Source organism: Haliotis cracherodii, unplaced genomic scaffold, assembly GCF_022045235.1.
Source record: "Haliotis cracherodii isolate W230 unplaced genomic scaffold, xgHalCrac1.p SCAF_2, whole genome shotgun sequence".
Lineage (NCBI taxonomy): Eukaryota > Metazoa > Mollusca > Gastropoda > Lepetellida > Haliotidae > Haliotis > Haliotis cracherodii.
Genome location: NW_027266275.1, coordinates 6,816,613 through 6,888,701, shown reverse-complemented (window position 1 = coordinate 6,888,701; position 72,089 = coordinate 6,816,613). Strand labels below are relative to the sequence as shown.

The following is a 72,089-nucleotide window of genomic DNA, read 5'->3' as shown; positions in this document are numbered from 1 at the left end:
AAGGAGCCCCGAGATGGGATCTGAACCTATGGAAAATCTAGACTTGATCCATTTAGGACTGTAGCATTACAGAAAGGCTGGTGGAAAGGAAAATCATATGACTCAGTGACTGGGAGACACCCTACTGTTACCCTGCCTTGTGCCTGGCATTAAGGGCATGAAGCAAGGACTAGCCGGTTTGGATATTATGTTAAGTAGCAAATGTTATATTTGGGATAACACTTTCTGTGTAAAGTACAGATTCTCGTACTTTTTTTAGTTAAGTCCTGTCTGGGACTCAAACCCACACTGCCAGAGTGAGGCACCTAATCGCCAGCACACAAAGTCAGCGATCTAACCCACCCAGCCACTGAGGCTTCCACAAAATGAAAGTCCGACAACTGGTAGTCAAGATTATGTACACTGTTGACCCTTTGACAAGTGTAAATTGGCACGGCTCAGCTATGAACACACAAAGCCATTTAGAAAGTGGTCAAATGTAACAATTTTATATTTGGGATAACACTTTCTTAGTGCTTACTCAGAAAGTGTCATCCCAAATATAACATTTGTTACATTTGACCACTTTCTAAAAGGCATTGTGTGTTCATATGTCAAGTTGGTATCCATGCTACTCTGCAGCATGGTACCTCAGTGGGCTAGAACTATAAAACGGGCACAAGTCTAGACTAGTAAAAGCTCCCCACACACGTGTATAAAATGTGCTATATGAGGGAAATAGTATTGACTGTGACGTTCACCCCCATTTCGCCTCTTTCAGACACACGATCTTTACCAGCAACACCTCATCCATCCCCATCACCGATATCGCTGCATCAACGCAGAGGAGGGACAGGTTTGGAGGACTCCACTACTTCAACCCTGTTCCAATGATGAAGCTCCTGGAGGTGGGATGTGCTTGTCTTCATACTGGATCATCTTGTACTGGAGCTCTTGCTTTTCAGTCTTATTCCATTGTACAAAAGAATTGCTTTTCATGGCTCTCTTACAGGGCTGTGTATTGGCTGCAAAAATTGTATTGTAATATATTGTGATACAGTTCAATCTCATTAAAATCAGATCTTAGTTCTCACTGTCGCTAAACAAAGATCTGAGGACATCCCATTAAGGGTCATGTCAGAACGACGCAATCTGCAATGTCAACCAGATGTCGATTTCGTAACGCAATTTTGATTTGACTATGCATAGACTTGTTAGTCAAGCCAAAAGATCAACTCCATAATTCTAGCCTAGTTCAGCAAGGATGGAAACTGGACTTTTATAGTCAGTTAACTCCCTTGTCTTAGGAAGATGATGACCTTGGGTCAGAATCCTAGATTCACCTTGCTTGTATTCTCATGGGTTTCATGTGGTAAACACCTAAGATCTACCTCACTTCAGGTATTCCTTCAACATCAAGCTGACATGCCGTGATTTAACTGAAATACCATTCAAAGATGTATTAAAAAAAACACTAGCTCATGCATATGGAACTGGTGACTAACTTAAGGAATTTGTATTTTTGTTTACAGGTTGTCAGGACATCAGAGACAAATGACGAGACATTCAACACATTGATGGAATTTGGCAAGGCCATGGGCAAGGTCACGGTACCATGCAAGGTAGGGTGCTCATTTGGAAATTAAAATATGATTGACACATAATAATTAAATACAGGAAATATCAAAACTATTAACAGCAGATGATTGCTTGAAGAAAGTAAGACGATCTTCAGAACATGACATATCACTCACTGTAAGAAAATTGATATGTGTGTGTTCAGTTTATTGATAACACATTGGCCATTGATGTCTCTAGTAAATGGGGATACTTTAAAAGTGCTGCCCCACTTTGTGCTTGGACATCTCAGGGATATATCAGGTATATCCCCTTTAGAATCCTTAGACTTATTTGTGGACACATTGCTCGGTCCTGTCAAGGGGCAAGGTTATTCTCAAGGTCATAACCTGAACGAAATTTGGTACATGTCAACCTTGGATGGGGACTTAAGAGACTTAAGAGGCATGAGAGACTTAAGAATATAGGTCAGTGATGGTCATATGGAAAGTAAGTTTGCAATTATCACTAGGATGCCTTTTCTAAAGAATAATTCTTTTTGACAAGTTATGAAATTCTTACAATATTAGAAGGTCACTGTGACCTGTGGTGAAATCGCGGATACAGCATGATGTGGTTGTGGCCAGCTATTTTCAAGTTCATGGAACTCTCAGAAATTCATTTTGAGGGTCTTAGGCTGAACACTTGATCTCCAAGATTTTATTGATATAATTGCCCCTGCTGTAGGGCCTCGAGTCTATTATGGATGGGATGCAATGTTTTGTGTCTGGCAAAAGCCTGCACTCTACTATTGATAATATGTTCTATTTCAGGACACAGCTGGATTCATTGTGAATCGTCTCCTGGTGCCCTACATGTTGGAAGCAGTTCGCCTCGTGGAGAGAGGTAAATCATGGAGATCTTAACATGATTCATTCATATATTCAACGAATCACCAGTATCAAATTAAACTTGTCCTTAAAATCAGAGTCTTGTGGCCAAGCAAACTGTTGAGTGTGTCACATGGAGATGAATCACCCTTTTACTGTCAACCACTGATTTGGCTGGTCCAGTCTTCATTTCATTCATACTCTCATGAAATACTTGTGATCCTGCAATCTATGTCTTCAAAAACATTCAGTTACTCATTTCAACATCTCAGTGCCTATCACAGAGTTTGTTACTGTTTGAATGTGTCTAATTTCCGAATGTATTCTTATACCCTGACTGTTGTTGTTCTTCTTCACATACCTCCCATGATTCTGGTTAGAATTGACCTTTAGCAGCCCAGGGCGGTGGGGTAGCCTCGTGGTTAAAGCGTTCGCTCGTCATGCTGAAGTCCCGGGTTCGATTCCCCACAGGGGTAGAATGTGTGAAGCCTATTTCTGGTGTCCCCCGTTGTGATATTGCTGGAATATTGCTAAAAGCGGCGTAAAACAACACTCACTCACTCTAGGAGTCCATGCTGGGATCAGGTGGTCCAATTGCTGAGATGCTCAGTCACTGGATTGTGTGGTCCAGATTTAATTAATTACAGACTGCGGCCACATAGCTGGAATATTGCTGAGTGCGGCATTTAACAACAAACGAACATCACATACCTGGAGCGGGGAAGCCACCTAGTGTCCACTCGTCACACACAATCCGATGGATATTGATGTTGCAAGAATAGCTATGAAAATTGATAAGCTGAGTCCGTCCCTGATCAATCAATCAATCAACCAACCAATCAACCAACCAACCAACCAACCAACCAACCAACCAACCAATCAATCAATCAATCATGTCCCCAGGTGATGCGGCCCCAAGGGATATTGATGTGGCCATGAAGCTAGGAGCTGGCTATCCCATGGGACCTTTCGAGTTGAGCGACTATGTTGGACTTGACACCATGAAGTTTATTTTAGATGGTCAGTATCTGTGTAGTGAATATGCTATATTTTTTATGTTGTGAGGGTCTCAATTTTTTGGTTCCAAGGGAAGTCATTCTAGATGGAATGTTGTGGGCACATTGTCCAAATCCATGTAGTTCCATGTTTTCCTATTAACATTCATGGTAGATAGCGAGTTTCAAATAATGATATTAACTATTGTGAGTTACAAATGATGAAATTTCAATACCTAGAACATGTATGACTGTCGATAAAATTAGGCAGACTACATGATGAAAATTGACTATAAAGAAAATTTTACAATGTTTTCGGACACAAAGTGGCTGGAAAGTTTCTGTCTTGTATTTTAATATCACATTTATTGTATCTAAAAAGTTTCCACTTTTTAACTTGGTAGTATTGAGATTAACATAATGTTTTCTTCTTAGTGTTATGTTGCCTGTAGATTTGATGGTCGAGAATTGAATGAGTGACATTGCTAAATTTACATCTGAAACTTCATGGCTCATGGTAGGGTCCAATATAAATTCAGCCCCATGAAATCTACAGAACACATAAGTCTTATTGGGTGCTGTTTTTCTTAAGAAAAACACAATTTGTTCCCAGAAGGACTTGATTTCATTTTGCCTCATCAACCTTTCAACCTTTGCTTTGACCGATGCTGTAACAATGTCCACAGGTTGGCATGAGAGGGATCCTGACCATCCGTTGTTCAAACCTAGCGCCCTGTTGAACAAGCTGGTGGGCGAGGGCAAACTGGGCATGAAGACCGGGGAAGGCTTCTACAAACATAAGAAGTAGACTGACTGGACCTGTCTGAAGATGTTGGACATAATATAAAACCTTCATTGTATACACTATTGGACTATGGCATCATGTTGTCATTGTCTTTGATTCTGTTTGCTGATCACTTCTGACAATCATTATGATGATTACTGGTGTCAATGGCGAGTGCTCCGTGACATGGAGAGGTTGTGTGAATGATTTATCCAAAGTGGTTGTTTTTTCTGTCAGTGAGTTGCTGTTTTGTATATAATAGTTTAGATTTCATATTAAAATCGGAATATACGCTACATAGAATTTGTTCTGATATACACACAAGACAAATGCCACACAATGTTGTAGACCTTCAGTGTCATTTAACAATACTTTTTATCTTTGTTCTAAAGGCAATGAGAAAGATGTTTGCATTACATCTTCTTGAGACTCTAAAAGTAAAGTTTCCACCCTTGCCTAACTAGGTTTGATTATCTTGGCCCGTAGCGCCACCAGTGGCTATTACGAGTTACATGTGTGTGCCTCAATGCCCCCCCTTATTGACCAATCTGATTCCACCTCTCATATCACTTGCATTTGCTTCAAACAAAATGGCGGCACCCAGTCAAGACGATCTGATCTATGATCAAGAAAAATATTGTACATTTTTTAACTTATCCTATCTCAAACTATGAACTTCTTCTTCTTCTTCTTTCGATCCTTGTGTGGAAACGTCCCAAACCAAAGTTTCCATCTTCTAAAACCATTTCGCCCAAACACCCCTCGCATCACTAGCGTCTCCACCCAAACAATTCGGTCATGCACTGCAATCCCCTGCACCGTGAGGTAAGCGGTTTAATCACCAGACACCCAATGCAACATCATTCTCCATTCTCTGGAGACGTGATATCAAGTAGAGAATACAATTTTTGTTTTTTCATCGCTTTTGATAAGTTTCCTCTTATATATTATCAACATTTACGCTATGGGGACTGATCAGAATTAAGCGTCTGCCCTGTAAATGCATAGTGTGAGATAGGATAAGTATAACAGGTCTTTCCTTGTGCATGAAATCACGTAAGCACATTGATTAAAAACATTTTAAAAAAAGGAAAATATCTGTTGAGGGTACATATCTTTTGCAAATCCTGCAGTCGACCGAAATCTGATGTTGAAATCCTTGTTTAGGAACCTGATAAAGATTTCGTTATGCGATTTTGATTGGACTGTATACAGTCAAGTCTCGTTAATCCGACACTCGTAAATCCGACAATCGGCTTCCAGACTATTCCAGACTATGCTCTTAAAAGTATTTTGAATAAGTCATATACAGTTCGTAACAGTTGTTTTGTGTTGAGCTTTAGAAGTTGCATGATTAGACAACATATTCCGTTAACAATGTAACATAACAATATGAATATTTCATTTATATTTTTTTATTATCACGTGTTTGTATCGTTATCTTTCGCGTAGTTGTCCGATTTTCGATCACGCACGTTGATACAAGTTAATTTCGTTTATCCGACATACTCGTTAATCCGACATAATCACATGCAACCAACAATGTCGGATTAACGGGACTTGACTAGATTCGTTAATCCATAATTGCAGCCTAGTTCGGCAAGGGTGGAAACTGGACTTTTACAGTCAGTTAACTCCCTTGCCTCGGGAAGATGTCCATATTCAAAGGCAGCAGCGCACAGATTTGTCTGGAAGCATTTGCAACTCAACTGAGACCATCTACTTGTGTGGACTCTTTCAAGAGCAAGTTACAGACCTTTCTCTACAGAAAATACTTCTGCCTGTAATTTAATTGCAGTAGCTTTGTCGATATATTTGTATATACTCTTACAACAAAGTAGGGGATCATGAATGTCAATACCAAGTATTAGGAGTGAGTGAGTATGGTTTTACGCCACTTTTAGCAATATTCCAGCAATATCACGGCGGGGACACCAGACATGGGCTTAACAAAGTATTTGGACAAAGAAGTGATGGAAGACAAACATCCCATTCAAGAACGTTAATGTCTATATAACTTTACACCAAAACACATCCTATAGTTTGCACGTATCGCACGCAGAAGACAAACACACACGTGCGTAGGGTGTCATTCCTGATTTTGACTCTTTCAAAATTCCTTTTTTTTTTGACGAAATGTCTTATGTAAATTGTCTATATATTTACGTGTATTCTTATCCATACATTTCTTGTAAGCCTTTGATTCTTGGTGACATGCCAGATTATTGAAATCTGTTTTTGATTTTTTTAGACGCCTTTTTGCTTTATTAAATTTCTTTCGAGATCGTCTGCAATCTATTCCGAACCAATGTATTGTCAACGCGCATGTAGTTGACGGGGAATTAGCTCTTGGGTGAATAAAGGACAAAATCGACATCACTGTCCCGGAACGCTTTATGCACAACATGTAAACAATAAACAACAATTGCACAATGAGCGGAATACCTGCTCTGACAACACAAACACAGCGATGAGCGGACCTTCCAGCTCAGGCGTACAAGAGATGAGCGGAGCTCCAGGTCACCGCAGGGCGTTTCCTACGAAAGTTATCATCTAGCCAGTTTGATTTAGTGCCAGTTTGAAAACTAACCAAGTATTGAACACACAAATATAACATTTGTTACATCAACCAAGTATTCTTTGTAATGTGCAATTTCACTACTAGGTAATACAACTTTGCACAGATTCAATAAATATATCACCAAAGGTTCTATGAATTCAGGAGTCTGGCTTGGAGGTGCGACTCAGTCCCAAATAATGATAATGAGTAATGGCATAAAAAGTACGAATTAAACATCTCAGCAACTATTTCGCATAAAGAAATTTGAAACCAGGAGTCTAACTTATCGCGCGTCTCAAGCTGTACTTGTGGGTACGTTTGCCCTTTTAAGTACAATGGGTGCTCTTCCCGTGTCCTTAACGGAGCTTGCCCATATGTTTTGGGTGCTATGCCCAAGGAAAATAATAATCCTTAATTCCGACATCAAAATTCTGAAATGCTGAATACCGCTGTGCTGTTAATTACTTAATACTGACATAAAATATACATGTGTGTGGGTGGATAACCCAAGAAAATCCCTAATCTGAATTCAAAGTCCAAGACAATACATTCAATTTTGTACCAAACTGTGCACATTAAAAACTTGTAACGAATGACAAATTTGGTCGTTTAGATTTTTGAAATTACGAGTCTAACTTTCAGGTGTGACTCGATAACCCTACAGCTTAGGTTGTCTGGGCCCTAGCTGTATCTATATGTCTGGCGTGGCCTAGAGACATTTCCAAGATTCCCTACACAATAACTTCAAAGATCTAGCTTGACTAAACATGGAATTGGAGTATATTGCACATATAAAAAATAATTTTGGAAAGACACATTTTGGCATTAATATACTGGCTTTGATTAAACATACCTGGTTGCACTTATCAACGGTCACACAATATATATCCTGGATTGAGTCCATGTAAGTAAACACAAATTAGTAAGTCCAAATGAGATACAGTGTCCATCTTGTAGGTTACTAGATCGGGAGTTAACTCAAGAGTTACTCCAGTCGGATTCTAACACCAGTTGTTAACTCGCATGTAGTTGACGGGGAATTAGCTCTTGGGAGAATAAATTACAAAATCGACATCACTGTCCCGGAACGCTTTATGCACAACATTCAAACACAACAACAATTGCACAATGAGCGGAATACATGCTCTGACAACACAAACACAGCGATGAGCAGACCTTCCAGCTCAGGCGTACAAGAGATGAGCGGAGCTCCAGGTCACCTCAGGGCGTTTCCTACGAGCGGCACATCCTGCTCGAGGTCGTCCCTATGCCAGCACTCGGAATACCATGCCTGATTAACACCGTAGTAACTGTGTAATGGTAGCACATATATAGTAATGAACAACAATGGACAGACAAAGAGACAACGACGTTGCTTTGGACATTGGACATGTGGGCGTGATTTACCAACACAGTTCATGGGATGATCAATTAGGGCAATAAATGCCATACGATAAAAAGCAGTAGTTAAAGGGAAGTGATATGGTAGTCCAGGCTGACTGACAGTCAAAATACAATGAAATGTTGGTGAGGATTAACAACGGGGATTAATGTCTTATAAATAATGACAATCAAGATACGGAGACATATACATGTCATGGCTATAGGGTAATTAGCCTTTGCAATCAAATGTACTTCAGACAAAGGTAGTCGTAAATCAGTTGCTATAAAAGTATTTAACACTGGATACACCGAATGTTGCTCGTGCAGCGAAAGCAAATCTGTTTACACACGGCGGGTCGCCGTGACCTGATCGTGACCTGATCGTGTCTTCAAGATTCTATTATCGTTGAACATTTATATTCTTTACGTGTATATCCGATTTATCAAGGTTGTAACTTTAAGGTTTGTTATAGGCATTTATAGGCCTTTACATGGATTACTTACAAGAGGTATAACAGCGCAAATGTAAAGGTGAGTGGGCACGTCTGAGTAGAGGGGTGGGTGCTCAATATCATTTAAATCAGAAAAGAGATGAAGGCACATTTGCGAAACAATAACATAATCGAGAACACTTTTAGCTTTACATGCTGTTTTACCTATCATTTTATTATTTCCTAGACTGACATTACCGATAAACAGATTTAACATTTTACAGATTTCAATAAGTTTAAAGTCAAAGTTATATATTCTTGTTTTGTCCCGTATTGCTCTCACGCGTGGCAACCCAAGTGCATGGAGCACAAATTCAGGATTAAGTTTTGATCTCATTTCATCAATATCCAAATCAAATTCTTCAATTACTAGTATGTGTTCGTCAAGAATTTCGTAATCACATAAGTTATTTGTCCTTGTATTAAAATCGCCAATTAAAATGACATGCAAATATATTGACATAATGTTAAATATTGGTTGCTTATTTTCATTTCAAGGTCATGGGGACAAAAAAAAATATGCCATGCAATGGGGAGGGTCAATATTTTCAGTACATTAGTGTCTCACAAACGACAGGCGGAATTGGAACCGATACAATCACGTTTACCGTGAACCATTATTTATTTCTGGGAGTATTTTGAACTAAACGTGAAAATAACAACAATGTCGTTGCGTATCGCTCCGTCCATCTTTAAACGTTAGCCCACCCCCCATTGTTTTGTTTTGTTTGTTTGTTGTTTAACGCCGCACTCAGCAATACCCATATTTGTACTGGTTAGTGTTGACATAGTAATCTAATTTCTTATGTGGTACCGGCCATTTGAAATTGTTTTAGGCTAAACATCTTGCGACTCGGGGCAGACAAATTCTTCTTTTCAACAGCCTGAAGCATTTTTATTCAAGCATTTTCTGGTATAATACATGTTTTTCGATAGCACCTCATACACCCCTGTCTCCATTATCAAATGGTCGACACTGATGCAAAGACTTACCTTAGAATCGGTTGATACTTCCCATATTAATCGAGGATGCAGGTTCAATTCCTTTTGATGGAATTCCTTATGCAGGCGCACACCGTTTAAAAAGCAAAAATAAATCAAAACCTGTTATATGCAAATTCCTCTCTTACAAAGACAAATTCAGAGTGTTTTTAAGTGCTAGAGATAAGTTAAAGAAGAATGAGACCCTACGAGTTGGAGAAGACTACACACTGAAGACACGACAGACTAGAGCCGGACTCATCCACTACATGCTGGACGCTAGAGGTGAAGACAAGACAGCCTACTTATCTTATGACAAGCTCATCATAGGTGATGATATTTTTATATTAGACAGTAATGGAGGATTACAACGTGTGGGCAGTAAATGAGAAAAAAATTCATCGACCCGTAGCAGAGCCCGTCACCATTCTCCTGCGGACAGGGCGGATAGCCCACCTGGCCCCCAGGGGAGGGGTGAAGGGAGACGAGCCGAAGGCTCTTCTTCTCTTTCTTCTCTTTCAGACTACGAAGACCACTGAAGTACCAGCCCGAGTCACGTCAACTGCCCCGTCAACAGACAACGCCTCTCAGCTCGACATTTAACATAAATGTCTGCGCTTGGAATGTGCGGAGTGGCGGAGTGGCTGTGTACGTGAGGAACTCACTGTTATATTATGTTGAATAAATTCATTGCACTCAGCAATACCCATATTTGTACTGGTTAGTGTTGACATAGTATTCTAATTTCTTATGTGGGACCGCCCATTTGATATTGTTTTAGGCTAAACATCTTGCGACTCTGTATTCTTCTTTTTTTCAACAGCCTGAAGCATTTTTATTCAAGCATTTTCTGGTATAATACATGTTTTTCGATAGCACCTCATCAACCCCTATCCATATTATCAAATGATCGACACTGATGCAAAAATGTACCTTAGAATCGGTTGATATTTCAAATATTAATAAACTATATTAATAAACCACTCGTAATGAATCCACCATATACATAAGGTACATAAGTAATATTAATTTTGAGACTTGATATTATAGTACTTCATTTGTGCTACATGCAAAAATTATCTGTTGCTTTGTTATTGAGTGCTGAAATATATTATATTATTCCCCTTGCATTTTCATTGAAGTAATAAATATAAGTTATCTCGTACAGATGAATTGAATAGAATACACAACGAACCCGTTCTTATTTCGTTTGGGCATTTAAAGTTTGGGTAAAATGATTAATACTCTTTATGTAGACGAACGAACAGCCTTAAGCTGTATATTACTGACACAAATAAACGCACATGACATAAACAGGTGAAAACCTTAACATTGGGTATTTATTAACTTCCAGATGGTATGTACTCGAAAATGGGCAAAGTAACATTTTCATCTTGACTTTTATGATAAGTGGTTTGAAATGATTTACTCGTATAACAAGAAAAAATATCTAATGAGCTTAATGTCCCGAAATGATATCTAGGGAGAATGCCTCAATGAACTTGTTCTTCTCTAAATATCTCAACATGGTATTGTCTGTTATGCAATAGAAAGATTTGTTGCAGGACAGCACATTATCATCGGTCGAAACATTTTTTCAAATATGTCCATGAATTTAGTGAAAATGAAAGGCCATATTATCCGTCCCCGGACTACATGTACGTTTGCAGTATCTTGATATGCAGTAGGGCACAAGGCCATCGTTGATAAAATTCCAACATACAAACAAGCTGTCCAATAGGTCTTGTTACAATGCAGGTTCCCGAAGAGGAGGTCTAGTTTGGATCATGTTGAATATAGATGCTCGTCTCTGACGCCTGTAGTACGCTTTGCAGAATAGGCGCGTCAGTGCCACCTTGAAAGGTTTGTAGGTTCCCACATAGATGAATACGTTCCACAGGCTATTACTAACCAAAGAAAAAATTGCAAATCTGAAGACATTAACATTTTCATGACCATATATTAACTTCCAGAATATGGTCACTATCACTGGGATATAGGATAGACAGTATGCGGCAGCGCACAGAAGCACCATGAGTGGAAATTTGAGGACATCCTTGCTGGATATCGACAGTGCGCCTTGCGACGTGATCCGTTTACTGGCGTGCTTGATGTTTTTATACACCGGCACAGAGCATCCTATCACAGTACTAAACGGAATGATGAGAACACAACTAGTTATAAATGTAACCACAGCAGATCTTTGATCAACATATGGGAGCCAGATTAGAGTGTTCAAGTAGAACTTTGTCACCGTGAACATCATAATGAGGAGGTGAGAGACGTTGAGCATCAAAGAAAAAATAACTACTAGAAGATAATTCCGTGTAACGGCAATTCTTGGATACTTCATTGGAAAACGGATCGCTAGGTAACGATCCACAGCAACCATACAGATATTGAAGCCGTTCTGACACACTATCAACACCAGCATACACGCAGCTACTGGGATAAGGCTATCCGGGTATGGGAAATAGTTCAGAAATGTTGATGGTGCTGCAAACACAAGACAGAAGACACCCAAGGCCAAGTCCCAGCTGGCCATGAATGCAATCATCCACAGTGTTGGCATATGTAGTTCCCTTGACTTGAAAATGACGATGACGACCACACTATTTGACGTTATTACTAAAACCGACACAATGAGGTATGACACTCCCAGAAATAAGTTGTCTCCTGACGATGTGCCATTGCTTGAAGAATTCATATTCATAATAACCGGTAACAGTCTCAGAAAAGGAACCTTGATATCAGACGTTTTCATCAGAGTCGATGTTGCTTGATCCTTATGGGTGGTTAGTTATATACTGTCATAATATTGTCATATGTTGCCAAGAAACCGACAAATTTATACATTTTTTGCTTACATCATTATTTAGCCAGTATGATGTACAATACGCAGACTGAGGGAAATCAGTGTGAAAATGTCAACTTCGCGCTGTTGTGCTTAATTAAAAGTACGGATGTTATGGTAACTATGTGTTTGTAACAACGCATAAAAGCGTTATTATATTAACGAGGAGCCTAAATGTTCACGACCGGAAAGCTGATTGGATATTATCACCAGCCGGGTACAGAATATATGCGATCGTTAGATTAGTTGTGGGGAGATCTGTTTTGTAATTATTATACCGGTATGGATTCTATGTATGTCATGTGTATGGCAAGTGGGGCGGGTCCTACCTCCACCCTCAATCCGACATCGATTGATCTTTGTAGCTAATTAGTGCTAATTAACCAGAACAGTATTTGTCTCGCCCACCGTCACTCATCTAACAACAATTGCATGCTGTAGATTATTTCATAATGTTTGTCAGCAGTCAGTCTAGATGTCATTAATCATTCACACATGCGTATAGTGTAATGTAACACGTTAGCAAGTGAGACGGATTCACAGCTGGCCTTGCCGATTAATCTTTGTAGTGCTATTTCAACACCAAAACAAGATATTGTGAGTTGGAGAAAATAGACTATTAATATGTTTTCCATTGATTTACATGAAATCTGTGCTTCATGGAATTACTGGGGTACAGGTACGATAATTCAGGACATCTATGACATCAATGTTATTAGGTGCGTCTGTGTATGCATGTATCAGGAGACAGGGTGACAAGGTCTATAAGGGTGGAATGTCAATATCGGGTGTGGCCACCATTTGCGTTGATACAGGCAGTTTTAAATTTCAACCAAAGATTGGCCAGCTTAGCTAGCGTTACGGGCTGGTTCTGGTCCTGTCGTTGGCGTCGTTTCATCACATCCCATGAGTGATTGTGTGAGTGAGTATGGTTTTACGCCGCTTTTAGCAATATTCCAGCAATATCACAGAGGGGGGACACCAGCTTGATGCAATATAAGGCGTATCGCTGGACGTCGGGGCCGGATGTTTTCAGCCACAAATTGGTCTCAACCCAGAAATTATCCGAGATGTTAATGTTCCGTAGATGCACCAAACCAATATGGCTGTCTTGTTGACGTGACGTCACAGGTGGACGTCCAACCCGTGGCAAGTCGTGAGTGCAGATACCCTCTCCAAAGAGATAATATTGTGTTTCGATGAATATTAAAATGCCTTGCAGCTTCACGTTATTTACGTTCCTACAAAAGTGTGTTTTTGAGCATCCGATAACTAAACAATCCGTGTAATGCTTTTCACATAAAAAAACACGCGTAAAAGTATCATGATCCCAACATACAGGCAAACATCCAAATAGTGCGCCGTGCATTAACATGTTCGTGCAAATTGTGAATCACGACCTTAAAGTGCAGATGTCTTCATGAATATGTATTGAAAGATGTATACTTTAACTTAGGATTACAACGACATATGAACCACAGTAACTGTTTTCCGTTTAGAATAATACTTCATATTCTAGCTCTCTGTGCCTTGTCGCTACTGGGATAATGGTAGGATTACGTTTTTTTCCATTTCACACCACGAAAACTCACATGGTAATACACGTTTATATTTCACGCCCCTTGCCCAAAAGAAGTTTATTTATATGTAAAATGTTTGGTTATTAATTTATTGACATGAACAAATTAATCATATCTAACTGTAAGAGCTCGCAATATCCACTATGATTGTGGGTTCGAATCCCGGTTCGCCCCGATTATGTTTCTAGGTTTGTAAGCACCATACCCGTGCTCGTGGGTTTCACCGAAGTGGTAAACGTCCGAGACATGCATCACTCCGGGCTTTCCTCACACATTAAGCTGACACGCCGCGATGTAACTGGAATACTGTTAAAGCGGCGTTAAATATAACTCTCTCACTCACAATATCCACTAGAAAGAATAGATATAGATATTTCTGTGAAACATTTGGTCAAACCAGAAACCAGACTCCAATAAAGCAGAAAACTATTACACATTCATGAATTTTAAATTTGCGAAAAAGGACTTGGTTTCTTTAATCCCAAGTAACAATCTCAAACAGAAATCATTTTTCCCAAATGAACCACGATATTTCATTTTTTAGGAACCACAGACGCTTTTATTTTCCTATACAACAACCATTTCATCCATTTCATTTCAATTGTAGGGAGGTATTGCAGAACATGGCCTTGACAGCTCATGATGTAAACTGAACTCCTGGTAGCCGTACAGACTCATCGTGACCTGTTGGTCATATAATCACAGGTGACTTCTCCATTGCTGAATGGCAACCGTCGTCAGTTATTCATATAAGGACAAAACTATCGCCAACAACATACCACCAGTTGGGATGACAACATTAAGGAAGCTGTCGAAGCAGATGCCCACACATGGACCAAAACAGAAGATGACGCTGTTGAATGACTTTTAGAGTGGTTGAAGTCGGTGTGTGATGCCATTGGTAGAATGCAAAAACTGAAAAAAGGTGAAACAGAATTGGAATAAACCCAGTCTGTCCCAGCCAGCTGTCTTCAATGCCACCTATCAGCCAAGTGGGTGAAGTGAGGTAGAATTCTGCAAAAACCACGCATCTGAACTATCATCTTTTGACAAGACTCTAAAATCTGAAGATATGTCTTTTCCCCTTCTACTGAATTCCAAAGCAGCATAAAAAACGCACACAATACGGGTGTAACAAATGTACGTACCACCAAATTATTGTCCCTAGGTTTAATCATAGTCTTCAATACAAGGAAAGGTTTAACTATATTTACAGAACGTATGTGAGACAAGTGGAATTAGTACCGTGAGGATTCTCAAAACTCAAAGGATCTGCCTGCATTTTTTCGATATCAGAAAAACGTATGACAAGTTTGTCAAAACATTTGATTTTCAACTTTGTACACTACTATCCTACTCGACAAACAAAAGGTGAAACTCCGTTGGTTGATTCACGAGGCATTTGCCACTAAAGGCGGTGACCATAGATATATACTGAACAAAATTTCCTGTGACATTGAATAAGATTTAATTCAAACTTATGTTTTTTACCAAATCTGAAACAATTTCGGTTGCTACAGATAAAAGATTCCTGTAAGTGTTCAAATGGTTTAATTTGCCATACTGACTTAAGAAAATGCGTGATTTCATTAAGAAAAACATGAACATGCCAAAATGTCAATTTTCAAATCAATAGCATGTGTGTCCACCTCTGGTTTCGGTGCAAGCAACACATCTTCGTCTCATGGAATGGACAAGGCATCGCACAAAGTCCTGTGGGATATCTGTCCATATCTGCTGGAGCATGTTTCGAAGTTCCTGGAGTGTCTGTAGAACACGTGGTTGACGTTGGAGGCGCCGATCCATCTCATCCCACATGTGCTCGATTGGTGAGAGATCAGGGGAGCGAGCCAGCCAGGGGATGACATTCACGTGGTTTTGTTGAAGAGAATCTTGAACAAGTCGAGCAATATGAGGCCGGGCGTTGTCATGTTGAAAGGTAATGCCTGGGCCATGACGACGCAAAAACGGTAGAACAACAGCGCCGATGATCTCGTCGTGGTAGCGCTGTCAATTAAGATTTCCCTCTACCAATATCAAACGGGTCCTCTGTCTTGCTGTAATCCCATAAATTCTTTTACACTGTCACATTAAAACTTGGTAAGATAAATTCGTTGTAGGAGGATCACTCTGGGTACATGGGGTTTTATGCGACCCACGTTAGGTCTTATACCACTCACCTCCGCCTCCTACCCCGAGTGATCCCCCTACAACGAATTTATCTTACGGACATGTTTCAATGTGACATTGTAAAAGAATTAACACAAATTCAATCCTGCTACAAGTTGTAGTGTCCGATGCAAATCCTATTATTCACGTATATTTCCTAGAACTTTCGCATTTTGTTTTATATTTTATAAAAGAAAGTACAATTTTGTATCTTGTTTTAGTGTCTTGATTTCAGAATGAAATATGAATTTTCCCAGCCTATCGTTAGATAAAGGTCCAATGTGACGAAGGAGGACGTACAGGTCTACCACCAGGGAGAAACCACCACACAAACCAAGTATCATGATCAGCGCGATTCTTTGATTCGATGCTTCAAACAGTGGATACTGAAACGATGAAAGGCTACAACACTGAACAACAAATTGCGACACTACTTGATCACATACGCCCCTTTCAGATTGGACACTGGAGAAGATCAAATCGTCTACAGGAATAAGGTACATCTCAACAGCTTCTGCCATCTTCCGGCACTCGTGAAGAGCAGCCTCCATGTGGTGAGGGCTGGTATCGCTCCTCCCCTGTGGGGACATGGGGTAGAATGTGTCCTCAGCAACCCATTGCTTGTCGTAAGAGGCGACAAAATTGGGTCGTGGGTTGCACCCTTGTGTTGATGGAGGAAGGTAGTTTGATGGTTGAGGGCACTGGTTCCAGGAATAGCGTTCCTTTGCCCAATACACCACTTCGACTCTGACTTCACCTAGACAGGTGGTAGAATGTGCCGGGTTCTATAAATCAGCTAGTCATGCCAAGCCATCTTTGGGTATGATGCATTCGTGAAGTGAACTGCCACCCATCCTCCCTCTGAGCAGACGCTCTACCCACTTTGCCATGGAGGTGGTCAGTTGTGTCAAGAATATATCAGCATATTGTGGGAGGAAAGTCTAGTGTATAAACATTTCCCACTTTGATAGACCAAAGAGGAGATATTGGTTCACATTTACCCAAAACAGAAAATAAGGATAAACAAACATGTAATGAATTCTTCATAGTTTATTTTCTTATTTTGAATTATGTACAAATAAGCTTTGATATACCAAATGCTCTTCATTCCTGAAGGAAATCTCATCAGGTGCATGTTTGCACCCTTAGTGACATTTAACGCTACTTGAGCACTGCAGCAGCAAGTCGTGGCAGATCACACCCAAAAGCGGCGTCACAGATGAAGTCCACAATTGGAATGAAACCTTCATCTTCTGTGTGACGTGTGAATGATTTCAGTTTACTATCACACAGGAAAGCTATAGAGGAAAACCAAATCAATCAATTGACAAATCCATCATAAATCAGTCAAGGCTGTATGTAATAGTTTCACAGTTCTAATTTCATGTAAATCCTTTCATAAATGTTGAAGCATGGTTTAATTCACATTCTTGTCAATTTCCTTCTCCTCATAATTCCCACTTTGTATTGCATCAACATCTTGGCATACAAATCCACCTATTCACACTCTGCATCCATGGAGACCCTGTAGTGACCACAAACCTCTCTGGCTATCTTTCTCTGTGTGTTTGAGTGAGTGAGCGTGTGTTTGTTGTTTAATGCCATACTCAGCAATATTCCAACTATATCATAGCAGCCAGCAAAGAATCAAGTCTGGACAAGTGATTGATATTGTGAGCAACAATCCATGCTTCAGGGTACAAAGACATGTACCAAGTCATCGAGTCTGACCAGCAGATCCATTTGTTCACCTTGTACGACCAGCATAGGTTAACCTGGAAACCCCAAGGGTCCCTGGCAATCTATGTGCTGTGATCCTGCTGTTACCCCACAAGTCATGGAACATATTAGCCAGCTTTCTTCTGCTTCTTCCTGCCATCCAGCCTGCCGAGGATTCTGTAGATGTCTTTCTTCACCTGGCGGTGTTTCTGGTCCTTGAGTGCATCAATCTTAGCCTGGTTCTGCTGGTGTTTCTCTGCCCGCCTCCTCATCTGTACGTGCGTTGAGCGGCGCTTGTGTTCATACAGCGTCTTCATCATCTTCATCACCTTGGCAACCTGAAGAGAGGCAATTGTCTACATGTTGAGAAGTATGTTTGAATGCACAACATCACAGTGGTAAGAAACATTAAAACTGATGTTCATGCTATAATTATAACCCCAAAACTACACTTAATTAACAGTACAAATCACCTCATTCAAAAAACTGAAAGGATGGCTACATCCAAAAAGAAGGGGTAGCATAAGAACCATCTTTGGCCCACTGGAAATGTCAAACATTAAAATCTGAAATACTTAAAATTATCAGACATGTTCAAAAGGTTTACCAATAACCGATTTTCTTTCTTATACCTGGAGTGAGTGAGTGAGTGAGTGAGTGAGTGAGTATAGTTTTACTCCGCTTTTAGCAATATTCCAGCAATATCACGGCGGGGGACACCAGAAATGGGCTTCCATCATTGTACCCATGTCAGGAATCAAACCCAAGTCTTCAGCGTGACGAGCTTTAACCACTAGGCTACCCGACCGCCCCTTTCTTATACATGGAGGTGACATGAGGTGAAATGGGGGTTTCCAAGATTATTGCACTTATTGTACTAGTCCGGACTAACATCGATTTCATAGTGCTAGACCACTGAGATATCGTGCCACAGTTTAACATGAATAACCTACTCAGATACAGTATACTGACTCTGAGCCGACCAGTAATTGTTTTAGGCCCTTAATGCCAAGCATCAGGCAGGGTAACAACAAGTACCACCTTTCAACGTCTTTTGGTACGACGCGGCCAAAGATCTAACCCCTGACCTTACGCTCTCCGGACAGACACTGACATGGTAAAATAGACATATGGCCAAACTCTGTGAAAAAGGCATAACTGTTTCTAAACGTTTTGCTCAATTGTTAAACTATGCAGATCTTTTTGGTAAAAAAGGGCTGGTATCCAACATTGACCTTCTTATTTATTTCTGTTTTCGTCGTTAAATGATCAATTCAGGAATTTAACGCTCTCGCATCGGAATGAGTAAAAAACGTTTTGATTGGTTCAGAACAGCAAAGATCCCCATTCTAAAGTGGGAAATCATCCCATCAGAGCAAACAACTCAACTGTCCTTGAAATTGAAAATGACTTCAGCAACACCCTGGACCACATACATTTTACACCTGTGTCAGGATGATCACCAATATACTCATCGCCAAAAGAAACGCGAATACCATACATGTTGGTGAAAACTTACTCATATTCAAGCGATCATAGATTGGTTCGATGCACAAACGAACATACTGTTATGTTGTGTGAACTGATGCCCATGAACACATCACATAAGACATCATAGATGATGACTCGAGATGCTGAACTTGTCTCGTGCAGGATTAGCAAGTAAAGTTTGGAAATCATGTGCAGTATATCGTGATAAGAAAAAAGACGCTCTGTGGTAACACATAACTGATTGTTAGTTTTGTCATTACGAGGTGCACATTGGAAACATCTCTTCTTAACACATGCTTCACGTACATACTACTCTTTATGTTTCTATAGTTCGCTTTCTTACGGCGATGAGTGCATAATGATAACAATAGCAATGCATGTATATCATATTTTATAAAAGTCAAATATTGGATACAAAAAAATTTAATTAATTTTATTTTTGTTGCAATCAGCTTTCTTTCAGTTTCTCCTATCTTCCTAGTGCATGTCCTAAACACAAACCTTCAGCACCCAGGGCTCCATGTCCTAAACACAAACCTTCAGCACCCAGGGCTCCATGTCCTAAACACAAACCTTCAGCACCCAGGGCTCCATGTCCTAAACACAAACCTTCAGCACCCAGGGCTCCATGTCATGAAGCAACCTCAGTGCTGTTGAGATGCCATCTCTTAAACTATGGTATCTTCCCAGGGCAAGGGAGTAACTGACTACAGAAGTCCAGTTTCCACTCTTGCCAACTAGGCTAGAGTTAAATTTTGGCTGGACTAACAAGTCTATGCATAGTCCAATTAAAAATCGCGTAACGAACTAGACACCCTGTTCATAATCAACATGGATTTCAACGTGCTGATTTCAGCTGTCTTCAGGATTTTCAAAGCTTGTACTGTGAAATGGGCATCGACAGATATTTGCCAAATCTTTGCATGTTTTTAATCAAGGTGCTCAGGTGATATCATGCACTTAGTGAGGTAAGTCTCGTTGTATTACACTATAGAGATCTTGATTATCGATCAGATCGCCTTGACTTGACACCGCCATGTTGTTCAAAGCAAATGCAAGTGATGTGAGAGGTGGAATCAGATTGGTCAATAGGAGGGACATAACTCGCAATAGCCACTGGTGGCACTACATCGAGCCCTGAAATTCCAGCTTGTTCGGCAAGGGTGGAAACTGGACTTCTGTACTCAGTTAACTCCCTTGCCTCGGGAAGATGAGTTACGAGTCCTAGTGTCACAGTCCCTTTGTAACATGGGTCCCAGGTATACGTAAGCTGTACATGTTTAATATGTATCGGCATTCCAAGTAGGCTGAGTGCTGTAAGATGCCTGATTCAAGTGTGCTCAGAGTACCTATTCTACCATCATCCCACCTTGGCTTCTTTCGGCTCCCTGATGATGGACACTCGCTTGACGGGGTCTGGCAGACTCAGCAACTCTTTCGGCGTGTCCTTGAATGGCAGCCGCTGCTGTAGGTCCCGGGGGATGATCAGCGGCTTCAGTCTCTTCGGCATTCGCTCTATTTTCTGTGAAAAATAAAACATTCATCTTTATTTGGATGGTCTCTCCGTTTCTATATACATCCCACAAACGTTACTTGAACTCCCATCATTGAATAGCAACTTGTCCTCATCACAATTCAGCAGACCAGCAGACCAGCGTGAATTTTGAAGGCTGTGTATTTTTTAACATGGACGATGTAGGACTGACCGAGTGAGCGAGTTTGGTTTGATGCCACGTTAACAATATTCTAACAACATCAGAGAGTTAAGAAAAACGTACAACTTTATGGATAACAACTTCTGGTTAATTGCATTTAGCGACGTTTCGATGTAGATTCTTACAAGGTGATACGGTGTCAGTATACGCAATAAACCAGAAGTTGTAATCCATAGAGTTGTACATTTAATCAAACAGTTAATATCACAGAGGAATGAATAGACTGCATATGAAGAACCAAACCCAGTTTTCTATTTGATGAAAGCATGCTTTAATATCCAGGCTATCCCAGCATACAAATCCTGTCTACTGAGCATTAATTACATACAAATCCTGTCTACTGAGCATTAATTACATACGAATCCTGTCTACTGAGCATTAATTACATACAAATCCTGTCTACTGAGCATTAATTACATACAAATCCTGTCTATTGAGCATTAATTACATACGAATCCTGTCTACTGAGCATTAATTACATACAAATCCTGTCTACTGAGCATTAATTACATACAAATCTTGTCTATTGAGCATTAATTACATACAAATCCTGTCTACTGTGCATACAATTGGTGTTTGTCCGGACACTACACCTGGAGTATTAACAGCGGAATTAGATATGCTCCCAATGCTTGCTATTTCACTGCCTACCTTGTACCGGGAGTCCCCTTTCTGTGGCACCGACACCCCCAACTCATAGCGTAGCTGTCCGACGGTCTTCATGCCCTCCCACCGACTCTTGTCTGCCTTGGGAAGGAGGAGTGATGTGACAGGGTTGAAGAACTTGGGTACCTCAACCTGGAACCACGTCCTCACAAACACGATGTCTGGGGAATAACGGAGATGTTGAACAGTCAGGGGAGATAATAGCTACATGTGACTCTCCTCAGATTATTTCTATCTGAGTGGGTGGTTGTGTGATTTGAGTGACTGACTGAGCTTTACAGTATTTACTGCTTAATTTAGAAGTCATGTTTTTGTCAAAACAATGTCTCTAAAATCTAGCTTTTTTACCCAATTTAAAAAAACCAAAAACAGTTAATAGTATCACTGCAAAATAAGAAACCAGTCTCTAGGTCTGACATGGGTACGAAGACGTTTGTTTAACGCCGCACTCAGCAATATTCCAGCTATGATGGTGGTCTGTAAATAATTGAATCTGGGCCACAAAATCCAGTGATCGATATTGTGAGCATCAATCAACACCATCAGTGTACGAATGCATGCAATCAACCCAGACACTGAGTCTGTCCATCCGATCCATTTGGTGGACTCTTACGAGCAGCATAGGTTGCTGGGGACCAATTGCAACCCAAGCTAGGGACGTGGAAACCTTGTCCTAAGGGTCATCGTAAATATATTGCGTTATTTGTATGTGACCTGAACTATTTGTATGTGACCTGAACTGACCACTCATCAAGATCTTGTCCTCGAAGGTCGCCCTGAATGCCCCCTCGGGTGTCTTGAGAGCTTTCTTGATCTGACCTCTGATGCCACTGACTGACCGAATACTGGCACCCTCGAACTTGGCCACCTCTAGCGCCGAGTTGAACATTCCCTGTAAAAACCATGCAGCTTTTGGTAAAACAGAAACAGAAATTGGCACTAGGAGGCACATAAAGGAGCTATTCCTGGGACTGCAGTCGAATACGCATCAAGTATCACTGCTATGAGCATCTTCCTGAGGCAAGGGCGTTAACTGACTATAAAAGTCCAGTTTCCACCCTTGCCGAAATAGGCTCTAAATTCCAGGTTTGATCGTAGCGCCACCAGTGGCTATTATGGGTTATGTCCCTTCTATGTTCCTCCTATTGACCAATCAGATTACATCTCTCATATTAAGTGCATTTGTTTCCAACAAAATGGTGGCACCCAGTCAAGGCGATCTGAACAATAATCAAGATCTATATTGTAATAAAACGGGCCTTACCTTGCAAAGTGGATCAAATCACTTGAACACCTTCAATAAATATATGAAAAGATTTGCAAAATATCTGTCAACGCCCAGCTGGCAGTACACATGCTTTGCAAATCCTTCAGTCGACCGAAAACTGCATGTTGTTTACGAACAGGGTGTCTAGTTCGTTAAGCAATTTTGATTGGACTTTGCATAGACTCGTTAGTCCAACCAAAATGAAACTCCGGAATTCCAGCCTAGTTTGGCAAGGGTGGCAACTGGACATTTATAGTCAGGTAATTCCCTTACCTCAGGAAGATGTCCTCTGAGTTAATGGTACAATGACGGAAGAGTTTATCTTAATTCAGTAATATACCAACCTCAATAAATGCTGTCTTCTTGAAGACCTTATTGGGAGTGCCAGTCAGCTTCAGTTTCTTCACAATTTGCATCGATTTGTCCAGTTCCAGGATCACCCCAGTAGCAGCAATACGGAACTTGGCCTGCAAATACAATATAGGCTAGTGGACATGCTTGCCTTTGGAAGATGACGAAAAAAAAGGCCTCACACAATGTACCCCTTGTGGAGAATTGAACCCAGGCATTTGGCGTGATGAGCAAACACATTAACCACAAGGCTACCCCAATACCCCTGTTATCTTGAAATAGAGTTCATCTTCAAGTTAACCATTTCCCAAACTGGATCAAACATTCCCATAATTCTTGGCATCTCAAGACAATGGTATCCTTTTTCCTTCTTGAACTTTGAGGAAATGAAGCAAATTGTTTAAGGTATTAGTGTCTTAAAACCCTTAGCAAAAGTTGCCAGTCTACACAACATCATTAGTGATATGAATATCACATGCCACATTCTTGAGGTCAACACCCTTACAAATATATATAAAATATTTTCTACATTGAGATTACTCACAGTGACATCGGAGACGCTCTCCACAGCCAGGATGCCAGATCCCTGGGGGGTTATAGGCCCTGAAACACACAGCAGGATTAACATACCAGAACTAATTTTTTGTTTGTTTGTTTCTTGTATAGTGCAACACTCAGCAATATTCCAGCTATAAGATGGGGGTCTGTAAATAATCAAGTCTGGACCAGACAATCCAGTGGTTGAAATCATGAGCATCGATCCACACAATTGTGAGCCAGCCTGACCACCCGATCCCGTTAGTTGCCTCCTACGACAAGCAAAGTCGCCTTTTACGGCAAGCATGGGTTGAGTCATCAAAACTAAGTAAAATATACAACTAAAACTACTAAACTACTAAAAGTTAAAGACACACGATTCTTTCATATCATGGCACAGATTAACTATTACAATGTGAAAGAATCTGGTGTTCCTTAACTTCTCTTTAGTAGTATATCTCAGTAGAAAAGTAAAAAAATAAAGCATGAGTTGATGTTTTCCTTACAACTTGTTGAAAACATGATTGCTCCCTCAAGATGGAACTCACCCCAGAACGATGCATGACAGTGAAGATGTTCTGGCGTATATTTCAGCAATCTGTTGCGGAGGTTGTGATCCTGGATCGAATACAGTGGCATGGTTTGGAATCTCCTCCACCCAAGGGAGACAATCAGAGGATTTCTGGTCTTCAGAATCTTCTTGTACCATCTGTGCTTCTTGACCCTAGCCTGGAAACAGGGGACAGCATGATAGCTTCGCAGCACATACTTCACACCTATACCTTACACCTTACCCATGGTAGTGTCTGGCTCTCAGTATAAAACCTTACACAGGACGGATAAAATCCCATGTACTCCTCGTGATCCTGCTACAACTTATAAAACACACTCGCTCACTCATTCCCATCTTTCTCACTCACCAAGTCAATCACTATGTGTCACAACAACACTCGCCTCCCTAATAATTCACTCATTCACACACCATCTCTCTCTCACACTCTCTCTCCTGCTCTCTCTCTCTTCACTCTAACACTCTTTCCTCTCTCTCTCTCTCACACTCCCTCACCTCTCTCTCCCCTGCTCTCTCTCCTCACTCTTTTCTCTCTCTCTCACACTCCCTCACCTCTCTCTCCTGCTCTCTCTCCTCACACTCTCTCACACTCTTTTCTCTCTCTCTCACACTCTCTCTCTCACACACTCTCTCTCTCTCTCGCCACTCATCCACCCAGTAAACCCCTCCCCCCTACCTGTACATATCCAATGTTGACCTCTACATTCTGCAGACCACCCAGCACCACAGGATAGGAAGGGTCAAAGTTCTCCACAAACTCGCATGGCATGTTGTTAATCTCCATCCGGACGTACATCCCAGGACGGAAGCCTTCAAAATGAACCCTCTGCTCGTCTCCAAGGCCCTCAAACTCTGCTCTATTTAGCTGTAAAGAAGCAGGAGGAATGCAAGTGAATTCAGAACGATTCTCAAATGAGAGAGAGAGAGAGAGAGAGAGAGAGAGAGAGAGAGAGAGAGAGAGATTATTGCACTTACATAGCGATGCCAGAGTTTAACATGGATACCCCACTCAGACACATCATACTGCATGCGAGTCCACCTTGTTTTATTCCCTTAAATGCTCAAGCCAGACAGGGAAACAACAAGGACCATCTTTTAATGTCTTATATGACGCAGACAGGGATGAAAGCAACCGCTCTACTACACCACGTAGGCGTCAAGTGGTAATTGATTCAAAGACATGACAGTCATGCCATGATTACCTCGGACTGTTTCTGCAGGTCTGCCTTCCACGTATCATAGAACTCAGAGTCTCCTTACCTCGGACTTTCTGCAGGTCTGCCTTCCACGTATCATAGAACTCAGAGTCTCCTTACCTCAGACTTTCTGCAGGTCTGCCTTCCACGTATCATAGAACTCAGAGTCTCCTTACCTCGGACTGTTTCTGCAGGTCTGCCTTCCAAGTATCATAGAACTCAGAGTCTCCTTTCATGTCATACTCCTGGTCGAACATCTCCTTCAGTTTTCTCTTCTTCTCTACTCGACGCTCAGCTGCCGTCATTTCTGCTTTAATCTTCTTCTTAGTCTCCTCTTCCTCACCTGAAGACAGGAAGATAAATAGGATGAAGAACTGACAACAGCACCTGGCCTCAGCTGTTTGACTGTAGACAGGTAGGGTGAATATAATGGCTTCAATATCTAGGACACATCACGGAGGCTTCAGAGTAAACTTGGTCATGTAAGAACAAGCCTGTGGTGAGAGTGGGTCTGATAATGACAAGTGGTTGAAAGAGGACATATCTGGTGTTGATGTGACAATCTGATGGTTGATATGGAAAGTGTGTTAAGTTAGGACCTAAAAAACCCATTAACATGAATAACCATTCATATCTGGTCTTGATGTGACAAACTGATGGTTGTTACTGAGAGTGTGTTAAGTTAGTAAGTTGGGACCTAATAAACCCATTAACATGAATAACCATTCATATCTGGTGTTGATGTGACAAACTGATGGTTGTTACTGAGAGTGTGTTAAGTTAGTAAGTTAGGACCTAATAAACCCATTAACATGAATAACCATTCATATCTGGTCTTGATGTGACAATCTGATGGTTGATATAGAGAGTGTGTTAAGTTAGGACCTAATAAACCCATTAACATGAATAACCATTCATATCTGGTCTTGATGTGACAATCTGATGGTTGATATGGAAAGTGTGTTAAGTTAGGACCTAACAAACTCATGAACCATTCATGAAAAGCATTACGTACTTTGGAACCTAGTTCACACTGGAATGGCAATGGAAGCTCACTTAGCAAATGTGACACCTCTCAATCATGTTCGTACAATCTTTGTCAGTGTACTTCAACATGCACCAAAGTTCATAAGCATCTCATGTTTCGTTCCTGCAATGATCCATCTCTGTACACCTACCTTCTTTCTTCTCTCCTTCACCTTCAAGATCTTTGTCCTCCTCCTCCTCCTCCTCCTCTCCACCGGTCTTCCCCTTATGGACTTCCCCGGTCTCCAGGTCCTCAAAGTCTCCGTACAGGTCATCTGCAGCACAGCAGGCATGGCATATTGATAGGGCAAGTGTGGACAGAGCTTTTTGGAAAATGATGGAGTGTATTCTGAGATCAAATGAGAAGAAATGATGTAATGATGTGTATTTGCAACTATAGATTGTTACCACATGTACCTTCTATCACAGAATGTTCCTACTTCCTCCTCTGGAATGTTATCATGTGTACCTGCTTCCCTGGAATGTTATCATGTGTACCTGCTTCCCCGGAATGTTACCTTGTGTACCTGCTTTCCCGGAATGTTACCATGTGTACCTGCTTTCCCGGAATGTTATCATGTGTACCTGCTTCCCCCGGAATGTTACCATGTGTACCTGCTTTCCCGGAATGTTACCATGTGTACCTGCTTCCCCCGGAATGTTATCATGTGTACCTGCTTCCCCCGGAATGTTACCATGTGTACCTGCTTCCCTGGAATGTAACCATGTGTACCTGCTTCCCCGGAATGTTACCATGTGTACCTGATTCCCCCGGAATGTTACCATGTGTACCTGATTCCCCTGGAATGTTACCTTTTGTACCTGCTTCCCCAGATTGTTACCATGTGTACCTGCTTTCCCGGAATGTTACCATGTGTACCTGCTTCCCCCGGAATGTTATCATGTGTACCTGCTTCCCTGGAATGTTACCCATGTGTACCTGCTTCCCTGGAATGTTACCATGTGTACCTGCTTCCCCGGAATGTTATCATGTGTACCTGCTTCCCCTGGAATGTTATCATGTGTACCTGCTTCCCTGGAATGTTACCTTGTGTACCTGCTTCCCCCGGAATGTTACCATGTGTACCTGCTTCCCCAGAATGTTACCATGTGTACCTGCTTCCCCCGGAATGTTACCATGTGTACCTGCTTCCCTGGAATGTTATCATGTGTACCTGCTTCCCCCAGAATGTTACCATGTGTACCTGCTTCCCCCGGAATGTTATCATGTGTACCTGCTTCCCTGGAATGTTACCTTGTGTACCTGCTTCCCCTGGAATGTTACCATGTGTACCTGCTTCCCCAGATTGTTACCATGTGTACCTGCTTTCCCGGAATGTTATCATGTGTACCTGCTTCCCCCGGAATGTTATCATGTGTACCTGCTTCCCCGGAATGTTATCATGTGTACCTGCTTCCCCGGAATGTTACCATGTGTACCTGCTTCCCCAGATTGTTACCATGTGTACCTGCTTTCCCAGAATGTTATCATGTGTACCTGCTTCCCCGGAATGTTATCATGTGTACCTGCTTCCCCGGAATGTTATCATGTGTACCTGCTTCCCCGGAATGTTACCATGTGTACCTGCTTCCCCGGAATGTTACCATGTGTACCTGCTTTCCCGGAATGTTACCATGTGTACCTGCTTCCCTGGAATGTTATCATGTGTACCTGCTTCCCTGGAATGTTATCATGTGTACCTGCTTCCCCCGGAATGTTATCATGTGTACCTGCTTCCCCGGAATGTTACCATGTGTACCTGCTTCCCTGGAATGTTTCCATGTGTACCTGCTTCCCCCGGAATGTTACCATGTGTACCTGCTTCCCCCGGAATGTAACCATGTGTACCTGCTTCCCCCGGAATGTTACCTTGTGTACCTGCTTCCCTGGAATGTTACCTTGTGTACCTGCTTCCCTGGAATGTGGGGGGATGTTACCATGTGTGTGTGTGGGGGGAATGTTACCATGTGTGTTCGGGAATGTTTCCATGTGTTTCAGAATGTTACCATATGTGATTGGGAATGTTACCATATGTGTGTTCGGGAATGTTACCAAGTGTGTGTGGGAATGTTACCATGTGTGTGTGGGAATGTTACCATGTGTGTGGGGGGGAATGTTACCATGTGTGTGTGGGAATGTTACCATGTGTGTGTGGGAGTTTTACCATGTGTGGGGGGGAATGTTACCATGTGTGTGTGTGGGAATGTTACCATGTGTGGGGGAATGTTACAAGCAGCAGTACTCACCATCTTCCTGGAGTCTAGCAGCTGCATCTTCACTCTTGTCCCATTTCCCAGTCACAAAACAATCTCGTATCAACAGGCGTACCTACAACAGTATGCATATAGCTTACCAGTAGTACACATTTACCACTCAACTCAAAAATAATCTTCTTATAAAAATATGATAATTGTATATTTTCTCATTTTATAAATAACCACAAGGATTAAACTGCACTACTGATGAATACAAGACAAGTCATTATCACCTGAAGACACCAAAATCAGAAATGAATGATTAAAAATAATAATATGATTGCGAAATAAAGATAGTAGTGATGATATTTTGGTTACATTCTACAGTGAGCTCTTTAGTTAAAAAAACCATATTTCTTTCTTTGAAACACAACTGGTACCAACCTCCTCCAGGTCCCAGTCATGCATGCTGTCCTCCCAAAACTTGGAACAGTCCATGTCATTTGATTTGGACTTGCCCATCCTCCCTTTGTCCTTCTTCTGCTTGAGCACTTTGAACAGTCCTCCCACCTCATCCTCATCCTCATCCACTTCGTCCTTCTCCGTCTCTGCTGCTGTTACTTTGGGAACATACATGTTATAGGAGTCAACTTAAGTGACAGTATTTGTATCAAAATAACACATGATTTGGATTGTTTGTTTGTTGTTTGACGCTGCACTCCAGCTATATGGTGGCGGTCTGTAAATAATCGAGTCTGGACCAGACAATCCAGTGATTCACATCATGAGCATCAATCCACGCAATTTGTAAACAATGACAGGCATCAATCAAGTCAGTGAGCCTGATCCCCTTTAGTTGCCTCTTACAATGCATCGTCACCGTTTATGGCAAGCATGGGTAGCTGAAGACCTGTTCTATCCCGGATCTGATTTGAATTGACTTGTGTTACTCCGTGCTCTGTACATATTCTGTACACATTCCAATATCTGTACTAGTGAAACTGAGTATGAGCACAACATGACAGACATCACTTTGCAAATGTTGAAACCTTTGACCATATACCAGTCTAGTTGATCCACATGGTATGTAGGGAAGCAGCTTGAGTCATGGGAACATAATGTAACCTAATAAGTGTCCAATGAAAACAGGAGACCGATTAGAGCACATTTTACACCGCAATTGTCTCCGATATGAACAATATATCTCACACTATATCTGTACAAACCATGCAGGACAGAAAAACTGTTTAGCACGCAGTGTTCTATTCGGAGTCAAATTAATTTGAAGACATTCTTGTTTATCACACCTCCATGTCAGAATGATTAGATTTGATTGGTCCATGTGATCTTGATAAAATACTGTGTATCCCACCTTGGAGGAGAATACATTTCTCAGCTGGGGAATAAATCTATTAAACCCTGCCACGTGCAATACAGGCTGCACGTGGATTTCTGAGAGACAGAATAAATCCCTTATACCCCACTTCAAAGCAAAAAGCCGCAAGCATTTCACGAGTCAAAGAAAGTCACGTGACATAGCGTATGTTTTAGTTCTTTTACAATGTCACATTAAAACATGTCGGTAAGATACATTTGTTGTAGCAGGATCATGAGGAGTACATGGGGTTTAATGCGTCCCTTGTTAGGTTATATATCCCTAGCTGGAGGTGGAGACTCGTGGTATAAAACCTAACTCAGGATGCATAAAACCCCATGTACCCCTCGTGATCCTGCAGCAACATATATTGTAGTTTTGCAGCCAAAATAGTCCACACTGAAAAATTGGTTCTCTCCTGGATCAACACATATAGGCCAAAAACAACAGGAATCCTCATCGGTACCTCCCAGGTATGCACTACATACCACCCTTGAATACAGAAGTCTGCGTTCCAGTGAACCCGCTATTCTTACCAATGAATGAAATCATGTCCTGACACCAGCGAGAGCCCAGACCAAAGGGCATGCAGATTACACTGATAGCATTTCAGGCAACGTTTGCACAAATTTCATGCCCGGAGTAGGGCTCATTCGACTTCGTTGTGTCATAAAAGAGCTTGTTTCAATACTACTATGCAAACTAGAAAGGTATCACCATTACACTGCATAGCAGTTGTCTGTTAACATGGTTAAGGGAGAGGAACATAGTTTCTACAAACTCAGGAAGTACTGGCGCTGCCGGGGCGTGAAGACACTAGGGAGTGAGTGAGTGAGTTGGGTTTAACGCTGCTTTTAACAGTATTCCAGTTATATCGCAGCGTGTCAGCTTAATGTCGGAGGAAAGCCCGGAGTGATGCAGGTCTCAGACGTTTACCACTTCGGTGAAACCCACGAGCACGGGTATGGTGATGACAGACCTAGAAACATAATCGAACGAACCGGGATTCGAACCCACGATCATAGGTTTCTGGTGCGTCCACAGGACACAACTCTGCACAGCGAACCGCTGCGCCTTAGACGACTGGGTCACCCATGCCCCCCGAAGACACCAGACAAGAACCAGGAACAGCCCCTCTGATCTCACCTGCTCCATAGATGAGTTTCTGGTAGTTCATCTTCTGTTTCTGTCGCCGCCTGAAGGCTTCCGAGGCCTTCGCGGCAAGGTTGGTCTTCCACTGCAGGCCTGCAAGTATACTCAGGATTATTACAGATATACCATCTGTATCTACTTTGTTATGATCATGATTACCAAGGTCAGATTTTTATAGTCAGTTAACTCCCTTGCCTCAGGAAGATGGATTTTGTACACAAGGACTTAAACTATCTGTATCTTTGCCTCAGGAAACTTTAAAGTTTAATTGAACCTTTAGAAAAACATTTTACACTTACAAAAGAAATACAATCAATCAATACATACCATTCAATCATTGAATTGCGTTCACCAATTCTCCTTACAGTAAAAGATATACCTGATTTGTAAACACACACGCTGTCACAGTCACAGAGTACAGATTATCATAACTTAAATATTATTCTCACCATCCTCAGGTTCTTCTTTGATGTCATCCAGATCTTCCTCTTCTGTCACATCTTCATCACTTCCTTGATCTTCCTTCGGATCAATACCCTTGTTTTTACCAATCTTCTTCAACAGTTTCATCTCTTCATCCGAGTCCGATGAAGAATCAGTTTCAGAAGCTGACATGTCATCCTCGCTCGATGCAGAGTTCATCTCCACGTCATCAAACTCAGGCTCTAAGAACTCTAATCCCTTGGAATCTTGGACTAGTTTGGACTGCTTGTCTACCTTTTTTCCACTTTTCACCTTCACGAGTTGAGATGAATCATCAACAATATCATTCAACAATTTGTCCGTCTTTTGTTTCTTTTTTAACATATTTTCATTGTCTTTATACTGTTTTGAGCGAAAGGATGATTTAGAAATGTCAGAAGCTTCCTTTTTAGAAATAGATTTAGGTGGATCTGTTTTTTCTGTTACATTGACAACATTGTTTAAGTCTTTCTTCTTTCCCTTCCTGACACTCTGAACGGCATCTGTATTCATTTGGTCCGCATCACTACCTTCATCACCACTATCACTTTCGTCATCACTTTCACTTTCCTCTACCTCATCAACGTCATCTTCATCTTTATTGTCACTGTCATCACTTTCATCTGCCTCCTCACTTACATCGTCATCCTCACTGTCATCATCATCCTCACTTTCATCACTTTCATCATCACTTTTATCGTCCCTATCATCTTTATCTTCAACTACTTCATCCACCTCATCATCACTTCCCACATTAAAGTCCAACCAGACGTTGTTGTCCTTCGGGGGCGCCGGCTTCCTCTGTTCCTGAGGTTGACTCCCGTTCTGTTGGTGTGTCTGTCCCAGTTTTGACACTGATGTATTTTTGAAGAGTTGTATCTCATCGTCACTGTCAGCAAACACAACAGTCTTGTCTCTCTGTTTACTACTCACAGCCTGTATAAATGGGAAGGAATCAGTGAGAAATATTACTGAACATGCCCCACCCGTCGTACCAACAACACTGACCACCACTGGACTCTGCTGAGCCTATATTCTTGAAACTTTTTCTCCACTGCTGCCTTTTCATATTTTTTCAGAATTTTTGGTGCATTAAGCATGGTCAGTGGGTTTTCCCCGATTGATTTGAAACCATCAGATGTATTCATCGCAGACACAGCAATCTAGGTTGTCTGGCCTCCCAATGATGAATTCTCCAATTCCACCTCCCACGCAATTGGGATACAAAGACATGCATCGACCAAGTCAGTGAGCCTGACCACCCTATCCCGTTAGTCGCCTCTTAATAAACTTAAACATAGTCGCCTGTTAGGGCAAGCATGGGTTGCTGAAGACCTATTCTACGATCTTCACGGGCGTAATGAGTTGCATTACATGGTAAACAAGGAAGAAGAAAGTTAGGATATTGTTGTAGACAACCAAACTTGTGTGTTACTGTCAGTTTCTATACATGAAATATTCTAGTTGCCAAGTCACCAATTTGGTAGCAAACAGCAGTGGTGACCAGTAAGGACATGTTTACAAACTTATGCAGTTCCTATGTTACCATGGTTACAAAGACATCATAACCTTAAAAATGAAATATTGACAACTAACAATGAATGACATAACATGCAGTCAATCATAGGCTCAAAAAATTTGTCTTGCTTCTCAGGCACTGCCCACATCATCATAAAGTCTGCCTCACTTTTCGTTTTTTTTACGAAATAAATCCTTAAATTTTCATTGTCTCAAACATACGACCCCGGCAGTGAAATGCTAAAATACTAAAAAACGATGTGATCCAATATAGCGTGCAATTACTTCCCTTTACATGCATACTGCTTTACTGTGCATCTTGTGTTATGGTCAATGGAGTTTGTGAGCTTGTTTTGCAGTTTGCATATTTGGGCAATGAAAACATGATATTTACGATAAAACATCCCAAAATAGATGATTTACAAATTCAATGATATTTCTTCACTGTTTGCTGGACAATGTTTCATATGCAGAGATTGAGATTACATGTGTATTTGCCTCGTAAAATATGCCGGAAATAGCAATCAGCTGTTCACACATTTCTTTTCCTATCTTTGGGTGATTTAGTTTAAAAAAAATACTTAATGCCATGGCCAATATCATAACTGAAAAGTAATGTCAATACAGCAATAGAGAGACCAAAGACTGTATCTCTAATGACTCATGTTTGTTTCAAGGCTCAAGTTCATGGTGAGTTGATGTGATTTGCCAATCACTTCATACACGATTTCGTCAAAATTAATGTAAACAAAATTCAATGAAATCTTAGATAAGAGTAATATCATTGATTACAAACATAAGTCCAGATACACAATGAACTCTTTTATAGCCAGATAGTGTAATAACAGGACTATCTTGCGTACTTCAGTGCAGATTTGACCACATGCTTCTTCAGTGTTGTGTGCTCATGATAAAAAATCTTTGTATGTGTGAATTATGCACACACTGGTAGTCAAACAGTATTCAAATATTGTATTCCAGGATTTTACTCATCAAGGAAACCATTTATGTTGGGAGGCCCTTTCGCAGGATGATTTCATAAACTGTTCATTAAAAAAAAAAACACTGCCTGTCTGCACTATAATTTCAAAAGCCACTGCCTGAGAACCAATTCTTTTATTTTTTTATGCCTCAAACAATGTATCTGATACCCCTAAACAGAAGATAAAGTATGCTCTTTTGGCCACATCTGATTCAAGTATCAGTCTCAATAACCAGGTGAAAAGTTACCTCTTCATCACTCTCAGCCTCTTCTTCATCGCTGTCTTCATCATCCTTGCCTTCATCCTCACTAAACACAGCTCGCCTCCTTGTGCGGCCATCACTTGCCTCCACAGATTCTTCCTCTGGTAAAAATTTCATCTGTCTGCAAGAAAACAAACAAAAAACTATTATTATCAAAGTCAAAAGTGTTATTTCAATTAAAACCATGTGCTGACATTTTTACGAATATACTAATATTAGCTCCATCAAACTGAAATTGAAACAGTTTCAGCTAAAATGACTCAAACCAAAAATATGTTTAGTTCTTAGGGAATGCCATTTCAGTATACCCTACTCAGACGCAGTATACTGACTCCGAGCTGACCAGTCCTTGTTTTAGCCTCTTAATGCCGAGTGCCAGACAGGGTAACAACAAGTACTATCTTTTAATGTCTTTTGGTATGACACGGGCGGGAATCAAACACCGGACCTTCCGTTCTCCGGGCGGAGGCTCTACCCCTAGACAACAGAGTCACTTCATGTGGACTATTCAAAAATTTCAAACATTTCAACCCTTCACCATGTTCACCAGCCCAGTTCCAAACAGACAAAACCTCATTCCACACTTTTGAAGCTCATTTCTGTAAAAATGTGGGAGCTAAGGCTTAAAAAAATAAAAGAAATGGTTCTCAGGCAATGGCTTTCGAAAATATAGATTTCATTCAATTTGGTTTACATTAATTTCAGCAAAATTGTGTAAGAAGTGATTGGCAAATCGCATCAACTCACCATCAATTCGCCTTGAAACAAACATGAGTTGTTAGAGATACAAAGTCTTTGGGCTCCCTATTGCTGTATTGAAATTACTTTTCAGTTATGATATTGATTAGGCATTAAGTATTTTTTAAACTAAATCACCCAAAGATAGGGGGAAAAATGTGTGAACAGCTGATTGCTATTTCCGGCTTACTTTACGAGGCAAATACACAGTAATCTCAATCTCTGCATATGAAACATTGTCTGGCATACAGTACACAAATATCATTGAATTTGTAAATCATCTATTTTGGGATGTTTTATCATAAATATCATGTTTTCATTGCCCAAATTGCAAACTGCAAAACAAGCTCACAAACTCTAACTGTCGCAATGACCACAACACTCAAGATGCACAGTCAAACAGTGCGCATGAAAAGGGAAGCAACTGGACGCTATATTGGATTGCATTGTTTTTAGGTATTGTAGCATTTCGCTAACCAGCGCTAACCAGGTCATTTGCTAGAGATGCAAAATATTTAATGATTTTTTGTTGTTGAAAATTTAAACAAAACGAAATAAGCGGCCGACTTCATGATGATGCTTGCGGTGCCTGAGAAGACTATTATTTTATTTAGTCTAAAGCATGCAGGCCTAAATGCAGGGATTTACCTAGCTTTCCAAGTGACCATGGAAAACTAAGCATTAAAGCCTCTCCCTATTGCTCTGGCCATCAGTTACCGTATTCGACGTAATAAACGCCCCACTCTAATAAGCGCCCACAGTGATATTAGCTAATATATTGGTTAGTGAACAATCCCAGTTAGCACCATTTCCGATTGATCAATGTGCACAAGACTTATTTATGCACCCTTAATTATGGGCAATCAAATTTTGGAAAAATATATCAGTCGAATATAAACATTTCAGGCTGTCAGCATAAACCACGAAATTTATCTTTCATCTCTGTTTTTTTTCACCAAAATAATATTCTAATAAGAGCCCCCTATTTCTAATTTTGAGAGCGCCCTGGGTTCTTATTACATCGAATATGATAAATACAAATCTCATTGAAACCATATCAGCAGTTACAACTATAAATGCATGAAGGGGCAAATATTTAATTCCAATATGGGAATAAAAACTGACATATGCTGCAGAATTGGGGCCGAATATTGGCCTCTAAAGGAGGTCTAGGTCCTTGTAATGTTAGGCTTAACAAAATATAAGACTTGGTTCTCAGGCAATGGCTGTTGAAAATAGAGTGGGCACTGGTGGGATTTTTTAAAGTTTTTTTTTTCTTTCAAACTAATATGTTTTGTGTCTGTGTGTTTGTTGTTCAACACCGCACTCAGCAATATTCCAGCTGTAGGACGGTAATCGTGTCTGGACCAGACAATCCAGTGATTGACATCATGAGCATCAATCGAGGCAAATGGGATATAATGACATGCATCAACCAGGCCTGACCACCCTATGCCGTTAGTTGCCTCTTAAGACAAGCATAGTCACTTTTTATGGCAAGCACGGGTTGCTGAAGACCTATAGTAACCCGATATCTTCACGGGTCAAACTAGTATGTATCCAAATAAACAGTTGTGTTACCAAACAAACAGTGTGTACAATCAACCTGGGAATGGACCTTCCTTCATAAATGTATTCCTTGATGAGTAAAATACTGGAATACAGTATTTGAATACCGTTGGACTTGGAATATTTAAGGATTTTGTTGTTGTTTTTTTTAAAAATGGACTGTTTGGCGAACTTTATGATTATACGGGCAATGCCTGGGAACCAAGACTATTATTTTTCTTAGCCTTACTTCTCCATATTAACTAAGTCACATCCCACTCACTTGTCCTCATCCACATCCTCCTCTTCGCTGCTGTTGTTATCTGCATCAGCTGAGCGGATCGGGGCTGTGTTTGTAAACATGCTCATTTCACTGGCCTTCAGCTTTTTGTCGATAGGGTTGATCATGCCAATAAGCTGAGCCACCATCTCACTGCCCGGCTGCTTGTCCTGTAACCATGGTAACCACACCATGTGGAAGACACCGAGATTCATTTTGAGTGTCATCAAATTTCAGGGGATGAATGAATGTTGTTTTATGCCCTAGTCAACAATATTTCTGCTGTTTTACAAAGCCCAGGTAAACCAGTGGTCGATGGCATGAATGATGTTCCATGACATTCAGGTGTAAATATACATGATTAGCCATGTCACATATTAAACATAATACCACTCAATCCATAGTTGGTCTGCTCTTAGGACATGTATGAGGACACGTGGGACTCATTCTACTCTGGAATCCCAACCGAAAGACATTAGGTGTGGGTGTTTGTTGTTAAGCTCCAGACTCTGCAATATTCCAGCTATATAATGATGGCCTGTCAATAAGTATATTCCAAATACATGTACCTGTGTCTAATATAGATGCAATAGAGGCTACCCACCTCCTCCTTCCTACTGTGAGAGTGGCTGCCCCCCAGGTCAATGTACACAGCGTCCTTGTCATACACAATCCCCCCCACTCCGGACATGGGGGCGTAGATGAACCTCTCCTTCTCATTCAGGGACCGCCTCTTCTCTCTACTGGGGGTCGGGCAGGGGTCAGGCAGAAACTGCATGTTGTGAATGTTGAAATCTCCACACCCTGTAAACATTTCAAGCAGGATTTGTTTGTTTATTGCTTCACTCCTCACTCAGTAATATTCCAGTTATATGACAGCGGGCTGTAAACAAACAAGTCTTGACCAGACATTCCCTTGATTGGCACCTATACATTAATCCACACCGTCTGAGTAAGATGACACAATCAAACAAGACCCACGAGCCTGACCACAAAATCCATCTAGTCGTCTCCATCTAATCCATCAAATCATTGGTAGCTGGGGACCTAGAAAATATTCTTACTCGGAATCCCAACTGGAGGGCCTGAGCAGTTAGAGGGCAATACACATTCCCAAATGATACAGAGTGGCATAAACATGTTATAAGAACAGGTCATTGTAACTGTTCAGGCACTAAAAACTGTGATGAAAAAGGCAAAAAATGAGGCAAGGCTCACTAATAACCCTGACCTCGACTACCAACATCAGCTGAAGAACAATTTTGATATTGGAGATAATCATATTGATGCCTTAATGTTTGCGTCGGTTTCTCTTAAAAAGCACCATAAAATAACACAGTAACGGCATTATTTAAAGATGTACTGGTGCATCATCAGCAGGCTTTGCTGGATACAGTACACTTGACATGAAAAAAACAACTATTTTCTCAGAAAATCCACTTATCAAAATCAAACTCTGCACTGCACCTCTCCTGGTATAGAAACTGTTCCCCCTAACTGGGAAAGGATTCATGAAGATGTTTTATAGCAATAGATTGTACCAATGTTGAAGTAAAAAAGTCAAACTTAAACAATGAATAAAAGCTGTGTTTTTTTCAGAAAATCCAAATATTGAAATAAAAAATGTGCACTGCATCTCTCCTACTGGTATAGAAAGTGTTCACCAAGTATGAAAATAATCTAAGCAGTTTTCAAGTAATAGATTTCACAAAAATATGTTCTCGGAAGGATGGATGAAATTCCTTGGTATAACTAACTTAGTGTCACAAGCTGATAAATATGCAAATGAGGTCACCAGGCAGGAACTATTTTTAATAAGCTCCATTCATTAATGCAATGTCTGCTTACTCAATAAACTGTTGCCTGACACCCTAATAAGTGTAAATGGGTGTTTTTCAATGTGTTGATGATGTTTCTGAACCCAAGGTGAGGTGAAATGGGGTTAACGTTGCATTCAAGATTATTGTACTTATAAAGTGACATGCATGCATGTGTATGTGCATGTGGCTGCTTGTATTAGTCCAGACTAACGCTGATTTTAACACGCTTGTCCACAGGGATACCATGCTGCAGTTTAACATGAATACCCAACTCAGACACAGTATACTGACTCTACTAACCAGTCCTTATTTTAGCCGCTTAATGCCGAGTGGCAGAAAGCGTAACAACAAGTACCATCTTTTAATATCTTTTGGTATGACGCGGCCAGGGATCAAACCCCCCAAACTTCAGCTATGTATCATGACTTCCATAGGCTTTCCTGATATAATTATTATTCATTGATAAACATGGTACAGAAACACACTTGGCAAATAATGCCTATCACTAGACGCGGCCACCAAATACCTGCGATGTGCACCATCTGCTGGTTCTTCAAGTGCGTCCCCCGCACATAGCCGTACAGACACACCTTGCGGTCACACTTAGAGTTGCCACGCACAGACTCGGGGTTGGTGATGTCCTCCATCCTGCAAACATGGGTACATCAGTTCTAAACAGTGTGTCCTACAGTGTCCTACGGTGTGTCATAAAGTGCCATACAGTGTGTCCTACAGTGTCCTACAGTGTGTCATAAAGTGCCATACAGTGTGTCCTACAGTGTGTCATAAAGTGCCATACAGTGTCCTACAGTGTGTCATAAAGTGCCATACAGTGTGTCCTACAGTGTGTCATAAAGTGCCATACAGTGTCCTACAGTGTGTCATAAAGTGCCATACAGTGTGTCCTACAGTGTGCCATAAAGTGCCATACAGTGTGTCCTACAGTGTCCTACGGTGTGTCATAAAGTGCCATACAGTGTGTCCTACAGTGTCCTACAGTGTGTCATAAAGTGCCATACAGTGTGTCCTACAGTGTGTCATAAAGTGCCATACAGTGTCCTACAGTGTGTCATAAAGTGCCATACAGTGTGTCCTACAGTGTCCTACGGTGTGTCATAAAGTGCCATACAGTGTGTCCTACAGTGTGTCATAAAGTGCCATACAGTGTGTCCTACAGTGTCCTACGGTGTGTCATAAAGTGCCATACAGTGTGTCCTACAGTGTGTCATAAAGTGCCATACAGTGTGTCCTACAGTGTCCTACAGTGTGTCATAAAGTGCCATACAGTGTGTCCTACAGTGTGTCATAAAGTGCCATACAGTGTGTCCTACAGTGTCTTACAGTGTGTCATAAAGTGCCATACAGTGTGTCCTACAGAGTCCTACAGTGTGTCATAAAGTGCCATACAGTGTGTCCTACAGAGTCCTACAGTGTGTCATAAAGTGCCATACAGTGTGTCCTACAGAGTCCTACAGTGTGTCATAAAGTGCCATACAGTGTGTCCTACAGTGTCATACGGTGTGTCATAAAGTGCCATACAGTGTGTCCTACAGAGTCCTACAGTGTGTCATAAAGTGCCATACAGTGTGTCCTACAGTGTGCAATACTGAATGTCATACAGTGTCATGCAATGTGTCATACAGTATGTCAGTGCCCTACAGTGTGATATAGTGTGTCGACCCCTGAAGATCCGGGGTAGAATACGTCTTCAGCAACCCATCCTTCTCAACATTGTGAGAAAACTAATTATTCCTATGTGATTTTCATGAAGCATTTTTTACAAGAGCAAATCTGTGACCCAAGACCCATCCAAGCTGGACCCGTTTACCATGTGACTGTACTGGAGTACTGTTGTAACAAGAAACTCATAGACTTGCTTAGGATCCAGTATGAGCAACATTTGCACTCGTATGAAAAATGATATCTAAAGGGGACTCGTTTAGTAATCTGTATTCATTACTCGCCCTTTGAAGTGACCACCGTTTAAGAACAATAAGCTGGTATTACACCAGACTTGCGCTTACGTACTGCAGGAACTAGTTTCACAAACAAATACTGAAAACTCCCAACATCCCTGGGCTTATTCAATGACATTGCGTGTAGAGATGATAGATCACTGAGAGGAACTAATGCACACTAAATGACCCCAGCAACCCCGTTGCTAGGTTGACGTCACATGGCATTATTGCAACAACATTTTAAAAATTACATCATATGGTATTGTGACGTGTTTTTAAACTTTTGTTGCAGGGTCCTGTTCTACAAAGCGATCATAGCGCAACGACAGTCTTAAGTCTGTGTGGAAGTAACGGTCACCTTAGTGCTATGATTGCTATGTGGACTGGACCCCTGAACTCTAAAGAGGAGCTGTTGTATGGTTATAAATCAATACATGTCGACTTTTAATGTGTTTGAAGCATTGTGAACTCAATTGGATTATACTGTGGATCATGTACATGTCTGCCTATTTACACACGACATTGAAATATTGAAAAAAATGACAAGTAATAAATAAAACTAATAAAATCCAAGATATTTTTTTTATTTGTATACTTATCCTGCATTACTCCTTAATGCATTTTCTGCTTGTTCTTGACAGAGAAATAGCTGTGAGGTCTTACTGAAGAAGAAATTGTTCCAACTGGTTGTGTGGCTAACCCTATCACACAGCTGTACCAGGGCGATCCCCCTTGAAACTCCCAAATTCTAGGTATGAAAAACTCGCCTTACACATGGCAAAATACGGTATCTACCTGTCAGCTAGCACATATGGATGCGTCATCCTCCACTGCAGGGGGCGGAACTTCATCACCGAGATGAAGCGACAGAGATTATGGACCTCGGTTCGCTGATACTCTCCGTTGATTGTACCAGACAGGTAAAACAACTTGGCTCCCTAGAAAGCAACAATACAATAGCAAGGTTAAACTATGAGGTTTTACATAAGATAGCGACAGATGAGGCGTTTTCATCATTCCCCCTTCTGTATCTAGCTGAATAAATTATGTTGTACCGTCTGCCATGAGTGAGACTATTATACAAGGAGAAGGTGGAGGGAAGGGAGGGGGCGGGAGGGGGCGGGAGGGGAGAGCCATCAGTAAAACACTCTTGCACAGTGATTTGCATTACAAATATCCATTTGATAGCCAGCATACATTGATTAATTTTTTCATAGGCATTACTTAGAAGTTGACGGATGACAAAGTAGACACAATTTACGGATTACAACTTCTTTAATTACTGAGAAGGCAATGTTTAGGTATAGATCCTTTTACCGTTGTCTTGCTTGACAATGGTATAAGGATCCATACCGAAATGTTGCCTTTACAGTAATTAAAGAAGTTGATAAATTGTGTCTTCTTTGTCAAACATGGATTTTTCACTCCTTTTTGTCTACTCCTGATCTATGGGAGAAATACTAAATTAGCTTACCTGGTAAATTTCTGTCCAAAACCTGTGCTTCATCCTCTTTTTTGTCTTCCTGATCTTCTTGCTGTCCTTGAACATGTCGAGGTGAGTGAGCACACCCATGATGCGAGGAAACCCATGGACTTGGCAAATGTTGAGGAACTCAAATGTTTCCATCTCAAACCCAAAACTAGCATCCACTAGCAACAGGACCTGCAACATTCATAACAATGTCACACCTGTCATCAAAGAGTGAACACAGCCGTGGGTGAGTGTACCCCAGGCAGCAATACCACAGCTACATCATGACATGCTGCACAGTACTACCTGTCCCTGGACTCGGCCATTTCAGGGATTTATCTAGGATTCCAAACTAAGTGCCCATGGTAGGCAAACTGGCATTATTTGGTTCACCTTTTGGATTTTTTATAGTTCATATTTTGCTCAATTCTGTGCTACTGTAAAAAAGCAGCAAAGCATTTTACTCTTTATTAGTCCTGCTGTACAGTAACCTCTCTCAGTCTCCTCTATCAGTGACCTCTATCAGTCCCCTAGATCAGTGACCTCCATTAGTAACCTGTATCAGTGACCTCTACCAGTGACCTCTCTCAGTCTCCACTATCAGTGACCTCTCTCAGTCTCCTCTATCAGTGACCTCTATCAGTGACCTTTCTCAGTCTCCTCTATCAGTCTCCTCTATCAGTGACCTCTATCAGTGACCTCTATCAGTCTCTTCTATCAGTGACCTCTATCAGTGACTTCTATCAGTCTCCTCTATCAGTTTCTTCTATCAGTGACCTCTATCAGTCCCCTAGATCAGTGACCTCCATTAGTAACCTGTATCAGTCACCTCTATCAGTGACCTCTATCAGTCTCCTCTATCAGTGACCTCTACTAAAAAACTATATTAACATGAATTGGGAAATGTTTAATTCCAATATGGGATGTGCTATAGTTTTAGAAGGAAAGAGGCAAAAATTTTCGCCTACTAAAAATCCCCTTGATCATTTATTCTTACCAGGTCAGCTACCTTGGCCAGATCAATCATGCTGTTGATGTCATTGTTACACTCAATGAGGGTTAAGCGCCGGTCCTTTCCTGCAACACACAAGTCATTTTAACCATCTTTCCGAAAGTGACACCATAGCAATTAAACCTAAAACATCTATGACAGTGAGAAATCAGCAAAAGCTCTCACAAAATCTCCATAAAAATATTTCCATTAAATAAGTGAGTGCTGTTTGCGCCACACTCAGCACCAGTCACGTTTCACCAAGACTGCCTGTAAATAATCATGTCATGGGCAGATCAACCAGTGATTGAAAAGAAGAGCAGCAGCCCTGGTCATGATGACATGATGACACCCAATGAGCCAGGTCAGACATTGTAACCATGGTAACTACCAGATCCACATTTCAGTTACTGGTAGCTACTACAACTATCATAAGGTGCTGGGGATTTATTCTCTCCTGGAATCACCACTGGGTACAGAACATGTAAATGTACAGAAATCCAAGTCTGAAAATGAGCATAATGTCTTAGCACTGAGAACAAGCAGCAACTACAGAAACTCCAACTAATCATCTGTAACAAGACCGTGTGGGGATTCCCAGTTGGAATAGGACCCCAGCAGGCTATACCGGTCCTAAAGGGACTAAGTAGACCTGTGGTCAGACCCGTTGACTTGGGCAGTAGTGTGTCCTCATACCCTGAAGGCATGGATTGTTGATCACAATATCGTCACTGGATTGTCGGGTACAGACTCGATAATGTACAGGCTGCCATCAAAAGGAATTTTGCTGAGTGCGAGGTAAAAAAATAAAAAATATCCTGTAACCATGGCAATATTGTATGCAACCAATGACTGACCTGAGACAATGGTGACTGGTCCTGATATCTGAGACAGCTTCTGTTTGGCGTAGTTCTTCACCAGGCACTGCATCAGCGTGGACTTGCCCACCTTGGGTGGCCCAACAATCCCCACGACAACTGGCGGAGGCTCATCGGGTGTCCGGTCGACCAGAGGGATGTGATGTTTCTTTGTCTTGTGATCAAGAGTTCTAACACAAGGGAAAATGTGAAAACAGGACATAATTTTGAATAACTACTCATTCACCGTACCAGGGTTTATTTTTATGTAATTTGTATGAGTGTCATGTGCTACTGGTAGAGCAGGACATGCTTACCCATTTCACGGACACCTGGAGTCATCACTGATCCATTCATATTATGTTTATCACTTTATCTTTTGCCTCTCTGCCTTTAAATTCAAACCAATGGTTTGCCTGACCAAGACGTGATCATTTACAAGCCACTGAGATTATGGAGATATAGAGAATTTCACCCGAGGGTCTTTCGATATCAAATATATCAACACGAGTTGAAAAAAGTGGGGAAACTCCGAGGCTTGCCGAGTTTTTTTTTCTACTTTTATCAACGAGTGTTGATATATTTGATATCAAAAGACACGAGGATGAGATTTTATTTATCATCCAACATCATTCTTCCAACTTTTTCAGTTTGTAGAAAGTAATAAGAAGTTTCTTAAGTGTAAAAAGTACTGCAAACAGCTTCAGTAGCAGAACCATTAGTGATGTCATTTGATTGTGACGTCATGGTAACCAATGATGTCTGCAAAGCATTGTGATGCAATTTCATTGCAGCGATATCTACAGTATAGCTATCGCTTGATCTCACCCAAGCGATATCTCCTATGGGAGCCAGTTTTGGATGATAAATAGATGTCACATTCTCACTGGAGAACTTCAAACCTTTACTCACAAATTCATTTACCATGTTTACCATTGCTTAAACAAGTTCATTTTGATTTGTTGAGACAAAGCACCATCTCACCTTTGAACACGTTTTGCAGTCTTGTTCGCTGACTGAATGGCAAAAGCCCTTGGGTTCCGTTGCTTGGCTGACAGGTCTTGTTCATGTTTGTCTTTGGCTTTTTTCTTCTCCGCCTTGCGCCCAGCCTGTCGGACACGATGAACCTTCCTCTTATCCTCACCTTCCATGACTACTGGAAAGAATACAGGGCTGAGTTAGGTGAGGTGAGGTGAGGTGAGGTGAGGTGAGGTGAGGTGAGGTGAGGTGAAATGGGGTTTAACATCTCATTCAAGATTGTTGCACTCAGAGAGACATGCATTCATGTAGCTGTTTCTGCCAGTCTGGACTAATGTCGATTTTATAGGGCTAGCTAACTGAGATACCATTCTGCAGTTTAACATGGATGACCCACTCTGACACAGCATAGAGTCCTTGTTTTATCCACTAATGCCAAGCGCCAAGTTGGGTGATAATAGCACCATCTATTAACGTCTTTTGGACTGATGTGGCTGGGGGTGAAACCAGTAGCCTCCTGTTCTCCGGACAGATGCTCTAACCACTAGAACACTGAGGCATAAAGGACATCCTATGCCATTGCAGCAGATGAATGGGTCACTGTTTTAACGTGGGTGAGTTACTGGGTGAATGAGTGTCAGCTTAGGAACAGGGATGTGAGCAGGTTTTCCAAAAAAAAGAGGAAAAGTCTAGGGGGGTCTGGGGGCATGCCCCCACCCCCTCCCCACCCCCGAAATTTTTTAAACATTTGATTGCATTTTAAGCAATTTTGTGGCAGTTTGGACAACATTCACAACAAGAAATGTAATAAGTCAATGGAAAAAGTTAAATAAACAAGATGGCAGATGCAGTAAAATTTCGAAGTTAAATCAGTACTTTTAAAAAATCGGGCATAGCTTTCGCGCACCTGGCTACCCGCCAGGTCTGGGAGCAATACTGCCATAAACTTCAACCCCCATCCCCCAGACACAAGGACAACTGTCTAAGGAAACAGTTAATGAGTGAGCGAGTATGGTTTTACGCATCTTTCATCAATATTCCACTTCAATCAATATCATGATGGGGGACACCAGAAAAGAGCTTCACACATTGTACCCATGCCGGGAATCGAACCAGGTCTTCGGTGTGACGAGCAAATGCTTTGACCACTAGGCTACCCGACCGCCCCTTGGAAACAGTTAGAGAGTTACTGGGTGAATGAATGAATGCATGCGTGAGTGAGCCGGATTTCAGTCCTGTCATGCAATCACACCTGTATCAGGCTGAATCTGCGTTTTCAAACCAATAACTTGGCATGGTTTGGGGACATAACTCTGCACTGCATGCACAGCGAACAAATCATTACAAAATTGCAAAGGTGTTATAGCTCTGAATGTGTTTCAACATATAGGAATATATGTGTGAAGAGCCTCAAAATAGGCTCCGTAGCTCATCTGGATACCGGTATATGCTATCTTTGATGCAACTGATCCTGTTAAGTTTACCTGCCTCAATAGTGATAACATAACAACACTCCTAAAAAGCCTGAAATTCTACTTGCCCTGAGGAAACCCTGATATATGTTATAGATATACTGACCCAGGCTTCGTGATAAATAACAATTTAGTCCAAGTTTTAGTAAAAAAGAATCATAACTTTGTGAAACATAATCTGATCAATCAAGAAATTGGAACATTTGATTTGTTTCTGTGTCATCTTGCAAACTTCAATGTACTGCACTGACGTCCAATATGAAACCTAAAGCCATCATGATCTCTGCTTTTATCTCCAGCCCTTTTAAGAACTACTTACGCATAACAAATACATGTTTATCAGCTGATGTTATAAGTTAACATATATAAATAACAAATATTGAATATCAGTAAGATGTCGGTCAAGAATTTGACAATCCCTATTGGACTACTGGAACAGAAGGATGACTTCTTCAGGATACGAAACAATATGTAGGGTAAATGCAATTAAATGGTAGCTCCCAGCGGCTTCTGGGCCAGAAATCTGCAGCACTCAATGCTTATCACAAGAGCTGACTGAAATGTGGATTAGGTACGTGGCATCGACTTGTCACATGATAAGACTGATGCTGTGACGTCAACATGCCCAACCAACTGATCTGCCAAGACTGGATCATTTACAGATCACATTGATAAAGTTGGAATATAGCTGACTGTGGTGTAAAACAACATTCATTCACTGGTACATTCTATTTTCAATTGGTTTATTGGTTTCACTTTACCTTCAGCATGTTAATCCCTCATTAGTTATTGAACACACATTGGACAGTTTGTACAAATGATGCATGTTCACATCGCTGTAAAGAGTGAGGTTATTTAACCCTTTACTGATCCTAAAGGGGTGCTTGATCGGAAAGGGGTAACGAGTCTTGGTACCCCATGCGGCACCATTACACAACCAACCCACAGGATTGAAGGGGCAGGCAAGCCTGACAGAGCCAAATCCAACCCTAGACAGCCTAGGCTAGTGCTTTACAGCTGCACCAGTACAATGCAGATGGCAGTGCGTGTAGTCTTGCGTGAACATGAACTGTAAACAGGTAAGATAAAAAGGGTGTAGTCCACTTTCCAGGTGAACTTTTTCGTATTTTAGTTTGTGTCATGTGGAGGCTCAAACTCACATTGCCAGCTTGAAGCTAAGCCATGTACACATAATGTAAGCTGGGCAAATGAGCTACTCTGCCAAGCGAAAGCCACAGTCGGCACCCTGAGCCAATTTGCAGTATAATAAGCTGCACCTGGTAAACAGCACTGGTACCGATAATGGTAAAAATACTAAGGCTAGGAAGAGTCTAAATGTACCATCGGGGTATTACAACCCCCTTTTACCAGACACTACCCGGGTACCTACTCTAGATCTCAACTACAAAATGTTCAAATAAGAAGTTTTTACCCACAAAAAACATTTGTATATATAAAAGGACCTGATCATGCATATACTGAAGTTGACAGAAGCTTTGTCTTTACTAAAACATATAAAAATCAGAAGGAATGTGTGCACAGTCAGAAAGAAATGCAAACATTAGCGACATGTAGGCCTACTTATAAAGTGTAACCATGAAATTATATTGCTAATGTCATAAAAAAAAATATATCAAATGACAAACCACGGATCCGGGTAGTCCCGTGGGTACCCGTGTCCTACTCAGTACCCATCCGACTCGAGTACCCTAGTTACCCGTCCCACCCTAAAAAATACCATATTTTTCACTTCACTAACACATTTTCAAAATATGTAGTCACCATCCTCTCCGTTCTTTCCACTGACTCTGGGGCTTTAAAGCAGATGGCAAATGACAAGTTTTCATGTATCATATCGTTTATTCATCGCGAACCTATTTTCGACATGTAAACCGTAGTACAACAAAGTGTAAGAACTAAGGTAACCTACGAGTGTGAGAGGAGCGCTGCTGATATGTCTCTGTAACTGTAAGTCTATAACAGCTCCATAACTCTTAAAACTGAAACTACGGTAGTGCCATGGATGATTCGTCGGTCAATGATAACCGGGCGTTCAGGAATACACTCCAGAGTCTTAGTTGAACCTTAAAACATACCTGAAAAGATGTGATTGTCGTGATTGTGCTCAATTCTGAGTTATTTCCCAACTGTAAACAACATTTCTGGAGAACCACGTGGGGGCGGCCATGTTGGGAAAGGGAGATAATCGGCGTTCTTCCTGCAACACTGGTTTTCTCCTCGTGTGACATTGTACATGTTTCATGTAAATGTTCGATTCTCGTGAAAATGTCACGATGTGAACATTCCCGCTTTCTTCCTTTGATAACTTTGTTTCATTATTTTTTAATGAGAATCTATTTAACAGTAGCTACTGGAATATAGTTTAAGGCGATAATTATTTCATTGCAAGTGGGGTGATTCTCTAAACGGGATCAGGCACCACAGGTGATAGAACCATGTTGTGCAAAACCGAATCCAGTTTCGATTGTGAAACGACACCAAATATATTATTCTGATTGTATACGAAAAACAAACATTATTTACCATTCAGCATACATGTATTACACACAGACAATATCTGCGTACTTTCAAATGTAAATTCCAAGTGTAAATTTTAACGAACCAGGGTTATGTAGGTCCTTGAAAGAAAATAAACATAAATAATTTTAGTGAATCAAACTTTAAATCTTACATAAAACACGTCCGTTTGTACATGTTCACTGAGTGAGTATGGTTATACGCCGCTTTTAGCAATATTCCAGCAATATAACGGCGGGGGACACCAGAAATGGGCTTCACACATTGTACCCATGTCGGGAATCGAACCCGGGTCTTCGGCGTGACGAGCGAACGCTTAAACCACTAGGCTACCCGACCGCCCCTGTACATGTTCAAAATAGTTTTAGACAAATGTTTACTTGTGTAAGCCAACTTCTCCATATTCGTTATCGCCTTAGTGTGTAATATAGTAATATCTTACCATTTTACGGAAGAGTACACTTGAATGTAGATCTAGATAAGGACATACGTACCTCATGTTTAATCATATTTTTTCAAAATATACTGAAACACTTTAAAAACTAAAAACGCAAATTCGATATTTTTAAGTTTTTGCCAAAGTTGTCACAAAAATTAAAATAAGTTGTTCGTGTATTAAGGCATGAGATAATCAAACATAACAATGTCATTTTTGTCTCACAGTAATTATTATTTGTCATGCAAGTAAATATTTACTGCTGAAATCGTTTTGTTTTTGTCCTTCGAGTTAAAGCTGATTGTGCGTTTTTATTGTGTGGCAGTACAGTGCAAGATCCAACCCGTGAACATCCGGGTTAGAATTGGTCTTCAGCAACTCATGCTTGTCGTAACAGGCGACTACTATGCTTGTCGTAAGAGGCGACTGACGGGATCGGGTGGTCAGGCTCGCTGATTTGGTTGATGCATGTCACCCTATCCCAGTCATGTTGATCGATGCTCATGATGTCAATCACTGGATTGTCTGGTGCAGACTACATTATTTAAAGATCGCCGTCATGTAGCTTGAATATTGATGAGTGTGATGTTAAACAACAAACAAACAAACAAACAAACAGTGTAGGATCCGGTGCAGTATTCGACGGGCAGCACTGCGGCGTTGGTGCCGTTTTGACGCGGTCCTGTTTCTAGCATAGATCTGGTAATTTCAAGTATATTTGCACAACGTATATTTACGTCCTCACTTCAGCTTAATTACAGAATGGAGATTTCTGAACAAAGAAACACAAGAGACCACTGATTGTTTCTGTTAATTGCAGTAAAAAAGAACGATAGAGGAAACGACGAAACACCCGCCCTTGACTTTCTGTAAGGCATTCGTTCTGGCAATGTAACCCGTACATTATCTGGATACTTTGATGAACACAACTGTCTCCAACAGTAGTAACAGAACGCAATAAAACATCAGAAGAAGTTCCCGTAAAATATTTCCTGATACCTCGACATGCAGATCCGGAGGCGACGTTTGAGTCAGCGAGTGAGTTGGGTTTAACAGTTTTCCTGTTATATCACGGCATGTCAGCTTAGGCAAGTCCGTAATGATGCAGGTCTCAGACCTTTATCACTTGCAAAACCAACAAACGCAGTTATGATGTCGACAGACCTGGCAACATAATCGGGGCGAACCGGGATTAGAACCAAAACTCATTGGTTCCTGGCGTACCCAAGGGGACGCAACTCTGCACAACGACTTGCTGTTTACCATGTATACAACAGTTTTGATTAGTTGTAACAATAACCACGCCGGTTCCAGACAGGCACAGCACCATGCCGAAATTGTTCAATGTGACTTTATTTTATTATACCCAAAGATAGATCAATCCAGAGCTGTGACCCGGCTGACTATTTGATGGTGATTCATAAACACATGCTTAAGATATGGTCTGAATCGTACAATGGACTCTTTTAGTAAAGACGTCTTATTATCATGGAAATAGTTTTGTCCACCATAGAAAAACTGAGTGTGGTCTGGGGTATTTAGTTCCCACAAGGATTTGCTATATTTCACATATAAGTTGGGTTTTTTCCATTTTCTCAAAATCGTATTTCAAGTTTCACTTGACTTTTGCAGTAACCCGAATTCGTCAATACAGATTTTGGACAAAACGAAACAAAGAGTTATTTCTCAGACCATAAATATTATTTTGTCCGATGAGCATTTAAAGGCAATTACATTAGTTATACAGTAAAAATAAAAAGGTTCGTAAAATGTACATCCACGACCAGTTGTGGCATATAATTCCTTTATACTTTATGTGAAGAATATGAGGCTGGTGTGAAGGAAGTCCCAGGGGTCATTATAGAAACACAACTCTATATTCCGCATCTCCCGTGACAAGATGCAGGTGACAGGGTGGTTGCTGCTACTGAGACTCGTCCTATGAAATTCAATTATCATTTCTTTATTGAAGAAAATACTTTGCGAAAGATCGTACCGTATATATGGCTGAATAAGCACACAGTGTATGATGCACACCATCAGACCATGAAAGTTTTGGTTAAATAAGTTACCTGTGTCACCTTTTTTGTGAAAGGGAGTTTAAGGTGGCTTTCAAGAATATTGCAGTTATATAGCGACGTGAATGCACGTGTTGTGTGTGTGTGTGTGCGCGCGCGCGCGTGCGTGTGTGTATGTGTGTGTGTCCGATTTATAGTGCTGGCTCACTGACATACCCATCTTCCCGAGGCAGTAGTGTTAACTGACTTTAAAAGTCCAGTTTCCACCCTTGCCGAACTTATCTGGGATTCCTGGGCTCGTTCGTAGCGCCACCAGTGGCTCTTACGAGTTATGTCCCTTCTCAGCTCTTTCCCATGGACCAATCAGATTCTTCTTCTCGAATCACTTGCATTTGCTTCAAACAAAATGGCGGCGCCCAGTCAGGACGATCTGATCGATAATCAAGACCTATATTGTAATAAAACGGGAAATACATCGCGAAATGCATCAAATCACGTTAGCACCTTGATTAAAAACATGAAAACATTTGGAAAATATCTGTTGACAACGAGTTGGCGGTGCAAATACAATTGACCGAAATCTGCATGACAGTTTACGAACTGGATTTCGATTTTGTTGCGCGATTTTGATTGGACTATGCATAGACTCGTTAGTCCAGCCAAAATGTAACTCCATAATGCCAGCCTAGTTCGGCAAGGGTGGAAACTGGACTTTTATAGTGATGTGATACTAATAGAAGATGTGAGATACCATGCTGCGGTTGAACATGGATACCCCACTCAGACAGAGTATACAGACTCCGAGCCTGCCAGTCCTTGTTGTATCCACTTAATGCCAAGCGCCAGGCAGAGTAACAACAAGTATCCTCTCTTCACGTCGTTTGGTGTGACGAGGCCGGGGATAGAACACCGACCATGCGTCCTCCCGGCAGAGAGTCTATCCACTAGACCACGGAGGCGGTCTGGTTCAGCGGATGTGTGAGTACGGCGCTGATGTCAGCAGTATTCCAACAAAGGCACGGTGGGGTACACCATAAAAGGACAGCCATGTGAGGAATAGAACCCGGGTCTAGGCGAGCATTCGGCCACCCCACCACTCCTGTCATACGTTGACTAAACATAACACTTTGTTTGTTGTTTAACGCTCTACATTAGAAATATTCCAGCTATATAATAGCTGTATAATATTTAGCTGTAAATAATAAAGTCTGGACCAAACAACCCAGTGATTGACATCATGAGCATCGATCTTCGCAACTGAGATACAATGATATGCATCAACCAAGTCAGCGAGCCTGACCCTCCGATCCCACTAGTCCCCTCCTACGACAAGCATGGGTTGCTGAAGATCAATTATAACCCGCATCTTCACGGCGACTAAACATAACAGAAGTAGTAGAAGAAGAAGAAGAAAAAGGAAGAAAAAGGAAGAAGAAGAAAGAAGAAGAAAGAAGAAAATGATGAAGAAGAAAGAAGAAGAAAATTATTTTATTTAACTGCCACAGGCTCACAGCCACATGCAAGGTACAATTATATACAGCCGTGTTTTAACCAACACCCGGCAAGTAGACATGTGAGACAATGAACCTGGGTGACATACTGACGCCTATGCTTCCAGAACACTACTGACACAATGTATCCCAAGATTAGCACCAGACACTGAGGCATGGTGCCTAATGTGTGAGCATATCAGATTCCTTGAACCCATCTACATTCAGCCGACCTTGAATACTAATCAGAGGATACAATGTCCGACTGTGAATGAATTCCAGGAATGACTGTCTGGGACAGGACAGTGGATGCTGGAAAACATCAGTAGCCAGGAACCATTATCCTACGGATAATTGTACCAACTGGATAATTATGAGTAGTTTTTAACTTTTAAATGGAATTGGAAATGTTCTTTGGCAATCTGCCACTTTGGGAATATTTATGCTTGGAAAGAAATGTTTTTGTTTCGCCAAGGCGACACGCTGTTGTATCAATTATTCACACGTGTCTATGGATACATCGGATGTCTTCGAACGGCTCTAACATGATGGCGTATTTTATGTTCCTGTCAGTATGTCTTGGGAAACATACTCACTCACTTTGGAAACTTCTCCGTCAACGCGTGTCCATCTGCCAGGAGTGAGTGAGTGAGTTTGGTTTTACGCCGCTTTTAGCAATATTCCAGCAATATCACGGCGGGGGACACCAGAAATGGCTTTCACACATTGTACCCATGTCGGGAATCGAACCCGGGTCTTCGGCGTGATGAGCGAACGCTTTAACCACTAGGCTACCCGACCGCCCCCCATCTGCTAGGAGCATATGACCTTAAAAGTCAGATCCGAGGGGATTAAAGGATGTTGACAAAAGAGCATGTGATAATAAAGTGTTGTTGTGCGATTATAACTGTTATACAGGTTTATGTGAATATCCGGGGAAGAATAGGTTTTTAGCAACCCTTGCTTGCCGTAAAAGGCGACTATGCTTGTCGTAAGAAGCGACTAACGGGATCGAGTGATCAGGCTCGCTGACTTGGTTGATGCATATCATCGTATTCCAATTGCCTGGATCGATGCTCATGATGTCACTCACTGGATTGTCTGGTCCAGATTTGATTATTTTCCGGACTGTCGTCATATAGCTGGAATATTGCTGAGTGCGGGTTAACCAACCAACAAACATACAAACAAACATGCTTATGTTGAAGGTAACCTTGTGGGTTGGAAAATATCCTTATGGAGTAAATGAAGTCAAACCCTGATGGCATGAAGATTGGCCAGTATGATTGGTTGGAACGCATGATAGCAGAGACGTTTTGATGTTGCCATGAATTGTAGCAACTGTTCTGAAGGAGTCATTGTTGAAAAGTGAGTTGGGTTTAATGCCGCTCTGATCAGTCAGTAGTTCAGTTTCCTCGCAGGTGTCAGGTGCAGCTTGCTATGGGAAGGACGCCCTTTGAGCTCATGGAATAACTGAAATGTTCTGGTGGGGGTATGGAATAACAAGGATGCTTTGGTGGGCATATGGAATAGCAGAGCGTTCTGGTGGGGATATGGAATAACGACGGCGCGTACTTTCCAAGTTCTCGATTCTAATTTTGGAGCTTTGGGACGTATTCTTTTCCCAAAACTCATTGTGTACCAGTCAAATATGTAATATTGTTATAATACTATAATTTAAGAAAGTGAAATGATTCCATTCCCCAAAGACCAGGATCGTTTCAATACCCGTTAATGTGATTACGTTCTTCGAAAGGAAGCTGTATCGCAATCAGAAGGAATATCGACTATGAAGGATTTCTAGTTCTCTGTACAGTTGAGCCTCTAGCGAGTCATATTTATCAATTTACATTAAACCCTGAGGCCCAAGTGAGGTGTTTATGAACACGACTTTCCATATGTTCTGCCATAAATCATCGTCCAAACTACGAAATATTTACAAAAAACGAGGTGTACTAGACAACCTTCATAAGCGTGTTCACATTTGGCCGCTCAAACCTTAATCAGCTGACATCGTGCCTGGTTTAATCGCTGAATATGGCAACTTGGCTATCATGGCCGCCAAAGGTCTAGACAGGAAAAGTGGTATGCATACACATTAATGAAATAATAAGTAATATACGAAGTTTGATCGATAAAATGGAAAAGATTTTCGAGAACATCTTCCTGGTGGGTCTGCCGAGCACATGCTACTGGCACAGAAGATCAATGTTGAAATCAAGCAGCCAGAGTCTGACGCCATATTGACTCAACTTATAAGCCTTAAGTGATTTCATTTTACTTCGTCCGTTGTACTCTCGGGTTTATATTCAGGAGGGTGGGATTAATCAATTGCCATTTTAATCTAATGATTGGGGAACTGCAATATGACTAATGCTGTTATGTCATTCGAGATCTTGTAATATTATTTGGCAAATAGAAAACGCGTTCGGTTTCTGTGGATTAATTGCGTAACCTGAAGTTATTACACATACCCTTATTAAGAGGGATCGGTTGGGGGATTAGCGTTTGTTAGAATAAGGATAACCTTCAGAGTAAAACGATCATCTTCGCTTGACTACATTGATATAAACATAGTTTATTGATAAAACGTCAAAAGGATTAGACAAGTGAATCGATTACATCATTTGATCCTTGATTGTAATCATGGATAACGGTTTGAGGAATTCTGATATCGACATCCTCGCATTGGCCCGCATCTCTACATTTGTCCTCGGGAGCCGGATGCGATGCTGAAGTGAATATTCGCTCACATCGCTATCAGAAATGTCCAATTACAGGACTGAACAAGTAGGACTTAGCCTGACAAGGGAACACCTGATCTACTGACCTAGTTATCTGTCCAGAACGTGTTGAGTTCTAATGCGTATCACCTGCCTGTCGGACTCGGCTGTTTAAGTATCTTCATTCGTCCTCATGTGCTGGAGTGTGGCGCTGCATTGGCGTACGCTGCTTTGAACAGCATTCTCGTTATAGCACGGCGTGTTAGTTTGACGTTGGGGAAATCCCGAATTGATGCAGATCTGTTCCACTTTGGTGAAACGTACGAATATGGGTATGGTGCTGACAAACCTAGGAACATAAGCAGGGTGATTCTGGGATTCGAACCTACGATCTTAGATTTCTGGCATGGCTAAGGGATGTAACTTTAAAAAGCGAGTTAAAGCGTCTTGACCGACTGGGTGAATTTACCGAGGTATATTTTAATTAGAGAAGAGGAATTAATAGCGATTCTTATGGGCACAATAGTCAAAACAGAAGCGAACATTATATGAATTGATCACTGTAAATCAGAGATGACACCAGGTGTTCACAGATAGTTCAGGTGAATGAGCTTAATTGCAAATTATACGTTTATATTCTGCATCAAAGAGGGTGCTATTTCCGAATTTGTCATTAAATGGCTAGCTAATGTTACAAGCATAGCGTACTCTACATAATCGCCACGACTGTGTCAGCATCTTGTCTAAGGTCGAGGGTTTCATCAATGTGGGAAAGGTCTATGTCACTGTGAACTTTCAACCAGAATTATTAACTGAAACGTGATGTGGAAATGCTGACTCTGAGTCTGACTCTTTCCAGTACTGTTTTACCATTAACTGTGATGCAAGTTTGCCACAAGCGTTCTTCATACCTGCCTATATGGGTACAGTGAGTGTGGTACTACCCCACTAGGTTTCCCCGTGACCTTATTTACGTGTGTACCAGCTACCCGTCAGTTAAACATTGTGCTACTGGGATGCATTCCCTAGCATCATTCATATGTTTGTTGTTTAACGCCGCACACAGCAGTATTCCAGCTAAATGACGAAGATCTGTAAATAATTGAATCTGGACCAGACAATCCAGTGATTGACATCATGAGCAATGACCTACACATTTAGAATACGATGACATGCATCAACCAAGTCAGCGAGCCTGACCACCCGATCACGTTAGTTGCCTCTTACGACAAGCATGGCTACAACTTGCGGCCAGGATGGGTTGCTGAAGACCTATTCCCCATCCGGATCTTGACGGGTCTCATTCATATGTATCCCAATTTACGTGTGTCATGTGCAATGTTAGCAACTCTAGGTTATTGATTAACAATCCAAAAGATATATTTCTCTTAGTGTGCTGGTACGAGTTCAATAAGTAGATGATCCTTTTATGGGATGACCAGTTCCACGCGATCATCTGAGAGAGAATTTTATATTTCTCGGTTAATTTTCACAGCTGGCTTCAAATAGTGTTTTTGTCTTGGATGCATTCTTATTTTATTTTAAAAAGATTTTTTAAAATATCATGTTTGAAGTAAATCTGTCTTTGAGCTTTTACGAAGTCAGGTTTCAAATTCTTTCGGACATTTCCCTCCAAGAGATCTGACTTCAAGTGCTTCTGGACACGTTCTAGCTACAAACTATTTCTTTCCCTTGTGCATCGTTGTTTTCGGATCCAATCAATTCATCATCCTATCCAATTAAAAATAAATGTAATCTTTTCTAATGCATTTACTTCAACACAACGGCGCACAAAAGCGAAATAGTCTAATCTCTTATCTGAAATGACAACAAATGTGAAAATAATCACTTTGATTTCCGCTTGACCTTCGCGAAGTCCCCCAAAGCAACGTGGTATTCAGTTCCATGTTGTTTTTGTACGCTCGATAACAAAAGCCATTCAACCTTTTTAAAATTTCTCTTTCCCAAAAGACAGCGTAGATGTGAAACGCGATACCTATATTATTATCATTGTCAGACAATGGACTTTGTCAATAGCCCTCGGTTTAAGTGATATACGTGATAGAAGTGACGGCCCAGTCTCTATTCTGTTGTCTGTTTCACCTTCTGAGATATGGAGATCCCATTTGTGATAGCATTGACTTTGTCAAGCGGCAACGAGTCATATATAACGATAGGTAACATTGAATAGGTGAAATATTGGCACAGTTTTGTTTAGGAGGATAAGACTATCAAATATTGATGATTGAATGGGAATAAAACCTGTGTTATGAATGATTGATTTCACAGATGACATACGTCTGAATATGTCATATTAAAATATATATGTTTTTTAGTTTTGTAATATTTAAAAAACAATTCTTGACTAATGAGACAGGACTAAGGATATAATTTTAAAAAATAGAGTTTGTGATGGTATGCAGTGTTTGGCTTAGGAGTATTTACTTCGCACAGACATCATTGCTTTACTTGAAATGATGATGAGATTTAGCGTGCCCCTACAAGTTCAGTAGATAATAGATGACACGTCAAAGCAGAGTGATGGGTAAACATGGATCAACGTCACCGACAAGGAATCGATTTACGCGAAGTCGGAATTAGATTGCCTGACTTAAAACAAATCATTTTTGGAAAACAACATGTTGGAATAATGGCAGCTTCAGTACCTCTATACAATGAATGCTCCAACAACGGAGGCTGACACAAACTCAACACGTTCATCTGATAACCATACCACAGCTGATTACAACAGAATGTGAGATAACCAGACCACAGCTGATTACAACAGAATGTGAGATAACCAGACCACAGCTGATTACAACAGAATGTGAGATAACCAGACCACAGCTGATTACAACAGAATGTGAGATAACCAGACCACAGCTGATTACAACAAAATGTGAGATAACCAGACCACAGCTGATTACAACAGAATGTGCGATAACCACACCACAGCTGATTACAACAGAATGTGAGATAACCAGACCACTACAACATTACAACAGAATGTGAGATAACCAGACTACTACCATATTACAACAGAACGTGAGTTATCCAGACAACTAGCTGATTACAACAGAATGTGAGATAACCAGAGGCTTAATACAGTTCCTTTGAAAGATACTTGTCGATGGGACCCGCTAACAATGTCCTGATATTATTAACTACTGGTATATATCTTGTATTTGTCATATCACAGGCCTATTCTTAATCTTATGGTATTTCGAGAGATCTCTTTTCGCGAACCCCTTTTGTCATCACAGATTTCAGTGGTTCATTCATATAAATTTCACAGCTATTTTGTCGATTACTGCCAAATGGAATGTTTCGGCGTACATCGTGTTTATAGAAAGTGTTATGTCCTTTTATCTATTGAAATAACGACCAGTTTATCTTATACAATGTTGTGGTACACAAATGATAGGGTCATTTAGTGTGTCCACATCTAATACCTACATTGCATGATAAAATAATGTGTTCTCATAAAGTTAATAAATAGAAATCATACCTGAACTCCATTTGCTTTTTCATCATAGCTCAGACATAACATATATGCTACTCAAAAAGAGTTTAGGGCCATATGATTCTTTCATATTACTCTGATGTATCTGTCATGCCGCGTCAGGACTAGTAATGTTGTTACAATATTTGTCCCCACAGATCTGTAATACTATAAACAATCTTGCACAGCGCTATCGTTTTACCGTGCTCAGCGTAATAAATCTGCTCACCAATAAAAAAACAGCTACCAACTTTCAGCTCTGGTTACAAGCCAATGCATCACAAGCTGCCTGCTTCCTGTCGTCGTTGGCAATGGTGATAGACTGACAACCGCCAATAACACTCACCACTGAATATTCACTGCGAAAGTCAGCTCAGAGATTGCATCAATGAATACTTCATTTGTAACTGATACGGGTAACTAAAATGAAAAATGAAGTGTGTCGAAAAATATGGATATGATTTATTGGAGTATGATTACGAACTGATATGTTTGTCGGCAGACATTTTCTTTTCATCCCGGGCAAAGCTTTTTTTCTTTCCGGAAGCAATATTTCAGATCCTTATTTTACAAAAATCTGATTTTAGCCTACCTGCTATTGTTATGTGTCCAAGCATAGTGATGAGTTATTGATGTGAACGTACAGCTGATCTGGAAATTACAATGGTCCAACTGATTTACTACGAAAGCAATGAGCCATCACTAAGGATGATTAAAAGTTGTAAGCTGAAAATTGCGTATATGCTTCAAGCAAAAAGGAGGCGTCTTTGAGTGTTTAATACTAACTTTGACATATAATATCAATGTTATAACGTCTGTAGATATAATTCAATTCATGGTTTAAACATCTTTGGAGAACAATTGGTTTCTCTCAACTCCACAAAAGTCAGATCGAGAAAAACCGACCCAGTCAGATAACATAATTATAGGGTGCGATATTGAAAATGTTCATCCCCGCCAATGATCCTATCAAGTTCATGGCTTCCCAAGTGACCAAACCTAGAAGCCAATTACACAATTGAGATTTTTCAAAGGGGAAGATATACAGCTTCTTCCATGGGACCATCATGGTTCTTGTGAAAAAGTTGTTTTGGAATGTCGGATCCGAAATGAGTCCACTGAGGTATTTGTCAGCGTATTTTGCATCATGGGTGTCAATATAAAACGTAATTATGCGGAACACGTACTGTTATTTGAACAGTGCGAATCGGATTTCTCAGTGTATACCTTCGTACTTATTTATGATTCATGAAATGTGTATACATTGATTTGGATAACTCGACAAAATACTAAGTGATTTATTATTATATCGTGTTACACGGTTTCATTACTCCTCGTACAGATAAAGGTTTTAGGTTTCATTGGTTTCTGTGTTGGGGAAGCTCTTTGTAGATATCTTAATTGTGTAGAGATTTGTCCAATGTATTTTTGATCATGCAAATCCACTGTCTTGTGTCACGCATAACTGTTCCTTGTCACGCGGTGTTCTGTTATAGTTGACAGAAGATAACGGTGTTTGATTATCCATATTATCCAAATATACATGAAAAGAAAAGAGATCAAGTTTCTTTTGGTCCAGCGGATTGTTGTTTACATAGTTGATAAAAAGTACCCATAAGAAGTCAAAGAACATCCTATCTTTTCATATGTTATCTGGCAGTGTAATTTATTGTTAAACAATCATTGTAACTGTATTACATTGTTTCTGTTGAGATTCAGTACAAGTTCATTGCATTGTATTTGGACAATGATTGGTTGTCAGGAATGTAGTACTAATTAATGAAAGCAGGGGTGAGGAAGTTATTATATTTAGATGCTCGAATGATCTGTAATTAACATCCGGCATGGCATGGATGGATATCAAGCGTTGTAGAAACATGTGGAATATTCTGTGATGTTCTCGTGACAATGGACTGGTCAAGCATTGTTATTGTTGTGCAGTCATTAATATTGATTTGTAAATTGTTAATTTTGTACTACAAGTGTTCAGTGTATACCATTTGTTGTTTTCACACTAACCTCTTTTACGTCAAATTTCTGGGTTAACATATTGTTTCAATTTTGGAATCGGCAGTAACACTGTATTTCTTATAAATATGGAAAGGGATTTGTCGCTTTTATTTTACTTGTTGTGAGTAGTCTATCAATCAATCTTTACATGACTATATTTCAGGTCATCAATACATTACCTTTTTCCTACTCATGTCATGTACGGGTCTTACCTCATCCCGGGACCTGAAGAAAGTTGATGTATTCAGGAGTGACACAACTACCAGTGAAGGTGTCAACTTCACCCCAGAAGTCAAATGTTCTTTTTATAATGTTTTATCTTACTGATGTTATTTTTTAAAGATCATAGTATCATTGAGGCAGACTGTCGGTTGTGCCAGCATAAAGTGTCATTAAAATAGAATGAAATATTGTTTTATGTTCAAATAACCACAACATTATTTTATAACTAAAAACTTAATAAACTTATATCACTTACTTTTTCTTGCTAGTTTAGCAAAAGCCAAAACTTTTCTTGCATGTTTTTCCAAATATATCTAAAATAAATGTCGCAATTGTGTGGATTGCAATTTCGGTTAGAAAGTATTGCAATCGTTTCTGTTCGACTATGTATACCTGTTCTTTGACATTTCATTATTTGACTGATGTTTGAGTATGCACATGGCTAAGGAGTCGAATAGAAGTATAGGATCCAGCATGTTATCTGGTCCATCCTTTGAATAGGGCTGTAATCTTCATCCATGAATAATCGATGTCTGTTGCAATAACTGCCCTGACAAAGATGGATTTGATGGCCTTAAGATAAAATCAAGCCATGAAAGAAACATAAATAGGAAGACAAAACATTTCTATCGAAATATTTTCTCTCTAAATAAGGAGGTAGAGACTTAAGAGGCATTCAATACGCAAAGGATGCCTGTTTGGTGTCACGTGATAGTCGATTTAAACCTTTTTGCTACTTAAACGTGTGTTGTCCAAACCATCACCATTCCACCTGATTGAATATCATGGCAAATGCACGTTTTGGCAGCTTCTAATACGGGCAATCAATGCTTCTGTGGTTTGCCTGGAAACATTGTCACCCCGGGATTAGGGAATAAGTCAAACTCTATCAGATGGATCGTTAGCACTGAGCACTGTGTTGATCCAAACAGCTAACTAAACAAATCAAAAATAGTTTTTTTTCGCTCAGGGTAAAGAAACCCTGTCTATATGACAATGCACAAATATTGGTGACATTGAATATCTGAGGAGCCTGGGTGGGTCTGAAAGAAGGGGTGGACAGATAGAGGGTATTTGTATGTATGTGTGAACATTACTTTCAGTGATATCTGTCTTTAATACAACAGCCGAATACGCGACACCAGACAGGTACACATGTTGGAGTGAGTGTATATTTGTGTTTTTGTTTTATTTTGAAATATTAATTATCATATTTTATCTATTATTTAAAGAACAGACCTGTCGATTTTGTGGCGGATTTACCGTCGCAAATATAGGAGGTTATTGACTATCTAACTGATCGGGGGTGGTGGGGTAGCCTAGAGGTTAAAGCGTTTACTCATCACGCCGGAAGCCGAGGTTCGAAACCCATTTCTGGTGTCTCAAGCCGTGATATTGCTGAAATATTACTAATAGCGAGGCAATACCATACTCATTCACTCACTCACTCCAGCTGATCATCATTTATTGCAAAATGAAACTAAGGATCATGTGTTTCCCCTTCATGTTAGCGACTATACAAATGCCATAACATTTAGTGTTCGCATGTCACATTTATTCGGGTACTAGTCAGTTGGCCACCAGCGGAAAAGAGGCTTAGTTTAGATTTTCGTTCCCACATTTTCCTGTACACCTTAAACCTTTTCTAGGAGGCATCTGTACACAATGTCATTGGGTAGTAAGCTTGCAAGTGTGTGCGTGAATTTCAGGGGGTCGAAATTGCGTAAATTGAAGGGAAAATGCATAATTTGACCAAATATGCTGTAACATTTTTATTAAGTCATTAAAATATCTAAATTATGTCTTTGATTACAGGTAATGTGTTCGGTTATCTAAATTTGGCAAATATTTGTTTCATATAACTGTTATTCTAATTCTCCGTGGAAACATTAATAAACATAATGTTGATTTACTTCATTTTCAAATCTTTTGAGTAGGTAAAACACTAATTCCATTGAGTTGTGACAATAAAACCACTATAACTGGTATTAAAATCTGCCTGAACCATTGTACTATCCTATACAGAAAACAAAATGAAAATATATTACATAGGGGCTGAGATATTGTATACAATGTTACCTCACCCCCCAAAAAAACAATTTTGACGAGTTGGGTTTAACGCCGCTTTTAACAATATTCAAGTTATATCGCGGCGTGTCAGCTTAATGTGAGAGGAAAGCCCGCCGTAATGCAGGTCTCAGACGTTTACCACTTCGGTGAAACCCACGAGCACGTGTATGGTGCTGACAAACCTAGAAACATAATTGGGGAGAACCGGGATTCGAACCCACAATCATAGGTTTCTGGCATTCCCGAAGGACGCAACTCTGCACAGCGAATCGCGGCGCCTTGGACGACTGGGCCACCCGTGCCCCCCAATTTTGACGAAAATTGCTTATTGAGATATGGTGGTAGATTATGTTGATGTAGTGAATGAGTGGGATAATTGCAACAATTCTTAAAAACACCAAAATAGTAAACTCAAAATGAAAAATGATGTTTAAAGTTTTTCTGTGAACATCTACGGTGGCCAATCTTGAATTTCAAGATGGCTGCCATTTTGACCTGTTTTCTAAATCAAGATCTAATATATTTCTTCTACGTGATATAACTGGAATACTGTTCAAAGCTACGTTAAGCCCAACTCACTCTCTCAGGTACTTGAAAACACTATTTTCAAGGCGGAAAGTAATTTCAGGTGTCATATCGTCTCTCATAAAAACAATCCCTTATTTTTTTTATAGTGAACACACTTTGATGAGTATGATGACCGGCGCAATGCACTATGGAACGAATTTTTGTCTTGTGGGGAAATGTAATTTTATTTTGTATCCAAGGATTGTTTTCTTCCGGAGGAACCCTCATCAAATGGATCTAGTGGGAATTTCCTGTTTAGTTGTCTTGAGTACCTATCACGAAGCAATGACTCCAAACGAAGTTTCAACAAAGGCAGTCAAAGGATTCGTATATCACGTTCCTTGCTTTTAAGTTGTTTTACATTTCTAATTTCAACGGTACATACTGTACTACGCTTTTATAGACATGTGATGGGAATGTGAAGTACAATAATATATATATATATATCTATATCTTTCTTATTACAAGACGTATCCTTTGTCATTCTTGTTATGTGTTCATGGCTTTCATAATGCATATTTTAAAGTAGTAGTGTTTGTTGTTATCATTTTACCGATAACACGCAATAAATTGCAAGTCACCAATTCTACAAAGAACTGTGGGATAGTCCCTGCAATTTTCAGACAAGCCTTAGTCAGTGCACAGTTTCCTTCTTGTCCAAAGTACTTGAAAAGGTAGTGGTATCACCTCAATAGAAACATCTGGAAGAAAAACAGTCATCAGGAAAAGCATAGTCTGCATAAGACAATGCCAAAGCACAGAAACTGCATTAATAAGTCAGAAACGACTTCCTGCTGGATGCTGACAAAGGACAAATATCTTCTCTGGTCGTATTGGTTCTCTCAGCTGCTTTTGACATCATCGACTACCAGAAACTACTCAGACAAATGGAGTATGATCCTGTCAGCACTGATTCTGCTGCTAAATCGTTGAAACATATAAAACCCTCCACATTTGCAAAGAGTTTCTTTCAATATGCAGCCGCCATCAAATGATATGAGTTGGCTCACGACATTCAGGCTGGTCAGTTCAGGGTCATTGCCCCTTCTACACGCAGCCCAGGCAACGAGAAGGGACTTCTCCCAGGAAGCGCTCTCTAGTCGAACCCACCCAGAACGTTTCGGAGAATGGAAAGGCCCCCCAACACTGAAGACTTCTGCATTACCCAGATTGTCAGAAGGGCTGTATTCCTGGCAGCAAACCCGGGTACTCTCCCAATGTCAGATTGGGAGGAGGTACCAAACCTAAGGTATCGAGAACAATGGGGAATCGGACAACTTGGTACTTGAAATGTAAACCTGACAAGCGAGGTTTGCCTTGCTTTTCCTGAATCTTGTCAAGCACATTAGTGTCAAACGGAACAGAACCTTCAATGATATAACTGATTTTATTGAATTTATCAAAAGGGATAAGATCAGGGTTTTTTGGCCTGGATTGGTCGGAGGTTGTATACGGGCCTATTCCAAAGAATTTTATAATTGTCATTTTCCACGACGCTCTCTACATATGCTGCGCCTTAGTATGGATGGACCTCTGAGTCAACTCCACAAGTATGGCGAGGACGGTATTAAAATGATCGAGCCACTCCATCATGTCGCTTAAATTCAGTGCATAATCTACATTTCATATTTACATTTTGATGCAAACTCACACATTGGCGGTTTCGAGTCGAAAGTGACTGGTCCTAAGCAGCAAACAGAAGCCCACTGTTTCACTTCACAGGTTTTGTTTGTTTGTCGAATGTATATTTAACAATTGTAATATCTGTAGACATTTCAAAAGAAATATTAGGTGGATTAACATAAACTTTCTCTCAATCTGCTCTTATCTCAGCATTTTACTCATCTTCATATAATGTAGTACTCTATTCACTTTTGTCTGTGGTGATGTTATAATAATTTTATGCCAGAGAGGACCATAAAATATATTTGTAAGAGATGTGCTGTAAACCAGCATCAACTATGTTACCGACTTTTAATCCAATATACCGACAAAGAGGGCTTCGCCCCTTGTGGTGTGCATACATCCACTAAAGGTGTGGATGCTGTGGTGAAGAAATTGATTCACGCTGATGATGTACTTGCACGGCGGGGGTCCCCATGCCCACCAGACATGAATAATTCGTCTTATTTGTTCTATCTGGGGTAAATATCCAAGTGCTCATATTCCATAACTTACCGGAAATATGGCGTTTGTCACAATATTTACCTCCGAACACACATTTCTTTACTACTGGTAGAGCTGGACATGCTTACCCTTGTCGCGAACTCCTGGTGTCATCAAAGATCCATTCATACAATTTTCACCAATATTTTGCCTTTTACGCCCAATGCAATATGCTTCCGCAAATAATCGAGGCAAATTGTTCTCGGTCGTTGCCTTTTCATAATTAATTAATTTGGCTTAATTGCCCTTGCTTTTCTCGTGTGACATCACCCTGTTTGTCTGTTCATGCGTTAAACTAAACTGCATTTCTCTAGTCCATGTTCCTCTGCATTCAGCTTAATGTGGGATGAAAGCCCGAAGTGATGCAGGTCTCAGACGTTTACCACTTCGGTGAAACCTACGAGCACGGGTATGGTGCTGACAAACCTAGAAACATAATTGGGGCGAACCGGGACTCGAATCCACAATCATAGGTTTCTGGCGTGTCTAAGAGACACAACTCTGCACAGCGAATCGCGGCGCTTTAGACGACTGGGCCACCCGTGCCCCCCCAGTCAGGATGATCTGATCGATAATCAAGATCAATATTGTGATAAAACGGGTCTTACATCGCGAAGTGCATCAAATCACGTGAGCACCTTGATTAAAAACATGAAAAGATTTTGAAAATATCTTCTGACAACAAGTTGGAGGTGCACATGCTTTGCAAATCCTGCAATCGATCAAAACCTGCACGACAGTTTACGAACCGGATTTCGATTTCGTTGCGCGATTTTGATTGGACTATGCATAGACTCGGTAGTCCAGCCAAAATGTAACTCCATAATACCAGCCTAGTTCGGCAAGGGTGGAAACTGGACTTTTATAGCAAGTTAACTCTCTTTCCTCGGGAAGATGACTGCAAGTATGCACACACATGTATAGTACCAGGCTGCAAGCAAAGGCATCCCCAGTTTGAACACCAGGATATCCCACCACGGTACCTATAAACAATAAAGTCTCCAGTCCAGTAGGGGACTGTATTGAAGTGTGGCAAACGGAATTTCGAAGATGACAGTGATTGTGAATTTTTGATTATTGGGATCAAAAATAGTTTCCGGATTATTGATAAAAATGAAACAATTAGTGATGTTTTTTGTAAAAACTATTAGTCTGCTACGGATGATACTGTACGAACAATTGTTGAAGACCAAATTTCAGAGAAAATCAGCCGAGGCAATTATGTTATTGTAGACAGAGAACCAAAGCTTGTTAGTAGATTGTGTGCAATCCCGGAAGACACAGGGAAAATACGCTTAATTCATGATTACTCTAGACCATGTGATCTCAGCCTCAATGATTATGCAACGACACAATCCTTTAAGTACCAGGCCATTGACGAAGCAGTTAAGCTTCTGCGGAGGGGAAAACTGGATCTGAAATATGCTTACCGTGTCGTCCCGTTACATCCTGACTGCGATGAAGCCGACGGCCTGCTTTGGCAGTTAAAAAACTCAATACTTCCATATAATTGACACTAAGCTCCCATTTTGGAGCTTCTAAGAGTCCCGAGATCTTTGGTCGTTTGTTGTGATCTGTCCGTAGAATGTTAAAGCGTAGAGGTTTTGTGTGAATTGTATACCTTGATGATTGTCCGTGCATAGAAAAAACAAACTCTGAGTGTTGGAAAGCCTTCAGGACATTGAGAAGATTATTGACAGACTTAGGTTTTGCTATAAACGAAAGCAAAACGGTTGAACCAACTCAGAAACTGACTTTTGTAGGCTTAGAGATTGACTCTACTACCTGCAACTTATCCTTACCTGCGGATAAGTTTCTTGACTTGAAGCACCTATTAGGGAAGTGGGTGACGAAAAGAAAGCAACAAAGCAACTTCAGGAAATTGTAAGTAAATTGAATTGGGCTGCACAGGTAGTTCATGGAGGCCGCACATTTATGTGCAGATTAATTGACTTATGTAATACCCTTAAAAAACAAATCACCATACCAGGCTGAATGTATGCGCAAAGGCGGATATCATGTGGTAGCATGGATTTTGTGAATGTGTTAAAGGTTCTGTAAAATTTATTGAAAATGCAATGGTGCCCGCAGCAAAGTTCTCCACGGATGCTTGAAGTGATGGTGGCGCAGCATAGTTTGGCCCTGATTGGGTCTATTATAATTAGCATACAGACTGCCCATTTGTTGTGAAAGAGTTGTTCACTGTGTATTTAGCAGTCAAACGCTGGTGTGTAACCTGGACAGAAAAACACATTACTGTCTACACAGACAATACATGTACTATGCATACCCTGAACAAAGGTACCAGTCGTGACTAATTAGCCATGCGTTGGCTGCGCACGATACTCGGGTTTTCTGATGTGTATAACTTTACATTTTCAGCCAGATATGTCCCAGGCAAGGATAACCTTGCAGCAGATTCTCTGAGCAGGTTACACAATGTTAAATGTCTTTATAAATCAATACTGTTTTTTTTCCATTATATTGGTTGTGTGAAAGTTGTTACAGGAATTATCTTCCAGTGCCAGCATCCTTACACGTATCCACCCTAACTTTGCAGTGCAAGTGGCTCTACAGTGGCAACTCCTATGTAGCTAGATTCGATGGGCAGCATATTCTGAAACTGCTAAGCGTACATATATCTCAATGGGAACCGCATACCTAAGATTATGTCTGTTCTTCAGTGAGACACCAGTTCCAGCTGACCGCATGACAGTACTGCTGTACAGAGTGTCCCTAACAAGATCCCTTTCAACATCTAGTATACCAGGATATATGAATATCATTCGTCTGCTTCATCGTAATGTGGGGTTACCAAATCCCTTGGATACATGGGATCAGAAAGCTCTGCACAAAGGTATAATAAGACTAAAGGGTACATCGAAACAAAAACTTCCTATAACGCTGGATATACTAAGGCAGCAGCATAGTCATATGGACATGTAAGAATCATTCCTAGTAGCCTTTTGGGCAACCTGCATCATTGCGTTTTTCTTTTTCTTGAGGAAATCTACCATGCTCCCTGAAACATCAGCTAGAGGCAGTGGTTCAAGAAAGCAGATCTACTTGAGTCTGCAAGACGCCAAGATCTCACCTGACAAAGATAGTGCCATGGTTACTGTAAGACAAACAAGAACTATACAGTTTGGTCAGCGAGTGTTAAAGCTGCCTTTGGCTACGGTACCCGACTCTGTGCTTTGTCCTGTTAAAGCACTTGAACATTTGCTTTCACAATATAGTGAAGAACTTCAACATTCAAATGCACCTTTGTTTTCATATGTGGACAGAATGGTGTCCTCAAGAATTTAACTTACCAAAGTTTTGTAAAAACACTGAACTATTATCTGGACAAATGTGGTTATGGTTCCAGTGCACACAGCGGTCGCCCTTTCCACAGAGGCGGATGTTCCTATGCATTTGGCATCGGAATTCCATCCATGCTTAAAAAGCTACGTGGTGATTGGCGCTCCAATGCATATGAGCGCTATGTTACAGTGTATGATTCAAACTTGCTCAATCTCTCAGTGCAGGGATAGTTAGCTAAGTCAAACCATAGAAGTTTCACCTCTTGGGGTTTTGGAGGTTTTATATTTTCGATTAAACATTTGTCATTATTAAATGACCTTTGCCCACAAGAGAATCGTTTGTTTTCCTTTTCCAGCCAGTATGACACTGACGCTGGATTGCTTGTTGGTTGTCTTTTAAGACAATTACATTGTCCGGGTACTACCAGCCTATCAACCAAGGATCGGATGATGGAGGTTAAGTTGCATAGAGTTTCGTCCTTGAGGCGTGCCAGGATCATATGACCGTGGATTCGAATCCCAGAATCGCCCTGATAATGAAACTTTGTTTGTTAACATCGCACGCGTGGTAATGAGTTTTCTCAGATTTTTTAACGTCTAGCTAGCCTCTCATTGCTGAAGGCCCCTGCACACATTAAACTGTTAGAATTGACTGAGAAACGTTGTCAGTTTGAAAAATGTAGAACTGCGTAGCTTCCTAATTCTGAACTTGTTGAGTACTCGTTTCATTTCCACTCAGAAATCACGACAGCCTGGTTTAAACTTAACAGACTTCGAGAATCCTTCCTCTGTGGTGGTTGCGATTAAGTACCAACTCGAAAAAAGATACCGCTGCCAAATCCAATACTCTCCACTAACAGAAGTTCCTGGACGCGTTTCTAGCGGATCACACTTTCTTGAAGCAGCGTTTCGATTTAGGATTGAGCCATATCAGAGTACGCCGCGGACCCTGCAACATCAAACTCATACAAATTCCCACATGCTCACATTTATGTAATGTAAAATCAATGTTTCGTCGGGATTGTTCAAATTACTTCAGTGGTCGTTAAATTGCATGAGAAACAGTTTGATAGTGTTAACAAAGAACGCTACCTTGATGACAATAATATTGCCCTTGATTTACTGTGCATCATGTGACCATATGTACTCATCTGGATCCATATAATGTGGAAATGGGTTAGAGACATCAAACGAGGGGAGTTTGGTTATCGCATTATTGATATTTGATAAGCATAAAGAGAAGGAAATTAAGGATGACTCTGCCACCTTTCGTCTTACCTGAAATAGACCCTACCAGACACATGTAGATGCGATATTGCTTTTTTATTTAATGGCCAGACGGGCATGGTGATAGTTGCACTAGAAGTCTCTACCCATCGGACAGGGGCAACAAGAATAGGAATCGAATGGACGCAACCGAAATGTAGGTGTCCATGGTTAATGAGTCCGGTTTTCAGTCGCTACACCCGTGGGACACGGGTTTATGTCTTGGAACTGACATAACGCTATAATGGTTTATGGCCTGCAGCAAGCATATGTGACGATAAACGCTCGGTTTCCTTAGACAGACGCGCCACCAGGAAAACCGTGACCTATTCAGCAATTACAGCTGCAATACACATTCAGCACTCCGAGTAATTAGGCTAGACAGACTCCATTGATATAGACGACTGGGAAGTATTTGGGCCGCCGACGTGCAATACTGGCTACTTAAAATGTCCATCCAGATGTATCCCCTTAATTGGAAGATGGTATACCCGAGAAGAGATAACAAGCACATTTGGAATAATTAAAGTGATATTGACGTGTTACTCCGATTAATAGAAGTAAAGTTTAGAACCATCTATGCTGGAACAATATAATCAACCCTTTCATCAATTACGATACAATAAATAATATAATGATACGTAGTCATGTGGACACATTGGATTCTCATATTGTCCCGACTATTTGATATTGCGTGGGAGGCCTGGACTTTTATGTCAGACCGAATTGTTTTCTCCAGACAGTGCTCAAAGATATTTTATTCTCTGAAAATGGGAGCAAAAACATATCATAACTTTCAGAACATAAAAATTGCCCAATGAACGTTTTTGTTTTGTCAAACATAACAATATTTTTCAGCATTTGTAGGAACAGATTATTTCTTCCATAATATTCTGTACCAGTTATTAACATGATAACATGTGGTCAGATATGCCCCCAGTGTCCAATTCTGT

The 72,089-nt window shown here is 40.7% G+C and overlaps 2 protein-coding genes and 1 pseudogene across 2 annotated transcripts in view; 2 read left to right on the top strand and 1 right to left on the bottom strand.

Moving 5' to 3' along the window:
• LOC139468639 (hydroxyacyl-coenzyme A dehydrogenase, mitochondrial-like) overlaps nt 1-4,494 on the top strand; it is a 9,778-nt gene extending 5,284 nt beyond the window's left edge. Inside the window, exons 4-8 of the mRNA XM_071250760.1 lie at nt 761-887; nt 1,512-1,601; nt 2,370-2,442; nt 3,330-3,446; nt 4,108-4,494. Coding sequence (XP_071106861.1) covers nt 761-887; nt 1,512-1,601; nt 2,370-2,442; nt 3,330-3,446; nt 4,108-4,229 — 529 coding nt within the window. The 3' untranslated portion in view covers nt 4,230-4,494. The remainder of the gene's footprint in view (nt 1-760; nt 888-1,511; nt 1,602-2,369; nt 2,443-3,329; nt 3,447-4,107) is intronic.
• Nucleotides 4,495-17,321: 12,827 nt separating this feature from the next.
• On the bottom strand, nt 17,322-49,010 carry LOC139469625 (ribosome biogenesis protein BMS1 homolog). The gene is made up of 24 exons (XM_071251850.1): nt 48,920-49,010; nt 45,358-45,529; nt 44,374-44,564; nt 43,523-43,602; nt 42,529-42,717; nt 41,850-41,992; nt 39,623-39,744; nt 37,881-38,080; nt 37,280-37,446; nt 34,696-34,831; nt 31,935-32,883; nt 31,480-31,578; nt 29,403-29,578; nt 29,010-29,091; nt 26,915-27,037; nt 25,913-26,079; nt 25,217-25,405; nt 24,518-24,698; nt 23,977-24,035; nt 23,426-23,548; nt 22,559-22,706; nt 21,800-21,975; nt 20,803-20,955; nt 17,322-18,280 (listed from the first exon to the last, which is right to left on the bottom strand). The coding sequence occupies exons 2-24, from the start codon at nt 45,522-45,524 to the stop codon at nt 18,071-18,073; spliced, it is 4,230 nt and encodes a 1,409-aa protein (XP_071107951.1). The 5' UTR covers nt 45,525-45,529; nt 48,920-49,010; the 3' UTR covers nt 17,322-18,070.
• Nucleotides 49,011-67,459: 18,449 nt separating this feature from the next.
• LOC139469480 (uncharacterized) lies at nt 67,460-70,109 on the top strand (annotated as a pseudogene).
• The last annotated feature ends 1,980 nt before the right edge of the window (nt 70,110-72,089 follow it).

Excerpts from the sequence above, each read along its gene's own strand:
- LOC139469625 (XM_071251850.1), bottom strand. The coding sequence starts at position 45,524 with ATGGAAGGTGAGGATAAGAGGAAGGTTCATCGTGTCCGACAGGCTGGG. Across the intron at positions 25,406-25,912 it reads ACCTGCAGAAACAGTCCGAG|CTAAATAGAGCAGAGTTTGA; the intron begins GTAAGGAGACTC and ends GCTTCTTTACAG. Across the intron at positions 20,956-21,799 it reads AAGGGGACTCCCGGTACAAG|AAAATAGAGCGAATGCCGAA; the intron begins GTAGGCAGTGAA and ends TATTTTTCACAG.